We start from the raw sequence: 72,089 nt of genomic DNA on the forward strand, positions 1-72,089 counted from the left end.
ATTTAAGCAAGCTTAGAAGCCATTGATCAAGAACAAGAAAACATCAAGCAACTAGAATCAAGAGAGAATCAAAGAGAAAGCATCAAACCTCAAGTTTGAGCATTTCAAGCCTATTTTTCATTCAATATTCATTTTGCTTTCAAGAACACTTATTGTGCTCAATTGTATTCATTCTTGAGTGTTCTTTTCTTTGTTCTAGAATTGTGCAAACAATCTACCTTGTGAGGATTTCCTTGTAAGTTTGCAAAATTGTATTGTTCTCTTTGGGAGAGAGTGTTCTCAAGAATTTGGGGTATAATTCTTGAGGGTTTGTAAGGTTACTCTTTATCCTCAAAAGAAAGACAAATTAGTGAATTTGTGGAAAATCCTTAGTGTAAATTAGTGAATTTGTGGAAAATCCTTAGTGTGGATAGCTAAGGTAGTGGACGTAGACTTTGGTTGATAAAGTCGAACCACTCTAAATCACTGTGCAATTTCTTTCAATTTTCTGCAAAAGCTTCCACCAAAATTTTTATTGCCAATTCACCCCCCTCTTGGCCGATTCCGTCAATCGATTAACTCAACAATTGGCATCAGAGCCTAACTCATTTGAAGGTTTAATCGCCTCTTGAGTCGATTCGGGAAGAGTTACATCGATAATCAAAGTCATCAATGGCCTCTACTTCAAACTTCGACTCCGGTCTCGATTCGATGCCCGTCAACAAGCCTCCTTTCTTCAATGGGGCTAATTATGCCTATTGGAAAAATAGGATGATGTACTTCATTCAAACAAGTGACATGGGAGCATGGAATGTCGTAGAAGAATGATACTTCAAGCCTCTCACTCATCCAAGATTATAGAGTGAAGGAGAAACAAAAATGTTCCAGCTCAACTCCAAAGCCATCCATATCATATTTTGTGCTCTTGGACCAAATGAATACGGAAGAGTTTCATCTTGTACAACCGCCAAAGAAATATGGGACAAACTTCAAGTCACTCATGAAGGTACCGATGAGGTAAAGAAATCTAAAATTAGTATTCTAACGCATAGCTATGAAAATTTCATGATGAAACCAAATGAAGATATCAAAGCTATGACGGATAGATTCTCAATGATTGTCAATAGTCTCAAATCATATGGAGAGATCATTTCAAATGAAAAGCTTGTGAGGAAGTTAGTCTACTCCATCCCAAAGTCGTGGCAATCAAAGAAGGCGGCAATCATCGAGTCTAAGGATCTAACATCCTTAACTCTTGAAGAGCTAATCGGTTCACTCCTCACTCATGAAATGATGCTTGAAGATGAGGTGGACCTTGATAAGATTGAAGAGACACCAAAGGAGAAGGAGAAGAAGAAAAACATTGGAGTTGCTCTCAAATCCACAAAAAATAAGAGTGATTCGGATGAAGATGACGATGATGAGGAAATGGCATTGTTTGCCAAACGGTTCAGAAAAATGATGAGACCTTACCGATGAAGAAAATTCAAACGAAATGAAGGCCTCAAAAATGAACCAAAAGAGAAGGACTCGATCATTTGCTATGAATGTAAAAAGCCGGGGCATGTCAAATATGATTGCCCATAATTGAAGAGAAAGGGTCAATCAAAGAATAAGCAAAAGGCTCATGTGGCTACATGGAGCGATGAAGAAGGTTTCGATGAAGAGGAACAAGAAGTAGCAAACCTGTGCTTAATGGCATTCGGGGAAGATTCTAAGGTAACCTCTAACTCATCTGACTTTGATGATTTATCCTATGATGAGCTATTAGAGGAATATAATGGGTTGGCTTCGGATTATGAGAAATTGTTTTTAAAATATAAAAATGATGTTTCAAAATTGAAAAATGAAAATAAACTCATATCCAAAACCAATAACGATCTTGAAAGTAAAATCAAAGAATTGTAAATCAAACTAGAAGAGTTTGAAAAGAAAAAATTAGATTTGCAAAATTTACTTTCAAAGGTCAATGATGATCATCAAAAGAAAATTGATGATCTTAAAGCTTCTTTTGATAAAGTTGGAACAAAACGTTTTGAAAGTGGAGAAAATTCAAAATCCAACTTTGTTAGAAAAGTTTTAAAAACTACAATCACAGAGGACCCCAAAAAACCTCTAATAGAAAAATTGTTAGAAGTATATGGGTTCCTAAGGAGCTCATTACTACTAAAGATAAGGATATCCTACATAAATGGATACCTAAAGGGACTAGGATTTTGGAAACTAATGAATATGAACCCAAAAGAATTTGGGTACCTAGGAAAAGGAGCATTGCTACAAGGCACAGGAAACAAATTCAAACTCATGGTACCTTGATAGTGGATGCTCAAGACACATGGCCAGAGACAAAAGCTGGTTCATTAAGCTTAACGCCAAAAATGAAGGAGAAGTGACTTTTGGTGATGATTCAAAAGGTCACATTGAAGGTATTGGTACTATTGGTAATACCTTTTCCATACAAATTAAGAATGTTTTATATGTGAGTGGATTAAAGCATAATCTATTGAGTATTAGTCAATTTGTTGATAAAGGATTCAATGTCATGTTTGATATTAATGGTTGTAAAGTCATTGACATTGCATCTAATCGGATTATGCTTGTTGGTCATAGAATAGGAAACATATACATGGTGCATTTAGATTCTATTGATATGACTAATTTGTGCCTAGTTGCTAAGGATGAACATGATTGTTGGTTATGGCATAGGAGACTAGGACATGCTAGTATGAGTGTTTTGCAACGGGTAATTCAAGGTGATTTAGTCCGAGGGTTGCCTAAGCTTAAATTTGATAATGATAAAATCTGTGATGCTTGTGCTAAAGGAAAACAAAAGCGAGTTTCTTTTAAATCCATTAATGACGTATCAACTAGTAGAGTATTACAATTGATCCATATAGATCTTTTTGGGCCAACTATGACTGCTAGCTTGGGTGGAAAACAATATGCATTTGTCTTGGTAGATGACTATTCTAGATATACTTGGGTTCTATTCTTAAGTACAGAAGATGATGCATTAGAAAAATTCATCACATTTTCAAAAGTAATCCAAAACGATAAAGGTTACTCTATAACTAGTGTTAGAAGTGATCATGGCACTGAATTTGAAAATCTTGGATTTACTGAGTTTTGTAATTCTAATGGTATTAGTCACAATTTTTCAGCACCTAGAACCCCTCAACAAAATGGAGTTGTTGAGAGGAAAAATCGAACTTTAGAAGAAATGGCTAGAACCATGCTTTGTGAAAATAATTTGCCAAAATATTTTTGGGCGGAAGCCACAAATACTGCTTGTTATGTTGTAAATCGAGTAATGATTAGACCTATTTTAAAGAAAACTCCATATGAAATTTTCAATAATAAAAAGCCTAACATTAGCTATTTTCATCCTTTTTGATGTAAATGTTTTGTTTTAAATAACGGTAAAGAAAACCTTGGCAAATTTGATGCTAAAAGTGATGAAGGAATTTTTCTGGGTTATTCCTTAAATTCTAAAGCTTATCGAGTATTTAATAAAAGAAATTTAGTTGTAGAAGAGTCTATACATGTTGTTTTCGATGATAATCCCCTTCCGAGGAAGGATTCTTGTGTGAATAATGATATAGGTGTTATAAATACAAATGACGTTAGACATGACGTTGGAGAACCATCATCAAAGGAAGAAACGAAAAATGAGGAAACTCATGATCCTCTTGAGAATCCAACCATTGAAGAAATGGAAGTATCTTATCCAAGAGAGTACAATTATGTCAAGGATGGTGAGATTATAGGTGATCCATCCAAAGGGGTAACAACTCGATCTTCTCTTAGAAATATTTGTAATTTTATTGCATTTATTTCATACATAAAGCCTAAAAATATTAAAGAAGCATTAAATGATGAACATTTGATTATGGCTATGCAAGAAGAATTAAATAAATTTGAGAGAAGTAAAGTATGTACATTAGTTGAAAGGCCTAGTAATAAATCTACTGTAGGTACTAGATGGGTATTTAGGAATAAGCTTGATGAGAGTGGTAATATAGTGAGAAATAAGGCTAGACTTGTTGCTCAAGGGTATACTCAAGAAGAGGCATAGACTATGATGAAACCTACGCTCCCGTAGCTAGGATGGAAGCAATTAGAATGTTATTAGCATTTGCTTGTTTTCATGAATTTAAATTATATCAAATGGATGTTAAAAGTGCATTTTTAAATGGTTTTATAAAAGAAGAAGTGTATGTGGAACAACCTCCAGGTTTTGAAGATTCAAAATTTCCGGATCATATTCTTAAATTGACAAAAGCACTTTATGGTTTAAAACAAGCTCCAAGAGCTTGGTATGAAAGATTGTCAAATTTTTTAATTGAAAAAGGTTTTTCAAAAGGGAAGGTTGACACTACATTATTTTTAAAGCATAAAGGTAAAGATTTATTAGTAGTTCAAATTTATGTTGATGATATAATATTTGGTTCTACTAATGATGTTCTTTGCCAAGAATTTTCCAAGCTAATGCAAAGTGAATTCGAAATGAGCATGATGGGGGAGCTCTCATTTTTCTTTGGACTCCAAATCAAGCAAAGAAAAGATGGCATCTTCATCAATCAAGCTAAGTACGTCAAAGATATGCTCAAGAAGTTTGGACTGGAAAATGGCAAACCTCATGACACTCCAATGAGCTCTTCAACAAAGCTTGACTTAGATGAAGGAGGTAAATGTGTAGATGTTAAATTATATAGGTCAATGATTGGATCTCTACTTTATCTAACGGCAAGTAGATCGGACATTATGTTTAGTGTTTGCTTATATGCTAGATTTCAATCATGCCCTAAGGAATCACATTTACTAGCTGTTAAGAGAATCTTTAGATACCTTAAGGACACTCCTAATTTAGGACTTTGGTATCCTAGAGACTCTAGCTTTAGCTTGCATGCTTTTTCTGATGCGGATTATGGAGGATGAAAATTAGATAGGAAAAGCACCTCCGGTACTTACCAATTCCTTGGAAATATGCTGATTTCTTGGTTTTCAAAGAAACAAAATTGTGTTGCATTATCTATCACTGAAGCCGAATACATTTCAGCTGGTAGTTGTTGTGCACAAGTTTTATGGATGAAACAACAACTTTTTTATTATGGAATTGAAGTTGGTACCATTCCTATCAAGTGTGACAATACTAGTGCTATTTGTCTCATTAAAAATCCCATCAAACACTCTAGAACTAAGCACATTGAAATAAGACATCACTTCATTAGAGACCATGTCACTAAGGAAGATGTAGTTCTAGAATTTATTGATACTTTGCACCAATTAGCGGATATCTTTACAAAACCTTTAGACAAGGAAAGATTTTGGACACTAAGGAGAGAATTAGATTTAACCAACCTATCTTCACTTAGTGTTTAAAATAATTTAATTTTAGCACTTTTAAGACTAAATGAAAAATGCTAATTTTTTATTGCATTCATTGCTATTAGTTAGGGGGAGTTTATGATTCTTGATAAAAAATAATTTTATGTTCAAATATCATTTAAAGAATAATTTGATTGTTTGAACATGATTAATTTTCAATATACGAGTTGCCAATACCACTAGAGAAAATTAATTTAGCATTTTGTGTGTTTAAAATTGGATTTTAGCATTTTGGTGTAAAGGGAATCGATACCTCCATGAGGGAACCGATTCCCCCTTTGAAGGGGAACCGATTCCCCCCACAGGGGAATCGATACCCCCCTGGGGTTCTGGATTTTAACACGGGCAGAACCTTTATAACCTCAAAACCCTCTTCTCTTCTTCCTTCCGCCGTTTCTCCTCTCTAAACTCTCAAATCTCCATTTTTTCCTCAAATCATCGGTTTTAATCGGAATTTACTTCAAATATCATCTTCTAAACTTGCTATCATCATTAAAATCGTGCAAACAACATCAAAATCCACTCAATCTCATTCTTCAAGGTAAAATTCTCTAAACTCTCTATTTCATTGATTTTGAACATAGGACTAGTTTTAATTAGTTCTAGTGATCGGGCATTGATTGTTTAGTGATTAGAAACTAGATATTACAACTAATTTTATAAAAAAAAAAGAATTTTCTAAAAATTATTGAAATTTTTGAAATAAAAAAAATTGTTTTTCAAATTATTGTGTTTTGATTGAATTATGTTGTTGTTATGAAAACTATACATATATTTTTTCTCAAAATCGTATTTTTCAAAAGTTTTCAAAAACTTTGCCCATTAGGATTGATTTAGAGAGCCTTGAAATATTGAGGACTCAATTGAGTTTTGGGATTGATTGAATTGCATACATGTGTTTTCTAAATTGCAGGTTATTCACTCTATTCCGATTTCCTAAACCATGTCAAATCCTAAACGTGCTAGGTCATCATCTAGTCGCTCACACCGTCAACCAAATCCACCTCCAAATCCTCCTCCTATTCCTGAAATTCCAATTCCTAATCCTAATCCCATTGATCCTAATTTGACTATCCAAAACTCGTGCTTCAATCATCCTGGTCCTAGAAATCATCGTTTTTGGTATTATCAATATTTCGACTCTTACAAAATTAGAGAAGAACGTATCCCTTCTCGTCAAGCTATGTTAGATATTAATTTTAAATATCTTCCTCTTTTACAAGAGTGGAAATTTGATAAACTTTTTGATCTTGAACCCATTGTCTACCATCAAATTGTTCGTATCTTTTATTCTAATGTCGTTTGTATTAAAAACCGAGCTGAAACCGAAACCGTAGAAGTTCGTTGCTAACTCCTAGGAAAATTCTTACATATTAACTCTGCTTACATAGCCAAGGCATTAGGATTAGATAACGATGGTATTTCAAATGAAAAACAAATCTTAGGATCTCGTTATAAAAGAAGGGATAGTACTTCATCTAATGATTTTTTGGTGGTTTCGATCATCCTGAGGTCGTTATTATACTCTTAAAGCCTTGGATCTTTGGTGGTTACATTGTTTTGAACACAGTATTAAAATAAAACTACCTCAGATCATTTTTGCTAAAATTGTTGAAACCATAAACCTTGTTCCTAACAAGAAACTCTGTTTATCTCTAGTTTACGGTTGTATTTTGAGTAACCTATTTTCTAAAGACGGTCTTAGAGTTGGTCTAGATGCCTCATTTCCTCTAAAGAAACAAATTAATCTTCTTTCCTTAATGAGAGCGGGATGGATTAAGGATAAGGAAACCGGTGAATGGATTCGATCGTCTGAAAGTACTCCGGGAGCAAGTTCTTCACGAGCTCCACCAGAAGCTGATGATGATCCCGAGCTTGAGCAATTAATGCGAGACATCGATGAAGCTGAAGATGAGCATGAGCAGCCCGAGGAGCAAGCACAACGAACGCATCAAATGCCTCCATATTTTCAATCCTTTATGGAGACATTCGATTTCCGATATGCTACCATGGATTCGCGCTTTACTTCTATAGAGTCCCATTTATCCACAATGGGAGCTCAACAATTAGAAATTCTTCGGAAGATACGTGCAAACAATGAAGCAACCCAACACGCTTATTAATGAACTCACTCACGAAATGGCCGCTATGCGAGCTCGTTTTCCTCCTCTCGATCCGGATGTTTGATTCTGTGCTTAGCTTTAGAACTTTGAACTAAAAGATTCTTGTTTCAACATTTTGAATATTTTGGAATGTTTGATTATGTGGATTGTTAGACTTTGGATTTGTTTGGATGTTTGAATTTATATATTTGGTTTAGTTAAATTTATTGCATCATTTACATCATGTTAGATATATGACCAATTTTTCTATATCACATTGTTTATGAATATTGATTATGAAACTAATGGCTAATGTTTCTCTTGATTATGATCTTAGCAGCTTAATCTATATACTCAATTGGCTAAATGATTTCAAAACCTTGTTTAAATTCTTTACAAATGTCTTTTTGATTTAACAAAAAGGGGGAGAATTGTTAAATGTTTTAAAAGAGGAGTAAGTGTTAAAGTAAGGGGGAGTAATCTTAAAACTTGATTTCAAAATCTTAAAATTACTAAAATGTTTTGTTATATCAAAAAGGGGGAGATTGTTGAATACATTTTAATATTTCGATATAACAAATTAAGATAAATGAATTTTAAGATTTTCCAAATGCTTTTCAAGGTAGATTCGATATAATTATTCGAATATCAAAACATTACTCTAAATCTTTCAAAAATCATTTTTAATCTTTACTCAAGTGTAAAATTAATTTTTAATCTTAAAACAATTTCAATAGAATTTTACAAAGTATTTCGAACCATTTCAAAACCAAAAATTCCAGATTACTCAGAGGGAACCAATTCTCCCCCCCAAGAGGGTACCGATTCCCCCTGAATGGTTTGGCTCCGAGAATTCCAGTATGCTCGGAGGGAACCGATTCCCCCCCAGGGGGTACCGATTCCCCCCTGTGTAACGGTCGAAATATTTGAATTTTACACTTAGGGAACCGATTCCCCTTAAGGGGTACCGATTCCCCCCCCCCCCACGCTCCAAACTGTTTTATTAATTGATTTCACACTAAAATGACTATATTATCTTCATTAATGATCCCCAACATTCTGAAGTGATTCAAGGTGTATTTAAGCAAACTTAGAAGCCATTGATCAAGAACAAGAAAACATCAAGCAACTAGAATCAAGAGAGAATCAAAGAGAAAGCATCAAACCTCAAGTTTGAGCATTTCAAGCCTATTTTTCATTCAATATTCATTTTGCTTTCAAGAACACTTATTGTGCTCAATTGTGTTCATTCTTGAGTGTTCTTTTCTTTGTTCTAGAATTGTGCAAACAATCTACCTTGTGAGGATTTCCTTGTAAGTTTGCAAATTTGTATTGTTCTCTTTGGGAGAGAGTGTTCTCAAGAATTTGGGGTATAATTCTTGAGGGTTTGTAAGGTTACTCTTTGTCCTCAAAAGAAAGACAAATTAGTGAATTTGTGGAAAATCCTTAGTGTGGATAGCTAAGGTAGTAGACGTAGACTTTGGTTGATAAAGTCGAACCACTCTAAATCGTTGTGCAATTTCTTTCAATTTTCTACAAAAGCTTCCACCAAAATTTTTATTGTCAATTCACCCCCTCTTGGCCAATTCCGTCAATCGATTAACTCAACAGAGTGTGAATTCAATAAGTTGAGCCACTTTGCTGCCAAGCTAATTCCTACGGAAAAGGATACTTGTGAGTGGTTTGTAGAGGGGTTACGTCCTCGGTTGAAGGAAATGTTAATTATCTTGAATTTATCCTCGTTTCAAGATGTAGTCAACCGTGCCAAGGCTCTAGAAAGAGCTCAGAACGAGAGGTTTGAAAATTTGAGAGCTCAGACAGTCAAAAGATCGGGTGCTTCTTTGAGTTTTGTACCATCAAAAAGGGGCAGAGATGCTAGTTTTTGACCCCAAGTTAGATCAGAGTCACGGCATCCTCCGCTATAAGATCAAATCAGATGAGAGGTAGACAAACTCAGTCAGTGGGATCTGGAGCTAGGAGATCTAATCAGAGTCAAACCAGACAATGCCCACATTGTGGAAAGAATCATTCAGGGATATGCCAAATGATTTCTGGAGTCTGCTTTAGATGTGGGGACGTTGGAAATTTTGTTCGGGATTGTCCAATGTTAACCAGTGAATCTACACAGCCAGAGAGATCTATTTCTGCAGGCCAGTGAGGAAGAGGTAGAGGCAGAGGAAGAAGGAAATCGGAATCCTCTGCTCAACAGGAGATACACTCCACTGCTCGAGTGTACAACCTCAAGACCAATGAGGATTGTGATGACCCAGTTATTATAACAGGTACCTTTCTATTGTTTGACAAAGGTGTTATTGTATTGATTGATACGGGGTCTATATATTCATACATTACTAGTAAGTTAGTAAAAGAATTGAACATTCCGTTAGAAACTACTAGCAATGAGGTGATAGTGACGAACCCATTAGGGCACAGTGCTTGGATAAATTTGGTGAGCCGAGGGTGTCCCATACAAATTCAGGGAATTTAATTTCCTGCTAATCTGATGAAATTACCTTTCGACGAATTTGAAGTGATACTGGGAATGGATTGGTTATATCTTTATTACGCTAATGTCGATTGTAGATTGAAAAGAGTAACGTTGAGAAGTCCAGAAGGGGTAGATGTGGTGGTATTTAGTGAAGGATGGAATCCATTGGCAAATGTAATTTCAGTAATGTCGGCGAAGAAGTTATTGCTACAAGGATATCAAGGGTTCATTGCTAATGTGCTGGATATTAGAACCAAGGAAAAAGGGATTGAAGGAATTCCTATAGTCAGAGAATTTCTCGATGTATTTCCTGTAGAGTTGCCAGGTTTACCTCCGGACAGAGAGGTAGAATTCCAGATTGAGATAATACCGAGAACAGCACCCATTGCAATGGCACCATACAGGATGGCTCCAAAAGAGTTGCAAGAATTAAAGATTCAATTACAGGAGTTACTAGACAAAGGGTTTATTAGACCAAGTGTATCACCTTGGGGAGCTCCTGTTCTATTTGTTAAGAAGAAAGATGGATCAATGCGTCTTTGTATCGATTACAGACAGCTCAATAAAATGACTATCAAGAACAAGTATCCACTTCCCCGAATTGACGATTTATTTGATCAATTAAAGGAAGCTTCAGTGTTCTCAAAAGTTGATCTACGTTCGGGTTATCATCAATTAAAGATTCAAGAGAAAAACATTTCAAAAACGGTGTTTAGAACAAGATATGGTCATTATGAGTTTATCGTGATGCCGTTTGGAGTTACGAATGCACCAGCTGCTTTTATGGATCTAATGAATAAGATATTCCAACCTTATTTAGATCAGTTTGTTGTGGTGTTTATTGATGATATTTTAATATATTCAAAGTCAGAAGAAGAGCATAGTTCACACTTACAGATTGTTTTACAGATTTTATGAGACAAGAAGCTTTATGCTAAATTTTCTAAGTGTGAATTTTGGTTGAATGAAGTGACATTCCTTGGACATGTAATTTCTGCAGAAGGAGTTCGGGTGGATCCCCAAAAGATTAAAGCTATTATGGAGTGGGAAGTTCCAAAGAATGTATCAGAAGTAATTAACAAAGTAGGTATTTTGTTGTGTATAAAGTACTGGTATGTAATAAGTGGTTAATTACGAATGCTCTGATCGATTTTGTATTAAGTGGTCTCTTTTATGTAAATTAAAGTATTTTGTTTTAATGAAAGTTTTAAATTCCCAGGATTTTTCTTTAAGAATCAAAGTTTGAAAAGTCAATGTGACATCTCGGACTTGTATTCAGGTCGAATATGAGTTAGGGGTGTTACATGATATTCTGCTGTTGGATCGAAACACCAGGTTCTCGCTATGGCAGGTAAAGATTTGGGATGTTCTTGCACAGTTAGATCTTGATGATGCAATAGAAGGATTTGATGAGAAGCCGAAAACACAATAGACGAATGAGAAAAAGCATAAGTATCATAAAGCTTTTTCTCATAATCATTTACACTTATCAAATCAAATTTTGCAGGATATGTTGAAAGAAAAAAACAGATGCATCTTTATAGGCAAAATTGGAGCAACTTTACATGCAGAAATCATTGACCAGCAAGTTGCACCTAAATCAGCGTTTTTATTCACTTAAGTTGGCGAAAGGTTCGCCTATTGAAGAGCACCTGGCCGCTTTCAAGAAAATTGTCTCTGATCTAGAGACTTTAGAAGTGAAGTATGATCAAGAAGACTTAGGACTGATCATCATATGTTCGTTGTCGTATTCCTACTATCCTTTTAGAGACACAATATTGTACAGTCGCGAAACTCTCATTCTTGAAGAGGTGTACAATGTCTTATACTCGTTTAACAAGATGAAATATATTGTATCTAGTTTTGAGCCCCAGGAAGAGGGTCTTGTAGTGTATGTACCGACTAGTTCTGACCGTGGAAGAAAAGGCGAGAATTCTTCAAGCAGTAAAGGAATGGGCATATCAAAATATTCCAACCAATGTAAAACTTGTCACTTTTGTAAAAAGAAATGGCATGTTAAATCGGAGTGTTACAAGTTGCAAAATAAAATCAAAAGAGAAGCTGAAGAGTATAACTCTGGGAAATCTGGTGAGGTCGGTATAGTAGAGGAGTACGATGACAGAGAACTCCTAGTTGCGACAGATGAAAACTTTATAACAAGTGATGAGTGGATACTTAAGTCTGGTAGTAGTTTTCATTTGAGTCATAATCGTGACTGGTTTGCGACGTATGAAGTTGTTTCTATAGGTGATGTATATTTGGCAATTAATGTCCCTTTTAAAGTCACATGTATTGACACAATCAAGATTAAGATGTTCGATGGGATTGTTCTAACACTTGGTAATGTTAGACATGTTCCAGATTTGAGTAGAAATCTAATTTCGTTAGGTACTCTATATTCAAAAGGGTACAAATTCTCTAGTGAAGATGGAGCTATGAAAATTTGCAGGGACTCTCTTGTTGTGTTGAAATGGTAGAGAAAGACTACCAAGTTTTATGTTTTCCAGGGTTCAACAGTTTTAGATAATGCAGTTGGTGTTTCATCCATCGTGTCAAATAACACTGTTGAACAAAATAATCGTGGGCAGAACAGTTATGTGAAGCAGAAAAGAGTTCAATTTCGTGAACATAATGTATTTGAAGATAAAACTATCATTGATGATTGAGATCGTGATGTGCATGATATTGCTCGTGATGAAACATTTATGAGTAAAGTTGACACTTATGATAACCATGTAAATGTGAAGACTAAATTCAAGCCTAAAAAAGCTTGGACTTGATCGGTGTCTGTTACTGAAGATTACCCCTTTGAGAGGTGTTGTGGAAGAGGTGGAGAACTTGTTGTTGAGTTTATGTGTCACATCGAATTTGGGTGTTTTATCTCGAAACCTTTGCACTTTAAGAATTTGTGACAATGTGGAGATTTGTTAGAGTTTGATTAGAATTCAAAGTGACACAAATTAATTAATATATAAATATTGAGAAAGTAAGAAACTCAGTTTGGTTAAAAGTAGAAAACTTTATTAAAGTATATTTATACTTTATTTGGTTTTCTTTTGTAATCAAGTATATATCCCTATAAATAGATACTAAAGATTAGGGTTAGATATGAAGTTATTTTCTTTCACCAAAATTCTCTTGTATTTTCTTCCTTCATATTAGTAAAAATTTTCTCCTATGCCCATGATTTTTTCCTTTTGGGTTTTCCTCATAAATCAGAGTGTTCTTTGTTTTTTCTTTTCGATCCTGTTTATTTGTTTCCCTTTTGGTTTTTTTTCTTTCAAATTCTAACAAGTGGTATCAGAGCCAGGATCGGGCTATGGAGTTTTGAAGGAATTTGTTGTTGCGGATTTTGTTAGTGGTTTTGGTAACATGCAAGATGAATGTGTTGCAATGAGCTTTCAGTTGCAGAAAAGTAATTCTCAATTGATTCAGTGATACATCAATAGATATTGCGTAAGAATTGAAGTTATTAAAGACATGATAGCGGTACTTTAACGGATTTGCGACTTACATAAAGATTGATGTTGTTGAAGACTTGAAGATCAATTTTTGACGAAATTTTGGTCAAGGGGGAGATTTGTTATATATATTTTGACCCAAATTATAATTGGTAATTAAGTTTGATTTTTATTATAATTTAAGTGGTTAAAGATTAAGTGGTAGTTATGTTTATTTAATGACTATCCAGCTCAGTTGGTAGAGCACAAGGTTCTTAACCTTAAGGTCGTGGGATCGAGTCCCACGAAGGACATTTCATAATTCGGAGGTCTCCTACGGAAGCTGCTCTCAACCTGGTGTTAGGGGCAGCCTACTATCTTACCTCCCCCTTACCCCATTACATATGGGAACAAGGGAGATCCCCCTTACCCCATTACATATGGGAACAAGGGAGAGCCATTTGTGTTTATTTAATAAAGTAAATATTTGTTTTAGGCAAGAATTCTTATTGAATAAGAATTCTTGGTGACCAAGTATTTTGCTCTATAAATAAAAATTAGACTGTATAAATAGAGATTATGTATTAGCCTTTAGGGTAGTGTAAGATATTTTTTTTCTGGAGAAATGTAATTATTTTTTGAGATCTCTATAATTTTTTGGGCTTACGTTGCAGATATTATTTTGAAGGATATTGGAAGAATGTTTTGGGATATACTGGGTTTTGGTATCTATACCGGGTTTTGGGATGCATATGATATCATGTATTTGTACTCTTCGTGTTCTCTACGTTTTGTAGTGGATTGTTGTTCATCTCGCTCGTGGAGGTAGACAAGACCAAACCACATTAAATCTCGTCTCCTTGTGCATGTCTTGTTTTTGTCGATATCGCTTTGGTTATTTTTCTGCTCTCAAATTTCTAAGAAAAACTATGAAAAACAAATTCAGGAACATGCCTCGAGTCTTACTTGTCATGCTCTGATGAACCATGTGTCTTTAATGTTTCAGCATGGACTGATACAGATATTGCAGTACCACTCACTTTGATCAAGAATGACCTTAAGTTGATTGCAAATCCACAAATGGTGAAGTCACTATCATTTGATTCCAACGAAATCCATAAAAAAAAAGAAGCTAATTTAAGCTAAAATTTTGTTTACATTTTTCATTTCATTGACTAATTATTTGGCTGTTGCGGTTATACAGATACACAGAGCTGAGACTCTTGTTTCATGAAAAAAAAAATGATGAATGGGATAAATAAACAGTAGACTGGATAAAGTTTTTTCTTTTCATTGAATTCAATAGAAGTTGATTTAAGCTATTTTTTAGTTTCTTTTTCATTTTGTTATTGACTAATTAGTTTTCTGTTGGGGTTATAGATACACAAAGTTGACATTCTTGTTTCATACAAAAACGATGAAGTGTATTCAATTTTAAATTATTTATTAGATTTATGTTAATGGTTTAGATGTTTCTATACTTCAATTGGCTTAGATTTCAATCTTCACTTAACTTTTTTTTTGTCATCATTATATATATATATAAACTGTTGTAATTGATTATCAAATATGAAATTTGGCCTACGATTAAGGCATGATCAATCCCTCCAAAGTCTCAAGTGAATCCTCACTTGATAAATATTATTTATTTGTTATCATCAACTATAATAATAATAATATAATATTTTAATTCATTACCAAATATGTGATTTGGTAAGGTGGTGAAATCTTGCCCAATCCTAAGTTCAAGGGTCTTTATGTAAGAGCGAGCGGATTTACAAAATTTAAAGAGAGGGTGAATTTATAAAAATATAGGGGATGGAAACATATTGTTAATTAAAAATATACAAAATATATAGGGATTTGAAATTTTTAGAGGGGAGTGGTCGTCCGCTCTCCCATCGGTCCATCCATATTTAAGTCCTAAGTTTGATCCTCTTAACAACATTCTATTTCAATTTATTTTCTCTTCTCTGATCCCCTCAGACAAATAGTTCGTCAGAGATGGCAAGAGTAAAGGATTTTTAGGTTAGAGTAAAGGGTTCTCAGGCGACCATGAGAGATACAAGATATCGCCACCGCTTAGGTTTTTCAGATTTCATCGACAACATCAGCAAAAGAATATATCACATGGCTCTGGGAGAAGCTTTTCAGGTGTTTGGACGTTTTCATAGCGTATAATAATTAGAAGAGACACTGTATTTTAGATTTTGACTACTATGTTAGTTTATCTGTCAAATGTTAACAGAAGATGATTTGGTTAATAACACTTAAATAATTAGATGATTTATTGATAAAATTAAAAAATCAATAGTCAAAACAAAATCATTCCATAATTAAATGATTGTTGGTATAACATACTCATTTTTCTCTATAAAAGTTTAGTCGCCCTAAACTTTGTATGCTGGCTGAAGTAATCAATTTGACGAACCGAACATAGACACCATCATCGAAAAACAGAAAATAATATTGGAAAAAGAAGTTATTAATTGACTTTAAGTTGAATGTGAATCCTTTCATAAAAGTTTTAAAATTTGCGACTTGAGGAAGAAGAAGATGATAATTTAAAGGAAAGAAAAGGAAGATCAGAGGTAGTACAAGGCAGATTAGATAAACAAAATTGCAAGAATAACATTGAAGGATGATGGTTGGAACATAAAATATTTTAAGGTAATCAAATTAAAATATCAATATAGTACATAGGATAATCGTATTAAAATATCGTATTATCAATATTTTAAGGTAATCAAATTAAAATATCAATATAAAATATTTTAAGGTAATCAAATTAAAATACAGCATCCATGCGAGTCAAATCCTGAACGAGTCGAGCTTGATCAATGGGTTGTTTCCTTTGCAGCTGGAGAATGGTAAAACCAGCCCAGACGTGAAACTGAGGTTCATGTTGTGGTTCAAACCAGCAGAATTTAAACCGACATGGGCAAAAGTGATCGAGCACGGAGGATTGCAGGGTCTTAGAAATGCTACGTTTCCTCAACGTTCAAATTGTAATGTGAAGCTTTATCAAGACGCGCACCATAGCTCAGCTTTTCAGCCTCCGTTTTCTTCTCCGAAAAAACTGTGGGAGGATGTGTATAAGGTCATTGAGATTGCAGGCTGGTCTTTCAACCCAAACATGGTTCTGGTAAATCCAAACATTGATTCTGACCATAAGTAGTTAGAATTTGGCAGTCACTTTTGGTTCCTATTTTTTTTAGTATTATAGTCTTAACATTTAATTTTTGGTTAAAATATCTCCTATTAAATCGAAACTGTTAGTTGATTAACGATCAATATATGTTGCCGATGTGATATTTTTATATGTTTAATTGTTGACGTGTCATGTGTCACGTCACCCGAAGAGATGATGTTGCCTATACATTATCACCCAAAATGATGATATAGACATGTCACGTTGACAATTAAACACATAAGAAAATGTCAAGTCAACAATATGTGTTAACTGCTCATCAGCTAACGATTTCCTTCCAACATAGAATGTTTTAACCAAAAATTGAAATATTAGAAGTATAAATAATTTAAAGGATCAAAATGATCATTTGTGTAAACATTGAGATACTCATTATGCCTTAGAATTTACACTCTAATGCTAATTATCTTCTTGTCTTTTAAAATTCGAATTAGATCCGGTATCTTGAAACAAATATTCTGTATGCAATAGGAGTAAAGATGGGTGAATTGTTGAAACGAAAAGTTGAAGAAGGTGCAGTCGTGAGGATAATGCTTTGGTGTTGCGGAAGACGGCTATCGGATAGAGCAAAATCGCAACTGATAATTTGAGAAAATAAAAATGAAGATAAAATAAACACAAAATTTACGTGGAAAACCCCTAAATAATATAGGGTAAAAACCACGGACAACGATAGAAGAATTTCACTATGAGAAAATAGGAATTACAACTTCTCTCGATCTACCAAGGAGAAAACAATGATAATTCTCTCTTGATAAAAAGGAGAAAACAACTCTCAAGAAACTCTCTAAATTCTCTCTAGTATTGGAAGAAAGCTAGAATGCTTTGGGATGGTTTTGAAGCTAAATGAGCTAGGGTATTTATAGTTGAAACTTAAGGACTAATTTGTAAATACCCTAAATTACAATGACTAAAATTGAGATTTTACCATTCAACTTTTTCAACCAAACTTTCAGTGGAATTAAATGTTTTGTTTTTTTCTTCAATTATCCACCGAAAGTGGCCATCAATTTGGCCACTTGATTTTTTGTATTTTCAACAATCTCCCCACTTGAAGATTTGATTGGAACAATCATATCTTCACACCATTCTTTCTACCTTGTACCTTAATGTTGCTTATGTCTCTGACAGGCCATAAGAGGATCGACACCAGGTAAATTTATCAACATTTACCTCATTTGTCATGAAATCTGCTATATTGTCTTTGGTATAGATCTTCTGCATATCTATCGTTCCTTCTTCCACCTTTTCACAAATGAAATGGTATTGAACTCATATGTGCTTTGTCCTTGAATGAAATGTTGGATTCCTTGCTAAATGCAAGGCGTTTTGACTGTCACAAAACAGAGAAACATACTCTTGATTGTGCCCAAGCTCGTCCAATAGCATCTTCAACCAAATTGCTTCTTTACTGGCTTGTGTAGCTGCTACATATTCTTCCTCTGTTGTGGATGTAGCCACAACTGACTGCAATTTTGAAACCCAGCTTACAGCTCTACCAGTAACTTTGAACACATATCCTGTTGTAGATTTGCTTTTATCCAAATCCCCTGCATAGTCAGAATCTACATAACTATTGATTAGTAAGTTTGATCCTTCGTAATATAATGCAACATTTGAGGTCCCTTTGATGTATCTAAGGATCCTCTTTACTGTATTCCAATGCTCTTTTCCTGGATTCGCCATGTACCGACTAACCACTCCCACTGCTTATGCAATGTCTGGTCTTGTGCATATCATAGCGAACATTAAACTTCCCCACTGCTGATGCATACGGTACTCGAGACATCTCTATCCTCTCTCTTCACTGCTAGGACTCATACTGGAGGATAATTTGAAGTTAATAGGAAGAGGGGTAGAAATTGGCTTACAATCTTGCATGCTGAATCGTGACAAGATCTTCTTCGAGTAATTCTTTTGTGAAAGCCAAATTTTCCTATTACTTCTGTCTCGGTGAATTTGCATCCCTAGAATATTGTTTGCTGATCCCAAGTCCTTCATTCAAATTCCCTAGCCAATTCCCTAGCCAGTTGTGCCTTCAATTCTTCAATATGATCTTTGTTGGTCCTGCAACCAACATGTCATCCACATACAACAGCAATATAACAAAATCGTTATCACCAGACTTCTTGAAATAAACACAAGGGTTTGTATTAAGTCTGTTGTATCCAAGGCACATAATGAAGGAATCAAATCTCTTATACCAACACCTCGGCGCCTGCTTTAGACCGTACAGAGATTTGTTCAACCTGCAAACCAAGTTTTTCTTTTCTTTTGCTTCAAAACCTTCAGGCTGGAGCATGTAAATCTCTTCTTCAAGATTTCCATGAAGAAAAGTTGTTTTAACATCTAGCTGCTCTAGATGTAAGTTCAATGTAGCACACATTTCCAAAACTACTCGAACTGTTATTAGTCGAACCACAGGATAAAATATTTCATTGAAATCAATACCTTCTTTTTGAGCATATCCTTTGACCACCAGTCTTGCACGATACCTCTCAACTTGATCGTCACCATTTCGCTTGATTTTGAAGACCCATTTGTTACCAATTGGCTTACTTCCTTGTGGTAGTGGCACAAGGTCCCATGTATTATTTTTATAAAGGGCTTCAATTTCTTCTTGCATCGCCATCATCCACAGTGAAGCATCTGAGCTGTTTATTGCCTCCTCGTATGTTGATGGCTCACCGTCATCTGTTAAAAGGCAGTATGCAATATTTCCTTCTATAACATAATCTGAGTGCCAATTGGGACGTCTTCTCACACGATCTGATTGACGAGTTGTTGGAACTTCAGAACTCTCTGGTTCTTGTTCATCATATGTTGGTTCTGCTTCAAAAGAATCTCCTTCTTCAACCTCCTTTTCTACATATATCTGTGTAGTCTCTGACTTTTTAGTGTTATCATCATCTTCCTTTCTTTGTTGTTTATCTTCTACAAATATAACATCCTTACTGATGATCACTTTGCGGGCAGTGGAATCCCACAAGCGATACCCCTTGACTCCATCAACAATACCCCAAGAATTTGCATTTCCTGGATTTTGGATCCAGCTTTGAAATTTCTTGGGAGTTGTACATCACGTACACAATACTTCCAAATACATGGAGGTTTGAATAATCAGCTGGTTTACTAGTCCACATCTCTATTGGTGTCTTCAGCTCTATTACAGTTGATGGAACTCGATTCACCAAATAACAGGCGGTATTGACTGCTTCTGCCCAGAATGATTTTTGTAGGCCTGCATCCCTCAACATTGCTCTTATTCTTTCTAACAAGGTTCTGCTCATCCGCTCTGCCACTCCATTTTTGTTGAGGAGTTTCGCCACTGTGAACTGTCTTTTGATTCCTTCTTTCCTGCAAAAGTCATCAAATTCTTCGCTTGTGTATTCTCCTCCATTATCTGTTCTGAAACACTTGATCTTATTTCCAGAATCAAGTTCCACCCGCGCTTTGAAGTTTTTGAAAGTGGAAAACACATATGACTTCTTCTTAATAGGGTACACCCAACATCTCCTGGAGTAGTCATCAATAAATGAGACAAAGTATTTTGTTCCGCCTAGGGATGTAGCTGGTGCTTGCCATACGCCAGAGTGAACCAATTCTATAACACTTTTGTCTCTAGAATTTGATGTGTTGAATTTCAACCGGTACTGCTTACTTGTTATGCAATGCTCACACAAAGGAAGTGATATCTTTGTTAAGCCTGGAAGTAGCTTTTGCTCCACAAGGACTTTCATTCCTTATTCTGACAGGTGTCCAAGTTTCTGATGTCATAGCATTACAGAATCTGAACTACATGAGGCAACAGAGGCTTCTGCTTCTAACAAAGTCTCTCCCTTCAGCATGTACAAGTTTGCTGCTATCTTTTCACCTTTCAGCACCACAAGCGCTCCACAGAACACATTCATGATTTCTTTCTGTGTTTCAATCTTACTTGCATTATTATCCAACAATCCGTAGGATAATAAATTTTTCTTCAGGCCTTTCACGTGCCGCACATCTCGAACAACTTTAATTGTTCCATCATACATCTTCAATTTGATGGTTCCCACGCTAATGATCTCTAAGGAATGATCATTGCAACTATACACAGATCCTCCTGAGATAGGTTCATAATGATGGAACCATTCTCTTCTTGAGGTCATACGATATGTTGCTCACAAATCAATGAGTCATATGTCTGCATATCTCTTTTCTACCTTCCACGGTGGTTGACGTTTCACAGCATAGAGCATCTCCATCATCTGAAGTGTTTGCAGTATTGCCTTATGGATTGGAGTTTTTATTTAGACTCCAATAATCCTTCTTCAAGTGACACTTCTTTCCACAGTTGTAGCACTTTAAATTCTTCTTGCTTCTCGACTTCAATCTACCATGTTTGTGACTGTTGCTTTGGCCATGTTCTGTTGATCTCTGTTAACTTCCTAAAAAGGCCACTTTTAAAGCCTTTTTCACTTAAGTTATTGTTTGTTTAAAAGCTCATTTTAGTCATTTTAGGATCATGTAGTTGCATATAGTTGCATTTGTGGTGGTTGTGCTATTTTATTTCTTAATGGTGCTGTTTGAGGGAAAGGTGCAGTTTGTCTATGGTGTGCAGGGAATAGCAAGGAAAAGGATTCTTTGGGGAGTAATGCCGCGGCATCACACGTTGCTAAAGCAGATTGAAATTCCTTGGCATTTCCGGCGCAGAAAAAGACAAAAATATATTTCTGCATCAGGACAGCTGGCACTGGACAGCTGTCTCTGCACGTGAAGGACTGCTGTAATCGCCTGCCAGAGCTACCAATGGACCACTGCCACTTGGAGATAGATTGCACAAAAATGTGATTCTAGGGGTATGAGGGGTATTTTGCACCCAACAAACTCATCATTACCCCTAGATATTTTATTTATTATATATGACACCTCATGGGAGAGAGAGTGAGGGAGAACACACGCAAGCAGAAAAAAATCACATTTATTTATTTTCTTTTCCTTTCTTCTTCCTTGGTATATTCCTCCATTGAAAAGCTCCAAGGAGTGGCAAGCTAGGCACCGAAAGGAGCTAGCAAGCTAGGTGGTTCGTGGTGGCCGAGAGGAGACCTCCGCACGCAAGCAGAAAAAAATCACATTTATTTATTTTCTTTTCCTTTCTTCTTCCTTGGTATATTCCTCCATTGAAAAGCTCCAAGGAGTGGCAAGCTAGGCACCGAAAGGAGCTAGCAAGCTAGGTGGTTCGTGGTGGCCGAGAGGAGACCTCCGGTGGCGCGTCGAAGGCTTCTTCTCACTTCCCTTTTTGCTGCTATTTTTATATTATTTTGTGGGTTGTTGGAACAAATTTTTATGACTTTGTGTTTGGATATTTCGAACCCCACCATGAACTAACTTATTTGGTGGTGGTTGGTTGAATGGTTGTTTGAACTTTATTTTCAATAGTATATTTAAGTATATTTTGGTTCTTTATTTGCTTTGCTTATGAATGCTTCACCATCTAGGCTTGTAAGAGGCATGGAAATGTTCATCTCTTAGATGAAGGATAGGTATTCGGAAGAATCCTAAACCAAAAATACTTGTAAGAATTCGGAAGAAAGCAAGATAAGATCCTCATAAGCAATGGGTTATGGTATTTTCAAGGGGCTTTGAACCGGCCTAGGAATATTATAACTTAATCCCTTAGATCTCGGAAGAGACTAGGATAGGATTTCAACGACTAAAAAGGGTGTCTTTATCAATAGGGTAGGTTGTCCAACATCGTTGAGTGAGAGCAGATGCCTCGGCATCCTATTCTGTTAGGTTCTTTTGAACACCTTAGGAAAGCCTTGTCGAGTAAGTAAAGACAAGATAGCTTAAATATACTTGAGAAATAAGTTTAGCAACCTTAGACCAATCCTTACCATTCATTTCATTGGAAGCTTGTCAAGTGAGGATTATTTTCTTCTTATTTTATTTATCTTTTTATTTATTGTTTTTACCATTTCTCATTGCCTTGACATTTCATACTCAATATTAAACATCCATCATTGCCATTGCATTTCCATTTGCTACACCATCACACCATAAATCCGCATCCACCAGCATACACATATTTAGATAGAATATTGCATTGCTTTGGTTAGACTTTTGTGATTTCACCCAATCCCTGTGGAGACGATACTCACTCATCATTATATTACTTGAGCGATTGTGTATACTTGCACATTATTTGCGTATATTTTATAGTACTCACAACACTCGAACAAGTTTTTGGCGCCGTTGCCAGGGATTGGCAGCCTGAAGTTATTTAGTTTTGCCAAAGCATTTTATTTTGTTTTGCATTTTTATTTTTGTATAGTTTACTTGATATTTTTGTTTTATTTTTCAGGTTTATTTAGTGTATGCCTAGAAGAAATTCTGAAGAGCCTTTGGAACCAATAGAACCTGAGATTGAAAGACTCTTTAGAAGAAGAAGACGTGCTCAAGGAAATATGTATCAGATTGGAAACCAAGGCATTGGTCAAGATAACGGAAATCAGAATGCCGCGGCATTAAACAATGTTGAACCTGCTATCAGGCCTCATGTTATTCGAGATCATTTAAATCCGATGCTGGATGATCTGAATCCTGGGATTGTGGCACCCGAAATTCAAGCTGCACATTTCGAGCTGAAACCAGTCATGTTCAACATGTTGAATTCTATTGGGCAGTTTGGGGGTATGCCAACTGAAGATGCCAGGCAGCACATTCGTAATTTTCTGGAAGTTTGTGATTCTTTTCGCCAAGAAGGAGTGCATGAGGATTTTTTGAAATTAAAGCTTTTTCCGTATTCATTGCGTGACCGAGCAAGAGCTTGGTTGAGTGGTGTACCAGCCGATTCGATGGAATCATGGGCCGATCTTTGTAAGAGTTTTTTATTGGGGTACAACCCACCGAATATGAATACGCAGCTAAGGAATGAAATATCATCTTTTCGCCAGGGTGACGACGACGAATCCATGTATGAGTGTTGGGATCGTTACAAGAGTTTTCTTCGAAAGTGTTCAAATCATGGTTTTCATGATTGGACTCAAGTAGTTATGTTCTATAATGGAGTCAATGCACCCACGAGGATGTTACTGGATGCCTCGGCAAATGGGACATTGTTGGACAAATCACCTACAGAGGCGTTTGCTATCTTGGACAGAATTGCTAACAATGATTATCAATTTCCTTCTTCAAGACTTGGGAGTGGGAGGAGAGCACCTGGAGCATTCGAGTTAGAAGCCAAAGATTCAGTGTCCGCTCAACTCTCCGCTATTACTAATATGTTGAAGAACTTACAATGTTCCACTGATGTGAAGGAAGTGAAAATAACTAATCTGGCATGTCTGTTATGCCAAGGCAATCATCACGAGAGCGAATTCCCAACCAACCATGAGTCCATCAACTTTGTTGGTAATTACAATCGAGGCAGCAACAATCCTTACTCAAACACTTATAATGCTGGATGGCGTCAGCATCCCAATTTTTCATGGGGAAATCAAGGAGCCCACACAATGCTAATCAACCTACTAGGCAGCAGAATCACAATGAGCTCAAGGTTACCAAAATGCTATGCCATGGCATAATGCTAACAAAGGAGCTTCATCTTCAGCGAGCATAAGTTCCTTAGAAGCTAGAATTCAAGAATTCATATCTACTACGAAGACAATGCTGCAAGACCATTCTACTTCAATTAAGAATCAAGGAGCTTTACTTCATAGTCAAGGCGCCTTACTTCAAAGCCATAGCTCGTCTCTGAGAGCTTTGGAAGGTCAAGTTGGTCAGATTGCTACGGCATTGCAAGAGCGTCTGCAAGGACGTTTTCCAAGGGATACTGAAGTCACTAAAGGGCCTGGAAAAGAGCACTGCAATGTGTTAACTCTTAGGAGTGGAACACAAATCAATCGACAAGTCAAGGATAGTGGGCCACAACAAGATGATTCTAATCCCACTACTGAAGCTGAATTACAAGATGATAGAGTTTCTGAGAAGGACAAGGAGGAGGATTCTGCCAAGGTACCAGATTCTGATGCCAAGGCAAAAGAAAATTCTATTCCTACAGCTAAGGAAGCTAGACCTCCCCCACCCTTCCCGCAAAGATTGAAGAAGCACAATGATGAAGTTCAGTTCAAGAAGTTCGTAGACATTCTTGATCAGCTCCATATCAATATACCTCTCTTGGAAGTTGTTGAACAGATGCTGATGTATGCCAAATTTCTGAAGGACATCTGTACCAAGAAGAGAAAAGTAGAGACTGTTGCCACGGCAACTGAATTTTGTTCTTCATTGAGTAAGTTACTGCCAAAGAGAAATGATCCGGGCAGCTTCATTATTCCTTGTTCAATTGGAGCTAATTTCGTTGGAAAAGCTTTATGTGATCTTGGTTCAAGTGTTAACTTAATGCCGAAATCGATATTCTTGAAGCTTGGCATATGAGATGCAAGACCCACCTCAGTTATTTTACAACTTGCCGACAAATCCCATGTTAAACCTGAAGGGAGAGTCGAGGATGTCATAGTAAGGGTGGACAAGTTTGTGTTTCCAGTCGACTTCTTAATTCTGGACTGCGAAGTTGATACCAAAGTACCAATCATTCTGGGAAGACCTTTCCTAGCCACTGGACGTATCTTGATAGACTGTGAAAAAGGTGAACTCACTATGAGAGTGGCTGATCAGTGTGTGACTGTCAATGTTTTTAGAACGCTCAAATATGTTGATGACACTGAAGAATGCCAAGGCATTTCTGAATTAAACTCAGTGATTGAAGAAGAGACTGAACATCTTTGCCAGAACAACTTCATTCAGCTAGCAGGAAATGAATATTGGGTGGATGATGAAAGCTTAGTAGAGTCCGACGACTTTCCAATTTTGGAGGAGCAATCTAGCTTAGTACAAGTTAGATCAGGTATGAATTTTGATGAATTCATTTCTCCTAAGCCTTCATTATTGCATGCACCCAATCTAGAGCTTAAGACTTTGCCAGGGCATCTTAAATATGTTTAATTAGGTAGCGATGAGACTTTACCGGTGATTATTTCCGCTAACCTTACTGCTAACCAAGAGCAAAGTTGTTAAGTGTTTTGATGCAGCATAAGAAAGCATTGGTTGGACTATGGCCGATTTGAAAGGCATTAGTCCCACGATCTGCATGCACAAGATTCTGCTAGAAGATTGCCACGACAATTCAATTGAACCACAAAGAAGACTCAACTCTGTTATGAAGCAAGTGGTGATGAAAGAAATTCTGAAATGGCTTGATGCTGGAGTGATCTACCCTATCTCCAATAGCTCATGGGTGAGCCCTGTCCAATGCGTTCCGAAGAAAGGAGGCACAACGGTGGTTACGAATGAGGATAATGAGCTATTACCCACTCGCACTGTGACCGGATGGAGGATATGTATGGACTATAGAAAACTCAACAAAGCTACGAAGAAGGACCACTTTCCTCTACCTTTCATCGACCAAATGTTGGATCGATTGGCCGGCAAAGCATTCTATTGCTTTTTAGATGGGTACTCGGGGTAGAATCAAATTGCCATCGCACCAGAGGACCAGGAGAAGACTACATTTACTTGTCCCTATGGCACTTTTTCCTTTAGGAGGATGCCTTTTGGACTCTGTAATGCCCCGGCAACGTTTCAGCGTTGTATGCAAGCTATATTTTCAGATATGGTTGAGGATTTTCTGGAGATCTTCATGGACGATTTTTCTATTTGTGGGGATGATTTTGAACGATGCCTCGGCAATTTAGCAAAAGTTCTCAAGAGATGCGAGGAGGCTGAGTTGGTCTTAAACTGGGAAAAATATCACTTTATGGTGACTGAAGGTATTGTATTAGGCCACAAAATTTCACACAAGGGTATTGAGGTAGACAAGGCGAAAATTGAAGTGATTGAAAAGTTGCCACCACCAACTACGGTCAAGGGAATAAGAAGTTTTCTTGGACATGCTGGATTCTATAGAAGGTTTATCAAAAACTTCTCCAAGATTTCTAAGCCCTCATGCACATTGCTTCAACAAAACCAACCCTTTGTGTTTGACGAATTATGCCTCGGCGCATTTACTGAGCTGAAACGACAACTGATCTCGGCACCCATTGTAGTCCCTCCCGACTGGACATCACCATTTGAGCTGATGTGTGATGCAAGTGACTATGACGTAGGAGCTGTTTTGGGGCAACGGTGAGGTAAAATTTTTCATGTTATTTATTACTCTAGCCGCACTTTAAATGAAGCACAATTGAACTACACCACCACTGAGAAAGAATTACTTGCTGTGGTATTTGCTTTTGATAAATTTAGACCTTACCTAATAGGCACTAAAGTTATTGTTCACACTGATCATTCGGCTATAAAATACTTAGTGAACAAAAAGGATGCCAAGCCTAGACTTATTAGGTGGATCTTACTTTTGCAAGAATTTGACTTAGAGGTGGTAGATAGAAAAGGAACTGAAAATCAAGTTGTTGATCACTTATCTAGGCTAGAGAAAAAGAAGTTCAAGCACGATGCAAGGAACTATTTTTGGGATGAGCCATATCTGTTCAAACATTGTGCCGATCAGCTCATTAGACGATGTGTACCTGAAGAGGAGGAAAATGATATTTTGTACCATTGTCATTCGGCCCCAAGTGGAGGCCATTTTGGTGGAGCAAGGACTGCTGCTAAGGTCCTGCAATCAGGATTTTACTGGCCAACTTGTTAGAGATGCCCAAGCATTTACAAAGGATGTGATCGATGCCAACGGACTGGAAACATCTCCAGACAACATGAGATGCCGCTGTAAAAATTTTGGAGATAGAGCTGTTGATGTATGGGGCATCGACTTCATGGGACCATTCCCATCTTCTGAAGGAAAATTATATATATTACTTGCTGTGGATTATGTGTCAAAGTGGGTGGAAGCAATGGCAACATCAAGGAATGACTCCAAGACCGTACTCAAGTTTTTGCACAAGTATATTTTCACTCGGTTTGGAGTACCTCGTGCTATCATCAGTGATGAAGGAACCCATTTTGATAACAAGTTGATTGCCAAGGCATTGCTGAGATATGGAGTTCGGCACAAGATTGCCACGGCATATCATCCGCAGACAAATGGACAAGCTGAGATATCTAATCGAGAGATCAAGCAGATTTTAGAGAAAGTGGTGAACCCAAAGCGAAAGGATTGGTCGCCAAAGTTGGATGAAGCACTTTGGGCGTACAGAACATCATTCAAAACTCCTTTGGGGATGTCACCCTTCAAGCTAGTATATGGGAAAGTTTGTCATCTCCCGGTTGAGCTTGAACATAAAGCTTATTGAGCTATCAAGCGATTGAATTTCGATGCTCAACTAGCTGGGGAGCAAAGATTATTAGAACTTAATGAAATGGAATAGTTTAGAGCACAAGCATATGAGAATGCTCGGATATACAAGGAGAAAACCAAGAAGTGGCATGACCAAAAATTGATGCCACGGCATTTTCATGTGGGGCAACAAGTCTTGCTTTACAACTCCAAACTTAAACTCTTTCCTGGGAAGCTAAAATCTCGATGGTCAGGGCCATTTGAGGTGCATTATGTCTATCCCCATGGAGCTCTTGACATCAAGAGAATAGATAATGGGAAGATCTTCAAGGTCAATGGCCAGCGTTTGAAAGCCTACAATGGAATTCCACCACCGCACAACAAGGACGTGTTACGGCTGCACGATACTGAAGCGTGCCCAGAGGAGAACCAAAATTCGATGCCTCGGCATTGAATTTGTGCCTGTGCATAAATAAAATTTAACATTCAAGTTTTTTTTCTTTAGTTTTATTTTATTTTATTTTTTAATTAATTCTTGATCTGATTTGTAGGGACCACATTGCTGCAAACCGTACAAGGAGCGGTTACCAAAGGGAGGAAAGGACAGAGCATTAATTGGAGAGATATTCTTTTGATTGTTTCTTTTATTTAATTTAATTTCTGACATTTACTTTTCTCTTTCCACAGTTTTTGTCCCATCATCATCATTGCTTTTTGGCAGTTTTTCCTTCCATATACATGCACAACCCCCACCCCCTAATTTCTCTCTTAACCGTCCTATCACCCATTTTCCCTCCCAAATTTTTAACTTTTTCTTTTATCTTTCATTATTAATTTTTCTCTTTCATTTTAACTTTTACCTTTTCTCTTCTTCATTCATCTTCTTCTTTGTTATTTCTCCATAGCCGAAATACATCCAAGTTTTTAAAGCTTTCAAAAGCTTCTTCCTTTTTCATTTTTCTTACATCAAAAACACTGAAAATGGTGCGTTCAATACCGGCTCCAACCGACACGACCACTTGGCAATAGTTTGAGAACGATGAGGCTAAGGCTCGGTTCCAAAACTTCAAGAACCGAAAACTCTTTTTTGAGTTAGGATTTATTTTTACCGAGGAAACCGATGGTGGTTTTGGACCCGATGTTATGGACATCGTGACGCCGCTCAAATGGCAGAAGTTTGCCCGTCATTCTGGTTCGGTGAATGCCTCATTAGTTAAGGAGTTCTATGCGAACATTTCCAAGCCCAATCAACACTCCATCTTCGTTCGAGGTAAGCAAATCCGTTTTACATCCACTGCTATTAATCGTTATTTTCATTTACAGGAGGTAGTAGACGCCCATGCCACGTTCGAAGAGGAAGCAGATAACAACACATACGATGGGATCTTGGAGGACCTTTGTTTCGAAAACACTGAGTGGAATGGTCGCCAGACGAGCCGATACTCGGTCAACCGGGAACGTCTTCAGCCACGCGCAAAGTTATGGAATCACTTTATCAAGCATAAACTAATGCCCACTTCCCACAACACTACAGTATCACTTTCACGCTTATTGCTTTTACATTCTATAATGATATCCCGTCCGATTGATGTGGGTCGTATCATTGTTCAGCAAGTTCACGACTGTTTGGGTAAAAAGGCAAGTGCTTTGGTGTTCCCTAATTTAATTACTGCTTTATGTCGTAAGAAAAATGTTGAGGAAAATGCTTTTGATGAAATTTTACCTGGATTATCGGGCATCACTAGGGCTAGACTTTCCACTGTTGTTGGGAATTGAAAATCCCAAGTCTAACGACCCTGTTCATGAGCAATCTGCAGGTGCTACAGAAACGAATGCCGAGGCAAGGTTACTTGCTCTCGAGGAAGCTGTGACGCATACTCAAGCTCAAATGCATGCTTTACACGGTGACATCCGTAACTTCTTTGGATATATGAAGCATAGAGATGCTGTGGTGGAATCATTCTTTCAAGAAATCATTCCCCACGGACAACGGAATTTTCCTGGATTCCCTGATGAAATTCTGCCGGCATTCAATGCCGAGGCATCTCCAGAGCCTGAGCACGATGCACCTGATCCTCATGTTGATGACCCTACTCCTGATACTCACCGGTCCAAGACTCCTGAATATCCGCCCACTGTCCCTGTCGAAGAAACACCCAGCCCCGTCCCAACACCCAATCCTTCTCCTGCACAACGTAGTGGTCGCCGCACCAAGACCACGGCTGGACGCATTGCGCACTATTACTCCAATTCTTCCGAGTCCAGCCCAACACCTATCCGAAAGCGCACCCGACGAGGAGCTGCTAGCACCTCCAAAGAACCACCATCACGTAAACATTGAGGTACCTCTTTTGCATCCATTTTCATTTAGTTGCATTTCATTGCATAACATATAGTTTATAGATAGTTTAGTTTCTCTTTAAAGCATTGAGGACAATGATTCCCTTAAGTTTGGGGGAGGTATTGTTCTTGGTAGGTCATATGCATGATAGCATTAGCATAGTATTATACCATGGCATCAGTAAATGGTAGGACAGTTAGATAAAATGTTTTGAGGATACCCGATGATGATAATTTTGTTAGGCTAGAATCTGAATGTAAATGACCGTTGAGAATGATAGAACTCACTCTAGGGCTTGATGCTTGGTGAAAAATATTTACACGATTTGTATGTTCTCTATACTTAGAAAATTTAGGAAATTTTTATAAAGGAACTTTAGTTCGCCTTGGCATTGAAATATAGTATGGTGTTTAAAAGAAAAATCAAAAACAAACTCCCTTAGAAATGAAACTGTGAATAAATGCTTAAGCATAGCTGTAGAGGGACACTCCTCTTTGCCGTGGCATTTCCTGGAACTTTCTTTAATAAATGGAAGCCTTGTGCATATGAGTGAATGAAAGAAGTCACAAGATGACTCTACTTAACTAGCTCGGGGATGGAAGGTATGCTCCCTTTCATCTAGAGTGTGGGAGAGTAGGTGTGATGAGCTGACTCCCTTCGTAACAGTTTAAAAAAAATCAAAGAAAAGGGAGTAAAAATGTGCTTAATGATAAGTAAATGCCTTGACAAAAACTAGGGGACTTGATTAGAAATTGTCTAAATTTGCTAAGTATAGATTGGATACAATCACGCACACACACTACCACAAAGGATTTTGACATAGGGAAAAGTACTTGAATTCTTGATAAGCCTAGCATGTTGAAGCCTATCGTTCTGAGGGTTGAAATTCAATTTTGTCCTACTGTTTTACTATCGAACTTTTCCATGACATTATGCTTATGTAACTGCTATCCATTGCTTGAGGACAAGCAATAGCTTAAGTTTGGGGGTGTGTTAACTTCCTAAAAAGGTCACTTTTAAATCCTTTTTCACTTAAGTTATTGTTTGTTTAAAAGCTCATTTTAGTCATTTTAGGATCATGTAGTTGCATATAGTTGCATTTCTGGTGGTTGTGCTATTTTATTTCTTAATGGTGCTGTTTGAGGGAAAGGTGCAGTTTGTCTATGGTGTGCAGGGAATAGCAAGGAAAAGGATTCTTTGGGGAGTAATGCCGCGGCATCACACGTTGCTAAAGCAGATTGAAATGCCTTGGCATTTCCGGCACAGAAAAAGACAAAAAGATATCTCTGCATCAGGATAACTGGTACTGGACAGCTGTCTCTGCACGTGAAGGACTGCTGTAACCGCCTGCCAGAGCTGCCAATGGACCACTGCCACTTGGAGGATAAGATTCATGCACAAAATGTGATTCTAGGGGTATGAGGGGTATTTTGCACCCAACAAACTAATCATTACCCCTAGATATTTTATTTATTATATATGACACCTCATGGGAGAGAGAGAGGAGGGAGAACCCACGCAAGCAGAAAAAAATCACATTTTTTTATTTTCTTTTCCTTTCTTCTTCCTTGGGATATTCCTCCATTGATAAAGTTCCAAGGAGTGGCAAGCTAGGCGCCGAAAGGAGCTAGCAAGCTAGGTGGTTCGTGGTGGCCGAGAGGAGACCTCCGGTGGCACGTCGAAGGCTTCTTCTCACTTCCCTTTTTGCTGCTATTTTTATATTATTTTGTGGGTTGTTTGAACGAATTTTCATGACTTTGTGTTTGGATATTTCGAACCCCACCATGAACTAACTTATTTGGTGGTGGTTGGTTGAATGGTTGTTTGAACTTTATTTTCAATAGTATATTTAAGTATATTTTTGGTTCTTTATTTGCTTTGCTTATGAATGCTTCACCATCTAGGCTTGTAAGAGGCATGGAAATGTCCATCTCTTAGATGAAGGATATGTATTCAGAAGAATCCTAAACTAAAAATACTTGTAAGAATTCGGAAGAAACGCAAGATAAGATCCTCATAAGCAATGGGTTATGGTATTTTTCAAGGGGCTTTGAACCGGCCTAGGAATATTATAACTTAATCCCTTAGATCTCGGAAGAGACTAGGATAGGATTTCAACGACTAAAAAGGGTGTCTTTATCAATAGGGTAGGTTGTCCAACATCGTTGAGTGAGAGCAGATGCCTTGGCATCCTATTCTGTTAGGTTCTTTTGAACACCTTAGGAAAGCCCTGTCGAGTAAGTAAAGACAAGATAGCTTAAATATACTTGAGAAATAAGTTTAGCAACCTTAGACCAATCCTTACCATTCATTTCATTGGAAGCTTGTCACGTGAGGATTATTTTCTTCTTATTTTATTTATCTTTTTTATTTACTGTTTTTACCATTTCTCATTGCCTTGACATTTCACCATACTCAATATTAAACATCCATCATTGCCACTGCATTTCCATTTGCTACACCATCACACCATAAATCCGCATCCACCAGCATACACATATCCATTGCCGTGACATTTGTATATATCAAGACTAACTATACTTAGATAGAATATTGCATTGCTTTGGTTAGACTTTTGTGATTTCACCCAATCCCTGTGGAGACGATACTCACTCATCATTATATTACTTGAGCGATTGTGTATACTTGCACATTATTTGCGTATATTTTATAGTACTCATAACACACGAACAATCTCCCTATCATCGTTGTCAACGCTTCTGCTTGTTGCATATTTACTTGTCTGTCTTCCTTGTTCTTGCGCCGATTTTCTTCTTGTAGAATAACAGCTGCAACGTCATCGAAGACTAGACTGGTTACATTACTATTTGTCATGTTGATGATGAGTTGATCATACGAATCCAGTAGACTTTGAAGTAGAAGTTCAACACGTTCTTGTTCTGCTATTTTACAGCTTAAGGATGTAAGCTGAGAAAATAAAGTGTTCAGTGTATTTAAGTGCTCCGTCACTGAAGTAGATTCTGGCATACGGAGAGTGTACAATTTTCTCTTAAGGAAAATTTTATTGTGCAGCGATGTGGCCTCGTACAATTTGGTAAGATGATCTCATATCTTCTTAGCTGTCTTCTTCTCCTCGATGCTTGACAATACTTCATCTGCTAATGCTAGATGAAAGTTTGCCATAGCATTCCCGTCCATTTCGATCCATTTGTTGTCATCTGTGAAATCTATCGACCTTTCACTGATAGCTGCTAGACAACCGTCTTTCCTCAGGATGGCCTTCATCTTCAATTTCCACAATGAGAAATTTCTCTCATTGAATTTTTCAATATCAAATTTAGTTGCCATAGCTTCTTTTACGGATAGCTCCCACTATTTCACTATCGTGAATATTTCTCTGGAACCTTCAAAGAATGGGTAATAACTTCTTACTTTCTTATGTCGGAGGATCCACCTTTTGGTGGCAACCACAAAGACAATAAGCAGATATTACACACTCAAATCTAGCTCTGATACCAATTGTTGCGGAAGACAACTATCTGATAGAACAAAATCGCAACTGATAATTTGAGAAAATAAAAATGAAGATAAAAGAGACACAAAATTTACTTGGAAAACCCCTAAATAATATAGGGTAAAAAACCACGGACAACGGTAGAAGAATTTCACTATGAGAAAATAGGAATTACAACTTCTCTCGATCTACCAAGGAGAAAACAATGATAATTCTCTCTTGATAAAAAGGAGAAAACAACTCTCAAGAAACTCTCTAAATTCTCTCTAGTATTGGAAGAAAGCTAGAATGCTTTGGGATGGTTTTGAAGCTAAATGAGCTAGGGTATTTATAGTTGAAACTTAAGGACTAATTTGTAAATACCCTAAATTACAATGACTAAAATTGAGATTTTACCATTCAACTTTTTCAACCAAACCTTCAGTGGGATTAAATGTTTTGTTTTTTTCTTCAATTATCCACCGAAAGTGGCCATCAATTTGGCAACTTGATTTTTTGTATTTTCAACATTTGGAACGATGAAACTTCCTATCCATTTATCAAGAACCAAGGGATAATGCGAACACACGATGAGGACGCTTTTGCGTATTTCAAACACACCAAAGTCGCATATAAATTATGCCCCAGATTGCACCATAAGTTCCCCACACTCTTCGCTCACCATCAGAAGACCGTAACGGTCTGAAGCCAGAGCCGCCCATGGTTTTATCGATGGATGACCTAGAAATCACGAGATTTGTCGGTGGAGTCAATCTCTACAACGACCGGTACGACACGGAACATCACTCGTTGTTTCGAATGCTCAATTTGGAGTCACATTGTTTCGATTTCTATCAAACCAACATCCCCGGGGATTCACTTCAGAATGGCCTTCCAAGGGAGCCATGGTACGACGCTCACGCTTATGTCACCGGGGAAGCCACGTGGGATGTGCTTGCAAATTTCGAGCAACGATGGAGCAAACAATATGACCCTTCGTTGTTACTCCCCATAAACTCAATACCAAACATCACTTGACAGTCCTTCGCCTTGACCAATCCCGACAATGACGAAGACATCCGACATTGGAACGCACAAGTTTTTCGATCAATCGACCGTGTCTCAACCAACCAACTACCTAGAAACTTAACTTCGGAGCAAAGCATCCATGAAGATTACATCGAAGCAATAATACGAGCCGATCGATTCATTTACATCGAAAACCAATACTTCATCGGAGGATGCCATTTATGGGACAAAGATAAAAACTCTGGGGGTAGGAATTTGGTTCCCGTAGAGATTGCTCTGAAAGTGGAGAGCAAGGTCAAAAGGAAAGAGAGGTTTGCAGTGTACGTGGTGATACCGGAAGGGTCACCGGAGAGTGAATCGATGCAGGATATATTGCATTGGACGAGGCAGACGTTGGAGATGATGTATAAGTTGATCAATGAAGCCATAAAAGAAAGCGATAGGAATAGACATCCAAGGGATTACTTGAACTTCTTTTGTCTAGTGAATAGGGAGAGAGAGAAAAGATAAGTTTGTTCCCCCACAGTCGCCTCAGCCTTGTACACAATATTGGAATGCCCAAAAGCATAGGTGGTTCATGGTTTATATCCATTCCAAGCTCATGATAGGTAATATCGAACAAATATCTTTAACATTTGACTAAAAATTCATGTCGATTTTTTTAAAGTATTTTGAACCTAAACGCTTTATTTGGAGATAAAAAGGCAGCCAATTAATGTTTGATTAAATAGTAATTATCAATTGATGATTTTACCCCTCTACCACTTCTATGACTATTTAATCAATCGTTAGATGATTTTTTTTGTATTATATCATTTTCAATTTATCTTTATAAGTGTATTTTATACAAATTCTTACCTCAGTATCCTATATAAATTTTTATATCCGTATCTGAAAATAACAATGTTTGTTGCTGGTGCTTGTAGTGGATGACTTGTACATTCTAATAGGATCTGCCAACGTGAACCAAAGATCAATGGACGACAGTCGAGACACTGAGATTGATATCGGATGCTATCAGTTTCCATTGGGAAATCCTAAAAATGATTCAGCGTCGCCTAGAGATATCCTTGATTACCAAATGTCGCTATGGTACGAGCACACCGGACTTGCCGGCGACATATTTCTAAAGAGACTCGGAATGTGTGTACAAAATGCGTTCCCTAGGTGACAAATTGTGGCAAATTTATGCAGATGAAGAAATCGTGGACATGGAAGGAGTTCACCTTGTTACTTACCGTGTTAGAGTCACAGTCGTTGGTCTGGTTGAAGATGCTGCCGACAGTGACGGGAATTTTCCCGATGGTTGAAGATACTGCCGACAGTGACGGGAATTTTCCCGACACGAAAACTCCGGTGAAGGGAAAACGATCGAAAGTGCCGCCGTGGATTTTTACTACTTAGATATAACGAACTGTACATACCGTTGGATTTGAACATCTAACTTCAAATGTACCTTAAAATAATTTACCTTATATTAGTTTTAAATTAATTAAAAAGAATGATGTAACATGTGTTATCTTCATTTATGACACATGACGGTTTTACACTTGGTGCATTTTAATTGGTCTAAAAATATGTTCTTTTATTGTAGTAATTTTAGTTATTTTATTTAAGAATGACATAAAATATTAATTAAGAATGAAAAAATATAACAACAGAAAATTATCAACCAATTATTCATTATAAAAAGACTTTAATAACTTAATTGAAAAAAAACACATTGTTAATTGTTTAAAAACTAATTTTACTATTATGTATTGTCTTTTTTTAGGCTTGTAAACGAACCGAACGCATACGAACGGAGGTATGTTCATGTTCGTTCATTTAATAAATAAACGAACATAAACGAACACGAACATAAACGAACAAATTTTTTTTTTGTTCATGTTCGATCATTAAGGAATATAGCTAGTTCATGTTCGTTCATTTAAATGATAAACGAACTAAACAAACACAATCGAACAAACATAAATGAACATAATAAATGAACACAATAAACGAACATAAACGAACAACACAAACACAAAAAACAAACTTATTTGAACACAACAAATTAATGTAAAAAAATAAACTATAGAGTTAATATGTTTGAATAAGACAAAAACATACATAAATCATAAATAAGCTATATGGACACAATAAAGTCGAACATAATAAAGTCTTAAAGTTAATTTGATCAACAAAACAATCTTATTGAAATCCAAACAACTTCAATAATATTCGTAACATATTCAACTTGCCCTATGTTCAAACATAAATGAACGAACATAAACGAACATATAATCGAACGTTCACGAACGTAAATGAAAGAACGAGCCCTTTGTTTGTGTTCGTTTATTTAATTAAACGAACGCAAAATCTTGTTCATGTTCGTTCATTTAATAAATAAACGAACTTTCCGTCGCACGATTCATGAACGGTTCGTTGAATCTTCGGTTCATTTACATGCCTACTTTTTTTGTTTTTTGGTTACCTTTCTTTGAAGTAAGCTAAATTACTTATTTGGCCTCTTTATTTATTTTTTAAGGGGAAAGATCTTCACCTTCCAGTAATGCTTCAGTGACCAAAAATGCCTTATAATATACGATTTTAACCAACTTTTTTTGGATTTTTCAAAATGACCAACTAAATCGTAATGCAATCGATAATTCGCAACGCGATCTCCGGAATCGCAAATCAGTTTCCAGATTCGCAACGCGATTCTGACTATCGCATTGCGATTTTCCTAATTCGCAATGCGAATACGTAAATCGCAATGCGAATATGTAAATCGCAATGCGAATCTGACTATCGCAATGCGAATATGTAAATCGCAACGCGAATTGACTATCGCAACGAGATTCTGACTATCGCAACGCGATTCTGACTATCGCAGTACTGAATTTCAAATTCGCAACTCGATTTCTGAATTCGCAACAGGTTTTAGTTTCGCAACACAAATGTTTTGGGTATATAACTACGCAGCAGCAACAACTCATAACCTAAATCCCTAAATCACAACTCATTCCATCTCCATCTATCACTCTTTCCGGCGACATCCATTCCTATATCCAACGACATCCTTCCCCATCCGGCAACAGGTTTTAGTTTCGCAGCTCGTTTGTTTAGTAAATTAATTTACAATAATGAAATCATCTAATGTTGATCATGTTTGGATAGATTTGTGTTTTGGAGGGTCATGGGAGAATGTTCATGGTGTTTTACAATATATGCCTTTACCCATGAATCTTCAACTAAAACTGTCATTAAAAAAGTTAACTTATGAAACTCTAATGTTATGTGTTGCAAATAAATTGAATTTAGAGCCCCTAAGTGGATTTAGGCTATCTTATCAGAGAAATGGTAAAGTTTATTTGTTAACCGACAATGAAGATGTTGAATGATTCATTGCTTACATTAGTGTTTCAAGTGATTATGTTACATTGTATGTTGTTGAACCTAGAAGTAGTGAAGTTGGGTCAGTAGCGGGTAGTAATCAACTAAGTTTTTCAACCCCAGTTTATGGTGCTCAAAATTTAATGGTTCCACCACAATTTCATCACCAAGCAAATATTGTTTCACCACATTTCCAATACCAAACACAATCTCAAAACCCACAACCTTTCCCTAATCCAAATCCCAATCAACTTTCATCACCAAATTCTAGTTTTCGTATTGACCAGTTAGACGATGATGAGCCAACAGAAAAAATTGTGAGTACTAGTCAGTATTAGAAATTTGATCTTGATCAATACCCGGACTTTGATCTTGGTCAATACTTGGATTTTGATGATTTTTCAGAAAAAGAAACAGACCCTGCGTGTAATAATTTTGATATTGGTCAATACCCGAATTTTGATTATGAAACAGCCGTTGTCGAGGAAGATGTTGTTGATGATAATGAGGAGGAAGTTACGACTGTAAATGAACATATTGAACATCCATTCTGTAATTCATATAACCCTGAAGAAGAAAAAGAAGAAGAAGAAATCCCCAAAGAAAAGTCCCCGAAGAAAATGCCACGGTAGTATAACTGGAATATGCCAGAATTACTTCAGATACCGGAAGAAGAGTTGGTAAAGATAGCAGTTGATTGTTACAAAAAAATTATTCGTATCAAGAAAGATGATTGTTTTGATACAAAGGAAGACTTGAAGATAGCTTTGTATACGAAATGTGTGGAAGATGGCTATCAACTAAAAGTTAACAAATCAAGCAAAGATCGTTTCGAAACAAGGTGTATGATTGACAAAAATTGTACGTGGCGTATGATTGCAAAGAGGATAAAAGATTGCGAAATGTTTCAAGTTAGGACTTTTATTGATAAACATACATGTTCAAGAACCCAAATTTTTCCTCACCATAGACAGGCAAACAAAAAGGTGTTGGGTGGTTTGCTGGCTGAGTTAATATTTTTGAATGGCAGGGTATATCGGGGACATGAAATTATGACTGACATGAATGCTCGGTTCAAGATTAGTATCTCATATTCTCAAGCTTGGAGAGCCAAATGTTATGCCTTGGAATTGTTGAGGGGGTCGCCAGAAGCATCGTTTGCCCAACTGCCGGCTTATTGTCACAATTTAAAGCTGAAAAATCATGGGTCGGTAACTCATATCAAAATAGATAGAGATAGACGCTTTGAGTTGTTGTTTATCGCCATTGGTGCCGCGGTTAGTAAATCAACATAATTTTGTTGACTCATTTTTGTTAGTTACATGCATTTCACATTTAAATGATTATATTTCTTGTGTATATGATTTTGTAGATTCGTTCGTTTATTACTTGCATGCACCCAGTTATTATAGTTGACGGAGCACATTTAAAAGGTCGATACCTTGGAGTAAACTTATTAGCAGTAGCCATGGATGCTAACAATGGGATACTGCCAATAGCTTACGGGGTTGGCAAATCTGAAACCTCTGATTCATGGACATGGTTTATGGGGCATCTTAGGGATTGCATAGGTCCTATTAGCAATCTGACAATCATATCCGATAGGGCAAACTCAATTGACAACGCTGTTAGAAGGTGTTTCCCAGATGCTTTTCATGGACTTTGTGGTGTTCATTTGTATAGAAATCTAAAATCAAGGTCTGCTGGTATAAAAAAATCACAAATGGACATACTGGAAGGCTGTAAAAGCTTATCGGGAAGTGGATTTTAATAAGCATATAAACTGTTTAAGACGTGTTTTGCCTCAGTGTGCTCAAACACTAGAAGTTGTCGGGTTTGAAAGATGTTCAAAAGTACATCAACTTGGAGCAAGATATGGTTTCATGACGTCTAATAGTGCAGAATCAATCAACACTCTAAGTCATCATTCCCGGAAATTACCTATTACTATTTTAATGGAGTTTTTTCGAGCCTCTATTCAACAGTGGTACTACAAGAAAAGAAACCACGCAGGTATTATTTCTTTAAATTCGTAACTTATCATATATTTTACTAAGTATTATTTATTTAAATTTACAGGAACATTGGAACATCGTGTTACACCATGGACTGAAAAAAATATAACGAAACGTGTTGTGAAGTCAACGTCATGGAGAGTTGAACCATGTTAAAACACTTTGTTTGAAGTACTGGATAATAACTTAAATGGGTTTGTCGATCTAAATGCAAAGACGTGTAGTTGTATGAAATGACAAACATCTGGTTATCCTTGTGGCCATGTTATAAAAGTTGCTCTTCATCTAAACCAAGATGATTCAAGCGCATACGCTATGGATTGCTACACTAAAGAAATATATAGACAGACTTATGTCGAGATTGTCTACCCTATTCCACATCCTTCTGAGTGGGACATACCAGATGACTTACAAACAGTTTTGCCACCAACCATGGACAGAAGGCTACCTGGCCGACCAAAAAGTCACGATCGTATACCGTCTAAGGGTGAAGAGAAGAAGAGATCGACATGTAGTCGGTGCAAGGAAAGTGGTCATACAAGGTTGACATGTGGATCACCAGTGCCATCACAATCATCTTTTCCTCTACCAAAATATGGATCCTCATCAAAATCCCAATCACAACCGGTTTCACCTTTTGGGACTGTTAACTTAGGTGATTTTTAAATGCAAACGTTGTATTATGTGTATATTATGTGTGAACTTTTAACATTTTCAGTTAGGCATGTATTAGTAACTTGAGTTTGAACATTGCTATGATATGTTCAGTTGTTATCACTTATTAGACATTCATTTGACTATCGCAACGCGAATATGACTATCGCAACACGGAAATGACTATCGCAACGCGGAAATGACTATCGCAACGCGGAAATGACTATCGCAACGTGAAAATGACTATCGCAACGAGAGAATCGCATTGCGATTTTCATTTAGCATTGCGATTCTCTCGTTGCGATAGTCATTTCCGCGTTGCGATAGTCTGTTTTACATTCAACATAATGCATATTGAAATCAACAAATCAACTATTACATTTCAATTAATTAAACAAGCACAAATAATAATTATGTACAAATCAATTAAACAAATCAACATTTACAAATCATCTTTTACAAATCAATTAAACAATCAAAAATAATAATAAGAATTATTTCCTCATCAATTATTGAATCAATTTTTGCACCCATACATCCATTTCACGCAGCTCACTTCAGGATTAACCTGCAGAAACCAAACATTGAATCAACAACACTTTCTACACATCTAAAACCTACAAACAGCAAATTATTGAATTCTAGCTACTTAACCAAACATTTTCAAACAAGAAAGAGTATATATGTTTAACAACACTTGCATTTGACTTACAAATTGTTTATGGATACTTTCATAACGCGGATACAGGTAGGCAGCGTCTCGCATATATCGCTCTAGCCATAAAATACCGAAACCACAAGCCTACTTCACCTCTATCTCTATCGATGGGAGGTAGAAACTGTGTACTTCCTGTCGTCAAACGCTCCAAGCACATGCATACAAGAGGACCACAATTCCCTCTGGCTTCCTTCGTTTGTTGTGGCGCGGTCTCGTCTCTGATAACTGTAACATTGAACTTCTTTGGCTTCTTGTTTCCAGAATTAGTCCAATAATTAATTGCATCCAAGAATTTAGCCAAATGAGAGCTCCATCCCTTAATAATATCTCTCAAATCAGACAATGATATGTAATTTATCATGCTGTCATATACTATTGTCTTTAGGGATAGGAGCTGAAGCTCGACGAGAAGCTAATGAGTACGTTCCAAAACAGGGATAAACACCTGCATCGAAATGTAATAATTCAAATTGCGCACTTATTTATAAACACCTTTAAAATATTTAAACAAATAAATACTAACCTTATCGACCTCCCACCATGTAGGATAAAGTTTAGCTTGTCCATTAGCCAACACATATGATTCATGTCGTTGATTCTTCAAGTGAACTACGTGAAAAGACGTCGGCATAATTGTATATCGCGTTTTTTTTATATTTTTCTTCAATTTCCTTACAATTAGAAGACGTGTCACCCATGCATCAATATGCTGTTTTACAAAAAAAGACATATATTAGTGAATTACATAAATTTTAAAAAAAAATAATCAAACTGAAATATAAGAAGAAATATAAGACTTACCCCCCCATCGAAATAGTCATTATCTTCAACCCCTAATAATACACCCCACTAAGACCGTTCAATCAACAAATGCATATCATCGTTGAGTTTATATATGTCAGCGTAATACCCTTGGCTCCGCTCATGTAGATAAAAATCAATTGCGGTCTTAGCCCAAAGGGTATTATCCAGAATTGTTTCTGGTAGTTGTTTCCTCTCCACTTCATCTGTCGGAATGGTACTGGCTGGTAACTTATACGAAAGCCAACAGTCATCCATCATGTCCGGCACTTGAGGGGGCTTCTCAATAATTCGATATATTACGCAGTGTGAATCGGGCTCTAGAATGTTGGGAGGGACCTCTTCAACGATGACAGTGGCCTCTTGAACGGTGGGAGGGGACTCTTGAGGGATGATAGGGGCCTCTTGAACCATAGGGGAGGCCTCTTGAACGATGACAGGTGAGTCGGGCTTTTTCTTACGGATTTTTTGCACTATTGGGGTGAACGGAGACGTAATGGCACGTGCACGCCATCTGATGCGTGAACTCCGTCTTGCAAGAAAAACCCGACGTAGAGCATCCACCTTAGCGAGCCGCTAAAAATAAATTAATACATAAATCAGTAAATAAACAGACATGATATTAAACAGTGAAAACAAAGACAAATATATTTCAAACTTGCACGGTATTCTCCCAAGTCATTATTATATCATTGTTCACAAAATGCATCAGATAACATTCCAGAAGTAAGCACTTATATAAACATTTAAAAGGATAACATATAGGTTTAGTGCAGGTTTAATGACAACATAAAGAGTAGTAGTTTATTCTTGAAACTTAAATTTTCAACACTGTGAAGTTAGTATTTGTCTTTTGGTTGAAGTAATGCAATTCATTCAATTTTCAATTTGCAGAAGAAGAATAGAATCTGAAACTTAAAATCGCAACGCGAAAATGACTATCGCAACACGGAAATGACTATCGCAACGCGAAAATGACTATCGCAACGCGGAAATGACTATCGCAACGCAGAAATGACTATCGCAATGCGAAAATGACTATCGCAACAAGAGAATCGCAATGCGCGAAAATGACTATCGCAACGCGAAAATGACTATCGCAACGTGAAAATGACTATCGCAACGAGAGAATCGTAATGCGATTTTCATTTCGCATTGCGATTCTTTCGTTGCGATAGTCATTTTCGCATTGCAATAGTCATTTTCGCGTTACGATTTTGTTGTTGCGATTTTCTCGTTGCGATAGTCATTTTCGCGTTGCGATAGTCATTTTCGCATTGCGATAGTAAACTATTCTTCTTCTGCAAATTGAAACTTGAATGGATTGCATTACTTCAACCAAAAGATAACAAAAAACAAATACTAACTTCACAGGGTTAAAGAATAAACAGTTAAACAGTATTGGCAGCAACCGAATGAATTTACTAAGCAATCTAAGTGAAGTTACGAGTAAATTTATCATCAAGTTAAATATGAAAAATATTAAACTTACCTCGTTACGTAGAGTATGAACCTCGTTCTGCAACGATGCTACAATCTCACGTAGAGCTGCTACCTCACCACGTAAAGTAGACACCTCAACACGCCATGCACCATTGTCATCGCGTAAAGTACCGACCTCCTCACGCAAGGCATTGACTTACGTAACTCCCCTAACTCATCCCGTGGAGGTGGAGGTGGAGGTGGAGAACAGGGAGATAAACGTGGTGGCATCTTTGTCGGTCGCCTATCATGAGGTGATGGTTGAGAAGAGGCTCGATGATGTGACAGAATAGGTGATTACTCTCGTTGTGGAGGTGTATATTCGGGTCGATCAGGTGATGGCTCTGGGTGAGGTGATGGCTCTCGAAGTGGTGACTGCTCATCATCCGTGCCATCAAAAAAATGCTTACTAGCTTGCCACCAATCAGTGGCAAGCTCAGCTTCCGTGGGTGTCAGCCTCTGTAATTGAGTGTTGGCCTCCTAACAATATAAAAGCTCAAAAAAAGTTAAACTTGTACTAGTAATAACTTGTTTATAAACATATGGTAGTATTTGTATTAACTTACATTATTTATTGTAGTATACGGTAGTAAATCTTCCCATTGCTGCAAAGACTGTTTCCTCTTCCAGGAAATAGCCCTAGGAATATCATTAGAAGTTTTTAATGCATATGTCTGCATGGCGGGAAATGCCTCAAATATCCAAATCTACAAACAATATAATAACAAACATTAGTAATTGTTAAAGAATTAATTATAATTTTGGAAACATTATATAAAAATTATTACCTTAAAGGCCCAAATAAAGCCTGACAAAGTGTATTTGGAACCATCGCCACGCAAACTTTTCCGATCATCAAAGGTAGACGACAACTTATTCCATATAGCTTTCCATAGATACGAACCTCACAGAAACAGGTTCCATGCATTTAGGTCCTCTACCAATTTAATTAGATCATTAGGAATAGGTTGTCGGGCCTCTCTGCCTAAAAAGTCGGCTTGCAAAAGTATTAGAAGGTATACTCGGACAACATCGACGTCATCCATCCGAGTAAAACCATCTTTCTTATTCAATAATCTCGTCAAGTCTTCCACGTGTAAATTCGACAGCTCAGGAAAAACCTGAGAAAACCATGATAGGCGGGTAATATGTCTAGTGTACCGATCTACATCATCGTGTCCGAATCGTAGACCGGTGATTAAGCAAAACTCCTCCCACCTAAAACACGTATACGCCGGTGGAAAATCAAACCATATCTCTTCATCATGACGTTGTATAGTCTCTGGTAGATCGCTAGTCATGGTTTGAAGAAACAGATGGGTCAACATAGCATCTCCACCCGAATGTTGTACTTTCAGCCATGGCCCGAAGCAAGTATCCTCAAATATTTTTCTTTGTGCAGGTGAAAGCTTCGACACAATTGTTTTGGCCAGGCTTACTTTATTTCTTAAGGTCAATTGAGTCGAATAAAAGTTCTGCAAAAACAATAAAATACCAAGTTAGATATACCAAAAACTACACTGTGAAGATATAACAAGAACAATAAACATAAAGAGTAGTAGTTTATTCTTCAAACTTAAATTTGCAACACTATGAATTTAGTATTTGTCTTTGTTTTTTGGTTGAAGTAATGCAATTCATTCAAGTTTCAATTTGCAGAAGAAGAATAGTTTCTGAAACTTAAAATCGCAACAGGAAAATGAAAATCGCAACACGGAAATGACTATCGCAACATGAAAATGACTATCGCAACGCGAATTTGACTATCGCAACGCGAAATGAAAATCGCAACACGAAAATGACTATCGCAACGCAAGAATTGCAACGTAAAATGAAAATCGCAACGACAGAATCGCATTGCGATAGTCATTCTCGGTTTCAAATACTAAAATTGAAAGAAACTTGAATGGATTGCATTACTTCAACCAAAAGACAAAACAAAGACAAATACTAACTTCACAGGGTTAAAGACTAAACAGTTTAGCAGTATTGGCAGCAATCGAATGAATTTAATAAGCAATCTAAGTGAAATGGTTAATCTATTATTGAAAATACCAGTAAACTTATCATCAATTTCAATATGAAAAACCTAATAATAATGCAAAAATTTCAAAATAAAAATAATTAAAAAAACTAACCATCGGTGGTTGATTTGGTTGATTTTCCATTTCTGACCGTGAATGATTTCGTCGGAGATGGAGACTGATATCGTCGGAGATGGGGACTGATTTCGTCGGAGATGGGGACGGATGTCACCTTAGAGAGTGAGAGATGGAGATGAGACTGAGTTGTGATTTAGGGTTTTAGGTTATGAGTTGCGATTACGTGATATATTGTGGACGGTTCAGTGTTCCGATATATTAATATATTCGTGTTTGGAATTTGAAAAAAAATACGCGTTGGATACGAATGGCGCTATGTAAATCGCATTGCGATAGTCAGATTCGCATTGCGATTTACGTATTCGCATTGCGATTTACGTATTCGCATTGCGATTTAGGAAAATCGCAACGCGAATTTGGAAAATCGCAATGCGATAGTCAGAATCGCGTTGCGAATCTGGAAACTGATTTGCGATACCGGAGATCGCGTTGCGAATTATCGGTCGCATTGCGATTTAGTTGGTCATTTTGGCAAATCCAAAAAAAATTGGTTAAAATCGTATATTATAAGGCATTTTTGGTCACTGATGTTATTTTCTCTTAATAATAACATCCAACGACTTTATAATATTTAATGATTATTTTTCGGATACCGTACTTAAGTTCAATTATCATACTTTTAAATTTTAAAAACAAATTGAAATTTTAATACATCATTAGATTTAATCACATATGTAGGGTTGTAACCAGCCGAGTCGAGCTCGACTCGAAGACTCTGAAATGGAGTTTAACTCGACTCGACTCAAAAACTCGAGAGCCTAAAATTTTCAAGTTCGATTCGAAATCGAAATCATGAACTGAAGCTAAAAAAGGCTCAAAATGAAAAAAAAATCTTAAACTTGACTTGATTAATGCCTCAAACTCAAACATGGACCTTAAATACATGAAAATTGTATACTGTATTTTCTTGAAAAAAATCAACACATAAATTTAATATTATTAATAATTTATTTAAAAAAAATCTTAATATATTTTATTTTCGAGCTGCTCACGAGCTTTTCGAGTGAAGTATTAAGTAGCTCATTTTGACTCGTTAAGAACTCGAGTCGAATACATTCGAGTCGATTGTTTATCGAGCTTTGATTGAGTCGATCCTGAATAACTCACGATCTATCTCGTCTCATTTACAGTCCTACACATATGAATAAAAATATTTTAAAGATAATATTCAAGAATCATTAAAGAAGAGTATAAAATAATTTATATATGTATTCATTAATTTTATGTCCAATATTCAAATAATAACTAATATAACAATATACTTATAATAATAATAATTATGTCTTACTATTTATCAAGAGAGAAACCTACTAACAATTCTAACGATATAATTAATTCGACTTTTTAAGTTAAAATTATATATTCAGTATTCAGTTCTTGTCCAAAAAAAATCTATATCCAGTTTAAATTTAGATTGACATCATAATTGAAATTTGATCCAAAACAACTGTAATCAACCCAGACTGAATCATCTCTTTTAACTGACAACAATAATTTTGGTTAAGGAAACTTACAGCCATAATTTTCGAAGAAACAAAGAAGGAAATGGCTTCAAGGATTAAAGTAGATTTAAATTAGGATTGTAATATTTTTTATGTTGATCGTATTTACTTTTACTATTACCATTATTTTGATAACATACCTTTATTTTGTTCGAGTTAAAGCGAAAGAACATGGCGGAAGAGTGGGGGTAAAAAGGCTTCTAAAGGGGTCAGACATTTCACATTCAAAGCCTCCAATGGCTTTAGACATCATTGTATAATAAAAATGAAGCTGCAAGCTCTCTCTTTGCAAAAAAAGAAAAGAATAAAGCTCAAACAACCAACTATATTATACGGCTTTCGCTCTATTTTCCTCTTTACTGTCTCTCATTAAAGGGAAAGGAAAAAATTATTTTTAATTGGACACTCAAACACTTAACCAGCTAGCAGCTACTTGTTTTCTTCTGCCTTTTGTCCCTCTTCCTCTCTTTTTTTTCCTTCTATTTGATCTTCAATATTTTCCCTTTAGGCAAAAAAAGGGCATTGCTTTGTGTAAGCAAATTGTCATTTGTTCTTATTTTTTTTGCCATGGCCATGGGTTCAAACTCCAAGCTTCCTGTAATGTGGAATGCTTTGTTGGTTGTTCTATTAGCTTCCTGGGTTTGTTCAGTTTCTTCTTCTGTTTCATATGACAACAGAGCTATCATCATTAATGGCCAAAGACGGATCCTTATTTCTGGATCCATTCACTACCCAAGAAGCTCACCTGAGGTGAACTTCTTAACTTCATTTTCTTTGGTCTCTTTTATTTCACCAAAAGTCATAGTTTTTATAGCATTTTGATGCATTTCTTCTGTTAATGTAGTATGGTGTTTTGTTCTTAAGAAAATGTACCTAAACTTCGGTCCTTTGTGTTACAGATGTGGCCAGATCTTATAGAGAAAGCTAAAGAAGGAGGGCTAGATGTTATTCAGACATATGTTTTCTGGAATGGCCATGAGCCTGCTCCTGGAAAAGTAATTAAAGAGCAACATATTTTTTCCCAAAAAAAATAAAAGATTATACCTTGGTTTATGGAGCAGGTGGCATAAAATATTTCTGAAATTTACTTTCCATTTTTCTGTTACTTCAGTATTATTTCGAAGGCAACTATGATTTGGTCAAATTTATCAAGCTGGCGAAGCAAGCAGGCCTCTATGTTCATCTGAGGATTGGTCCTTATGTCTGTGCTGAGTGGAACTTTGGGTAATGCTAAAATATTATATTTTCCAAAAATAGTTAGGGTTTCACAGCGAAGTGTATGGTTCAAGCAATGAGTTTTATTTAATTTTTCAGGGGTTTTCCTGTTTGGTTGAAGTACATTCCCGGTATCAATTTCAGAACAGACAATGGACCTTTCAAGGTAAGCCGATTCCGGTTGTCCATTCAAAGTTTAACTGGATTCATTAATATTCTTTTCTGTTCTGGAATTTATTTTTGAGTAACCAATATACTTACTGTATTGCTATGATGAAGGCTCAAATGCAAAGATTTACAAAATTGATTGTGGATATGATGAAAGCAGAAAGGCTGTTTGAGTCTCAAGGAGGTCCTATTATTCTATCTCAGGTAGATCTGGCACTTGGTTCTATGTTTGTAGATCTGGCACTCAGTTCTAAGTTCTCTTGGTTTAAGATATGGATATTAGCCATCTATTTTATGTGTAGTTATAATCTCTTCTTTTGACAGATTGAAAATGAATATGGGCCTGTGGAATACGAACTCGGTGCACCTGCTAAAGCTTACAGTGATTGGGCAGCTAAAATGGCTGTGGATCTAGGCACTGATGTCCCATGGATCATGTGCAAGCAAGATGATGCACCTGATCCTATTGTAAGTATACTATGCATATTTATCTTGTCATGTTCTATATCCAATCTTGATGGCCATCATGACATGTTTGGTCTTCTTTAGTATAATTGCTATTGAATGGTGTGTCGTCTACATGTTAAAGTCATAGTTTAAATTATATACCATTTCTCGTTACACATGGCTCAGTTTTGCTCTTTCCGAGTCCTATTTGTTGGAATGCATACATTATTTTCTTGTTTAATTGCTAGTAAACAGTGTGTTGCCTAATTGTCTTAGTCTTAGTTTAAATGATATATTATTTGTCATTGCACATGGCTCAGCTTTGCTGTTTCTTGTGTATATATTTTATTTGTGTTGGACTGGATGGCCATGTTCCTTTCATCATTTAGTGTTGCACACATTTGAACTTACGTGCTGCTGTAGGGGATGCGTTTTTTTTTCAATTCATTCTGAGGATTCGTAACATTTTTTTTACTTCCAACAGATTAACACCTGTAATGGTTTCTATTGTGACTACTTTTCGCCTAACAAGGCCTACAAGCCAAAAATGTGGACTGAAGCCTGGACTGGCTGGTAAGCCTTCTTTTGTCTCCAAAAGATGTCTTTTTTCAGTTATCTCTTGCTCGAAAGAAATATAGGCGTCTCCTGATGAAATTCGATTCTTTTATTTTTTATGGTGTAGGTATACCGAGTTTGGAGGGGCAGTCCCTTATAGACCTGCTGAAGACATGGCATTTTCAGTTGCAAGGTTTATACAAAAAGGAGGGTCTTTCATTAATTACTATATGGTAATCGAATTAATTTTTATGTTCTTTTTTCCTTTCAATTTACCAAGTTCAACCACTGGATGAATGTGCTTCATATGCTTGTCTTTCGTGTCACAAGTATCATGGAGGAACAAATTTTGGCCGAACTGCTGGGGGTCCTTTCATTGCTACAAGCTATGATTACGATGCTCCTCTTGATGAATACGGTACGTTCAAAGTATCAATTGTGCATTGTTTTCCAAGTTTGCTATGCATCTTCTAATTTATTTTGTCTACTTGCTTTGAACTGTACATTCTATGCCTTTTAGCATTCATATCGAGTGTGAAAGTATAGTTTAGGGATTAGGCCCTTCAGGTCGAATTGAAGGAGAACCGGTTCTTGTCTTGCAGGACTTTTGAGGCAACCCAAGTGGGGCCATTTGAAAGATTTGCATAGAGCAATAAAGCTCTGTGAGCCAGCTTTAGTATCTGGAGATCCCACACTGATGCAACTTGGAACTCGTCAGGAGGTTATTATGACTTATTTCTAAGAACCTCGATCCTACTTTCGATTGTTGTGTATGCAAGACTTAAATATAAATTCCATTCTAAACATACAGGCTCATGTGTTCAAATATACATCCGGAGGTTGTGCCGCCTTCCTTGCAAATTATGACCCAAATTCATTTGTAAAAGTTGCCTTTAGGGACATGCACTATAACCTGCCGCCTTGGTCTGTCAGCATTCTTCCCGACTGCAAGCATACCGTGTATAACACTGCGAGGGTAAGAAAGATTTTTCTTCTTCTGTCAATCGTGCAAGATAAGTACAATTTTGACATTGATAAGAAACTTTTCATACAGGTTGGTGCCCAAATTGCACAGAAGAAAATGGTTCCCGTTCCGATGCATGGAGGGTTCTCTTGGCAAGCATATACTGAAGAGTCAGCTTCTGATGTTGACAGTTCGTTCACCATGGTTGGGCTGTTGGAGCAGATAAATACAACCCGAGACTTGACCGACTATTTGTGGTATACAACTGAGTAAGTAGTGAAGAGAAATCTCTTCTTTCTTTATTCAACTAAGTTTTTGCAAAGCAATAATTCTTTTATTTATGAACAAATCTATCTTCTATCGAATTTCTTTCCGTTATCCGCAATCGAGTTTCTAATGCTTCATACGTACTTTCCATCACCAGCATTGAGATTGACCCCAGTGAAGAATTCTTCAAGAACGGAAAATCTCCGGTTCTTACTGTCTTATCAGCTGGCCATGCTCTGCATGTTTTCGTCAACGGTCGACTGTCAGGTCAGCTCATTGTTCGTTCTAATGTGCTTTTGAACCACTTCAGATGATAACTGGAAATATAATGTTAAATTCTTGGCTTTCGACTCTGGTTGATTTCGCCAGGAAGTTCTTATGGAAGTCTCGAATTCCCGAAACTAACACTCAGCCAAGGTGTTAATTTGAGAGCTGGTATCAATAAAATTTCACTTCTAAGTATTGCTGTTGGCCTCCCGGTATGCGCTCTCTATCTTTGTTTCCAGCTTTGTGACAGTGGAATTTATGTATAAACCATTGATTTTTTGGTTTGAATGCAGAACGTGGGTCCACATTTCGAGACATGGAATGCTGGTGTGCTTGGTCCAGTTACATTGAACGGTCTCAATGAAGGGAGGAAAGATCTCTCATGGCAAAAATGGACTTACAAGGTCTTTTATTTGCTTCGTATTTATTCTCGAGTTGTCGAGGTGTGCTAGACTGCTAGAGAGTTATTTGGTAATTTTTCCCTTGCAGGTTGGCCTCAAGGGAGAAGCATTGAATCTTCATTCGCTAAGTGGTAGTTCGACCGTGGAGTGGACACAAGCGTCGTTAGTGGCACAAAGGCAGCCACTGACATGGTACAAAGTAAGTATCTCAAAATACAACCAAACATGTGAATGCCGGTGTCAGTTCGTGTCTGTTGACATTCTTTGATTTTGCAGACAACTTTCAATGCTCCAGCTGGAAATGCTCCGTTGGCTTTAGATATGAGAAGTATGGGAAAAGGTCAGATTTGGATAAACGGACAGAGTATTGGACGCCACTGGCCAGCGTATAAAGCAACTGGAAATTGCAGCGTCTGTAATTATGCCGGATATTACGATGAGAACAAATGTAGAACTAATTGTGGAGAGGCTTCTCAAAGATGGTAAGGAAACTGACTAATCTGCTTAAAGTTGCTCTTTAAAAGCGAGGAATCGTCGATAAACTGACTTGTGGTCTTATACTATAACGTTTAGGTATCATGTTCCTCGTTCATGGCTCAACCCTACAGGCAACTTGTTGGTTGTGTTTGAAGAATGGGGCGGGGACCCAAACGGGATCTCTTTGGTTTCGAGGGAAACCAACAGTGTTTGTGCTGATATCCATGAGTGGCAACCAACCCTAATGAATTATCAGATGCAAGCCTCCGGTAAAGTTGACAAAGCCTTAAGGCCAAAAGTTCATTTAGAGTGCGACGCGGGACAGAAAATCTCAGCCGTAAAGTTCGCCAGCTTCGGAACTCCGGAAGGGGAATGTGGAAGCTACAGTCAAGGAAGCTGTCACACTCTCCATTCTTATGATGCTTTTAATAGGGTATGTTTATGTTCAATCCTTCGGATATACGATTTCCGAAGATGATATCAGTAGCAAACTCTGCCTCTGCAGTTTAGTGTTCTTTTAAGAGCTCTTTGTTTCATTGCTTGGTACATATCGACTTACATCACTTCATCCTTGCAGCTCTGCGTCGGGCAAAACTTCTGCTCAGTGACAGTAGCACCCGAAATGTTCGGAGGAGATCCATGTCCTAATATCATGAAGAAACTCTCTGTAGAAGTCATTTGCAGCTAATGGAACACATCACAAGTGCATGAATTAAACAGGATTTGAGTTCACAACCGTTTGTTTCGATTTTTTGAGGGTGAAGTTGTACAAATACACAGCACACCTTTAGGTAAAAGCTTGGCATAGTCGCAAATTATTGCAGATAAAATCTCTGTAGATATGTCATATGCGTGTGTATATAACTATATATATATATACACTCGTGCATGATATGCAGAAGTAGACACATGAAATCAGTCGGTAGAAGCACGTCGAGACAACGGTGTTTACGGAGTCATGTGCAAATGTTTTCTTGGTTTAGGATATGAACATGAAAACCACCGGTTTCTAGTGAAGGTATATTGCCTTCTGTAATACATTTGAACTTCCTGGGAAGCAAATCTCTCATTGGCACATTCCTTTGTTCTTGTAATAATTGATTGAGACAGTGACAAAAACAAGTTATTTCTGACTGTCAGCTTTCGTTTATGTGATACTACCTTCTGAGATCATATGGCTTGATTCGAGTGTAATAACAAATTCAAACCTAATACGACATTATAGTAACAGGCTGAATAACCTTGAAGATCGAAATTGCTATAATACCTCGTCTCTATGTTTTTTTTAATTAGGTCTTTATTTTATGTCGAGTCTAATCGGATTGGATCAAATTAGATTTATAGTATGAAAATTTGGGTTGACAAGTTCGAGTAAAAGAAATATGCTCTTTGAGTTAGATTGGGTTGGGTATATGATTTTTTAGATCAGAGTAGATAAAAAAAACCCAAATTAATCCAACCCGTGATCATCTCTATGTATGGTATACATGTTTGAATGCGTAGATCAGGGATTTAAATAGAAGACCACTGTCGAAATGGCAATTATTATATAATGATAGTGATACTGTCCGAAATCATTATTGTATTATCGCAATACCCGCATTGACTATAATAATATCTTCTATATCTACAATTTCAATAAATACAACAAGCCCGAAATGCGATCACAACCATAACTTAATGCAGTTGCTCGAAACCAAAAACTCGATAAAGATCAACACTTCCTTTAGTCCAATGACTCAAGGAAAAAGAGAATTTTTGTTCCCAATGAATATTGAACCCACAACTTAACGAGAGAGAATATATCAACTGAAAACTTTTAATCATCTATTTTTTTGTTACCCTTTCGGTTCAAAGGCAAATTTTGACTAATCCGGCCGACCCGCATCGCACACCTAACTTTGGTAGATGAATCTCCCAACAAAATTTTTTTACATAAAAATAACTCGAAGTTAATAACTTGCTTAATAAATATCTACTCCTAATATTTCATCTTAAATGTGTCCCTATCATCTTATTATATAATTTATTCTTATAAATGGATATAATTGTACGTGTATATGTCTAAAAAAAGGAAAAATTATTAGATAGTATTAACTCACAACCTCATCTGTGGTCCTAACTAATAATAATTTTTTATCTCATTTTTTCACAAAGTGAATCATTATCTTAGTTCTACATATAAATAGTGGGAGGTTATTTAGAAATTATTTTAAAATTTATCATTTATTAGGACCATGAATCGGAACCATGAAATAATTTTTCTTTAAAAAAAGTAAAATTAAAATTAAAAATTATATGTGGGTCCAGCTAACATATCCACTTCGTAGCTCGCTCTAGAGGTGTAAAAAGCTGGCCCGACCTGCAAAACCGGCTGAAACTGACTCGAGTCGAAACTGTTTTTGACATGTGTTGTGACGACCCGAAACTGACTCGAGTTGGAACTGGTGTTGACCTGTATCCGAGTTGGACCTGAAAATTGTGGATCTGCACTCTACTTGAGAACGACATGAACCCGAATTGAACTGAAAATATGATACCCAAACCCGAACTGCATCCGACTGATATGAACATGAACCCAATATTGACCTGGTAAATACCTGGTATTACCCGACTTGTTTTCAACATGACCTGTAAATGATCTGACTTGTTATTGACCAGATATGACATTTACCTAACTTGACATTTACCTGACTTATATTATCATTGATGAAATTATAAGATTTTAATAAAATTGTGAGATTTTAATTTTATAATAAATCATACAATTAATATGATTAATTTTTAAATGTTATAATAAAATATTAATTATAATAATTATATTATCATTCTTATGTTATAAATCCTCAATATAATAATTAATTTTATTTTATTAAATAATTTATGTATTGAACATTATTAATTAAATTAATTATAATGATTACAAGTTAGAATAAATTATTGGCATTAAACATGATCAATAAAATTATTTTAAATGTAAATTATATAGTTTAATTTATGTAAAGAAAATTTATCTACCAATTATAACATATATAAAACATAATATAAAAGATTAATTCATATTGATAATTTCATCACCCATTTTATCGGGTGGTGACACGTGGTTGTTTGTAATATATAGTATATGATATATAGTTAGTACATATAATATAGTTTGGATGTTAAATGTATTTCATCATATGGTTCCATTTTTTGCATAAGGTAGGTTACATATTAGTATAGTTGCATATATTAGATATTATAGTATTAGTTGCATTGCATATTAAATAATTACATGTGTTAGATATTAGATAACAATAGATGCATATTAATTCATGTGGCATTCCATGTGACATTCCATATTAATTCATGCTGAATTGCATTTCATGTTGCATTTCATGTTAGATAGTTAAATAACGGCAAAACTTTCGAGATAATATTCTGAAAGAAATTAATTCACGAGCTAAGGCACTCCCAAGATTAATTGCTCAAATAGGGTGAAATCCACAGTGTTGGCCGTAGGTCGCCATACACTCCGGGCGACCTACCCTTGCTCAAACAGAGAGGTTGCATGGCACATGCACGTCCCAACACATAGGTCGCCATGCCCTCCGGGCGACCTTGTAGGTCGCCATGCCCTCCGGGCGACCTTGTAGGTCGCCATGCACTCCGGGCGACCTACCCTCGCTCGGCTTCCCTCGGATTCCCTCGCATAGCTTGCTCGGTTGCCCTCGCATAGCTCGTTCGGATGGCCTCGAATGCCTAGCGTGTTGGGACGTGCATGGCACATGCAATCTCTTGTAGCTCGCCGGGAAGACATGGCGACCTAGTAGGTCGCCCGGAAGGCATGACGACCTACGGCCAACACTGTGGATTTCACCTTATTTGAGCAATTAATCTTGGGAGTGCTTTATCTCGTGAATTAATTTTTTCCAGAACATTATCTCGAAAGTTTTGCCGTTAAATAACTAGTGTGTTTTACATTGCATGTTATATAGTTTGTATATATTATATAGTTTTTAAATAATAGTTGCATAATAAGTTAGTGGTACAAACCCATTTATTTTGTTAAATAAATAAATAACAAAACTAAAAAAATAGGTCAATTTGCATTAGTGTAAGTCCATTATATTTGTTTTACACTGGCCTAATATACAAACTCACATGTATTACTAATATGTGCATTATAAATAAATAATTAAAGAATAATAAAATACAAAAAAAAAAGGAAAAACCCTAAAAACTACTCCTAGCCGTCAGTTTTGAAAAGATGTATGGGAAGGGGTTTTGCTTTGAAATTTGAAAGGGGACAAAACATTTAATGTGATACAACTTTTTAGAATGGCTAAGGTGGTATTTATTTTACTGTGTAAGATATGTAAAGCTCTTATGTCTGCGCCGCGCAGACATTGGACTTCGTAGACCGTTTGTTTTTTAGAAGACATAAGCTCTTCTAACGTCTGCGCGTGGTCTGCGCGACGCAGACGTGGTCTTATGTCTGCAGACGTCTTCTAACCTCTTCAAAGAGATTTTATATTTCATTTTATATTATATTTGATTTTAATTTTAATATTAATTTTTAAATAAATTAAATATTAATTTTTAAATAAATTAAATATTAATTTTTAATATTATATTATAGATATTAATTTTAATATTAATTTTTTAAATAAATTAAATATTAATTTTTTAATATTATATTATAGATATTTAATTTTATATCATATAAATTATTTTATATATTATTAAAATTTTATATTTATTTTAATTATTTTGATTTAAGTTTAAATATAATATTTTTTTGGATTTTTTATTTTTAAATTATATTTAAACTTTTTATACAAAATGTAAGTATTTAAACCACATTGCTTAATAAAAAATGATTTCATTATTTGATAATTAAGATTTTAAAATATAAAAAATTATAAATTATGTTTTTAAAATTTTAAAATATAATCACCATTAAATAAAAAATAATCATAAAATAATTTGATAAATTTAAAAATATTTTCTAAAAATATCATATAATTATAAAAAAAATATGAATATATATTTAAAAAAATTAAAAGTATTACATAATTGCATATTTAAAAAATCATATAATTTAATGATCATTTATAAATTTTATTCTATAAAACTTATAAAACTAATAATGCATGTGATTATGTGAGACTTATAATAGAATTAATAAGGTGATGTTTGTTTTTCTAAAAAAATTATTATTGTAGTTGTATGAATTATTTAAATTTCATTATTGTAAAACTAAAATTATTTAAATCTCAGCATTGCAAAACTCTTTTAAGTTTAAAAAATCAGTTTATTTATATTTCAGTTTATTTTAGCAGTCTGCATACGTTAAAAAACAAACAATCTTCTTCTTGCAGACTGCAGACTTTTGGTCCACCTCTTATGCTGCAGATGCCTGCAGATATGGTCCGCAGACTGCATACCTTTTACCTCTGCAAAAACAAACACCACCTAAATGTATAGGCAAATCTCTTAATTCAATGGTTCCTATTATGTCATGTCATCAATCTAAGTGAACCATTAAGGACATCAAGGCTTAATATGTATAACTATATAATGTATTAATTTAAGCTTTAAAATTTTATTTTATTTTAATTTGATCCTACGAATTTTATAATTTGATATATATAATTCTATATTTATATACTTTAATACTTTATATTGTATATTTATATTATATAGTTTAATACTTTATATTATATATTTATATTTATATTTATATACTTTAATACTTTATATGATATACTTTAATATTTTATATTTAATACTTATATTATATAGTTTAATACTTTATAGTATATACTTTAATATATATATATATATTATAACTTATACTTTGTAGTATATACTTTAATAATTTAATACTTATAACTTATATATATATATATATATACTTATATATTTTATATTATATAATTTAATACTTTACATTATATACTAAAACTTTATATATATATATATACTTATACTTTATATGTATATATACTTTTATATTATATAGTTTATATACTTATACTTTATATGTGTATATACTTTTATACTATATAGTTTATATACTTATATACTTTATATTATATACATTAATACTTTATATTATATACTTTATAGTTTATATATATATACTTATAGTTTATATTATATACTAAAACTTTATATATATATATATATATATATACTTTATAGTTTATATATATACTTATATACTTTATTATATACTAAAACTTTATAGTTTATATATATACTTATATACTTATATTTAATACTTATATATTATATATATACTTTATATTATATGCTTATATACTTTAGTCTTTATAATTATACTTTTTATATGTATATAATATACTTATACTTTATAGTATTATATATGTATATATACTTTATATACTTATATACTTTATAATTAGACTATATATATATATATAATATACTTATACTTTATATTATTATATATGTATATATGCTTTATATGTATATATAGTTTATATATATATATATATATATATATTTATTTATATTTAAACTATATAATTTATATTAATAAACTATATAGTTATGATGTAAGGTACTTGTACCTTAATTGATTGTGGATCTAGGAAGGAAGCAAAACAACATGCAATAAGTGAATGACTCTAATAGAGGGCTTGGTAGTAAATGTAAAAGTGAAATGGAATGTTATTTAATCAATCAGAGTTGCAGAAGATGTTTTAAGGTGTTTGGCTATGGTTTGGTTTATGAAACAAAAGGATGGTGAAGATAGTATCTTAGAAAGACCAAATAATAACCAATGCTATATGGAGCAAAGACCCATCCTTACAAATCTTTCAAAGGGGTGGTAGAAAAGGACTTAGACCTATTATCTATAAAGAGATAGGAACCACAAGTATCAATGGAAAATAGGGGTTGACGCCACAAGTATAGATTTACTTCATAAGTCGATAAAAATAACCAAGGACTTGAGAAAAGAGAATAATCTCACTTTTAAATTACATGAAAAGGGTATTTACAAATGAATATGAATAGCCTATTTATAGAATTAAAGAGACATAGCCAAATGGGTACATAATGGTTCGACCAACCCTTGTATCTATTTGAAAGTACATAATTAATTGAAGAATTATAATGAAAGCATAGGTGTTGATTCGGTTGAAATGAGGAGTCATAAGCCTTGGCCGAATAATGCTTGAATCCCTTCAAGTTGGCGCCAAAGTGAATGATTATGTGCCTTGGCCGAATGGTGAAGTCCTTTGGTGTTTGGCGCGCCTAGGAGGGTCACACGTATAGCATATGCTTGCTGATCACATGGGCATGCACATGGGAGTTCTAGGGAGCCTTGTGGTGTATCCTTGTGGTGTAGCCTTGTGCATGGGATAAAGGTTGATCATGTACATATCCTTTGGACGTGTATGAGTTCTTCCCCAAGCTAACATAGGCGTATATGTAGCTAGCAAGCAAGTTAGGCTGTTATGAGTTGTTGTTCCAGCCGAGCCCTCCTTGGTTCCTTAGTATCTCTTTTAGTTATCTTCAACTGGTCACTTGGTCAATTTCATCAACTTAGCTTAAAATAGTCCACCTAGCTGGGTTTAGCTAGCCTTTAGCTCCTCCAGCTGATTTGAGCTTTCCATTGTGTTCCATGAGCTGCCATGAAGCTTGTGAGCTAATTGTGAGTTGCCATAATATGCCAAATATTCCAACAAGCTTCCCCAATGTGTGCCTAGCTTCCATGTACCTATATGTGCAAAGAAAACAATGTAAATCAAAGGAAATAAGCTAGAATGAATCAATTACCTTGCTGCTGTGCATGTTTACGACCTTATGATCTATGAATGCATGTCATGAGCTAAGAACTATATGATATAATATAGGTGAGCATTCACAGGATATTTGTAGCAATTAAGGGTGTTATTGATGAGGTACTAGGGTCTTGATGGTTCATAAATGTGTATGGACTGAGTGTGGATTCAAAAAAGGCGTTCTTTGGGGAGCTGCTTTTATTTTTGGAAAATTTAGACAGTCCAGTCTATCTTGGAGAGGACTTCAACGTGGTTATGTCACAGGAGGAGAAGATTGGAGGTGCAGTGAATTTAGCTTCAATGTTTGCTTTCAGAGAATTTGTGAGCAAAGCTAATCAAGTGGATTTGCCTATGGTTGGAGGTCGATTTACATGGTGCAACAATAGAGAAATTCCAACTTATGAAAGGCTAGATCGATTCCTAGTGGATCAAAGTTTTTTATCAGTGTTCCCCATGATAACACAAAAACTCCTAGAAAGGTCTGTTTCAGATCATAACAACATCTTGCTGGAAAATAAAGGATGGAATTGGGGCCCGAAACCGTTTAAATTATTTAACTATGTCATGGAAGAGGATGGGTTTTGTAAGATGATGGAGGGAGAGTTGCACAAGCTATGTAGAGTGGAGAATAGATAACCGATCTCTACCGTACTAATAGGAGTGCAGGAAGCAGTGAAGAGATGGTCTAGGAATGGGTATTTAGAGATTTCTGGGAGAATAAATAGGTTGGAGAAAGAAATTCATGAGAAGTAACTTCAGTTGCAACAAGGTCTTCCCATGATTTCTATGAAGAACTTGGTGGAAGCAAAGAGAGAGCTGTGGGACTTGTATAAAAAAGAGGAATCGAGTTGGCTACAAAAGTCAAGATTGAAATGGAGTTTGGATGGGGATAAGAATACTAGATTTTTCCACCAATGTGCGAGAGGTAGAGGAAGGAGAAATGGTATCAAATCCATCAAAGTAGACAATGAAGACATTTCAGATCCAAAATTAATTAAAACTTCAGTGGTGCATTTTTTCAAGGGGTTGTTTAATTAGGAAAATACATTGGAAGTGGAGGAGCTGGACCTGGATTTTTTACAACTCTCGGAACAGAAGAGAATGGCTCTTGAGAAGCCTTTTTCTAAAGAGGAAATTTAGGGTGTAATTGTTAACTCGGATAGTAACAAAGCACCTGGCCCGGATGGGCTGAATTTAGGTTTTTTCAAGAAGTTCTGGTCAAGTTTGAAGGAAGTTCTGCTGCTGTTTTTTAAGGAATTTTATGAGGGTAAGGACTGGGATAAGGAAACCAACCACTCTTTCCTCTCTCTTATTCCTAAGAAGGCCAATCTGGAGGGGTTAGAAGATTTTAGGCCAATTAGCCTAGTTGGGGGTTTCTACAAAATTCTTTCAAAAGTACTAGCGAGAAGGTTAAGCTTGTGTATTAGTGAAGTTATTAGTCCATCACAATTTTCATTTGTACCGGGGAGACACATTTTGGAATGCTCGTTTATAGCAAATGAAGGCATTGAGTGTTGGAGAAAAAAAGGATTGAAGGGAGTTGTTTTTAAGGTGGATTTCAAGAGAGCCTATGATTCGGTTGATTGGAGGATTTTGGTGAAAATAATGAGCAAAATGGGGTTTGGAGATAGATGGAGTTCTTGGATGTACAAGTGTATCTCAACAGCTTCCATTTCGATTTTGGTAAATGGCACACCTACAGAGAGATATACACTACTAGAGGATTAAGACAGGGCTATTCATTATCTCCTATGTTGTTCAATTTGGGAGGTGAATTGTTACATCTAATGTTGGTGAAAGCAGTGAACAAAGGGCTGTTTTCGGGTTTTGAATTAGGCTCGATGGATCGTTCTTTCATGTTATCACATTTGCAATTTGCGGATGACTTAATAATTTTTAGCAAGGCTTCTACTCATGATTTGGTGAATATTAGAAGGGTGCTTTTAATTTATGAATTGTTGGTGGGGCTGAAGTTGAATCTGAATATGAGCATAATTTTTGGAATCAATGTGGGGGAGGAGGAGTTAGCTTCTTGGGCCAAGGAAATAGGTTGTGTAAGAGGAGCTTTTCCATCAGAGTATTTAGGTTTACCGTTAGGGGCTAAGAGGAATTCTTTTTCCTTATGGGAACCGGTGGTACAAAAGTTTCATAACAGTTTGGCTGGTTGGAAGGCAAAGTCTTTATCATTGGCTGAAAGTGCAATTTTGGTTAAATTTGTATTTTGCTCGCTTCCAATTTATTACCTTTCTATTTTTAGGATCCCTATTAGTGTTATCAACAAATTAAATTCTATCATGGCATCTTTTCTATGGGGGGGGATCGACAGAAAAAAAGAACATCCATTGGGTCAAATGGGAATTGGTGTGTAAGCCAAAGAAGTTGGGGGGGTTTGGGGATTCCAAATCTGTTGCTATTAAACATGGCTCTTATGGGGAAGTAGGCGTGGAAATTTGCTGCAGAAAAATCCTCTTGGTGGAAAACAGTGGCCTGTTGTGTAAACAATATGGATCCAAATTTAATGATGATCTGGAATACTTGGACAACACGCACTTCTTGGATTTGGAGAGGAGTTGTTAAGAACTTTTCAAGTGATGCATTTGGGGATTGTTTTAGGAAATATTTGTGTGTTAGAGCTGGAAATGGAGAAACAGTGCAGTTTTGGCATGATGTTTGGTTGGGTACGGTTCCTCTGAAAGATAGGTTTCCAAGGGTATTTGCTCTGTCGATAACAAGGGGGGAAGGTTGCAGAATTCAGATTGTATAATGATTCGGGTGGGGTTTAGGATATTCAAACAAGAAGGAATCTGGTGGATTGGGAGGTTGAGCAGTGGCTGCAGCTTATCTCTCTCTTGAACAGTTCCTCACTGTCATTAGTTGAGGGTGATTGTTGGATTTGGTTGGGAACTGGTGAGGGTTGTTTTACAGCAAAATCATGCATGCAATTGTATTTTGATAGAGAGGGTAATGATGAAGTAGAAGGTAATTGAGAAAGATATGTTTGGAAGGGGGTAGCTCCACCACGAGTGGAAACCTTTGTTTGGCAACTTGCTCATCATAGAGTAGCGGTGAAGGAGGAACTGCTGGAGAGAGGAGTTACTGGGGTGGAAGACTCTGTGTGCTTTGTGCAGGAAGTGTAATGAGTCGGTATCACATTTGTTCCTGCACTGTGATGTGGTGTGGGACTTGTGGGTCAAGTTTTTAAAGTACTGGAATGTTTGCTTTGTGATCCCGGCCAAGTTGATGGAATTCTTAATTGCGTGGGATGAGCTAGTTCCGAGATTCTCATATGGAAGTTTATCCCTAGGGCTGTGTTGTGGTCGGTTTGGAAATGTAGGAATGAGGTGATTTTCCAGCAAGGGAAGGTTGATTCTGCGCTGTTGTTCTTCATTACAAGATTCAGAATTGCTTCTTGGTTTGGAACTTCATTTAAGGATGTCCATATTCCTTTCGATTCCTTGATGGGGGATTTAAAACTAGCAGACTTGAATGGTAATCTGAAAAAGAGGACTCCTTCTTCTTCTAGGTGGAGTCCTCCTCCATAAGGGTTTTTAAAAGTAAATGTAGATGGTGCAATGGTCAAAGGTTGGGATAAGGGGGGAATAGGAGGATTGATTAGGGATGGTAGTGGTTCGGTGCTTGGGGAGTTTTCAGAGAAGGTAGGGGTGGTCCTCCTTTACTTGCAAAGCTTTTGGCGATCAAACGAGGGTTGATTTTTTTCGAGGGAGTTGGTTACATTCCAAGTCAGAGGATTATTTTGGAATCGGATTCGACTAATGCTCTAAAGTGGATTAAAAATCCGGATCTTAATACTTCTTTGTTTAAATCCTTGGTGAGGGATATAGCTACTCGTGTGGAAAGGAAGGGTATTATCATAAGGCATATTTCGAGAGCTTCAAATTGGGAAGCGGATGAATTAGCAATAGCTGGTATAGGTTGATTTTTGGGTTTCTATTGTGGTTAAAGGGATGGATATTTATTTAAGGCAGATCATGAGGGCTGTCAACTGGGAAGCTGACAAATTGGCTAGAGATGGGATAGACTGATTATTTGTCTTGTGGTGGTTGTGTTGAGGTGTTGGAATTGTTTCCATATATGTAGGGAATACTGTTTTCAGTCCTTTTGTGTTTTCTGTCTTATATTATTTCGGTTAGGGTGTTTTAGCAGGAGGTTAGGGTTCTGGTTATACTGCTGCTGTTTGTATCATGTGTGTAAATCTTATGTAAAGCAGTATATTATTAGGAGTTGGTTGTACATTATGATGCAGAGTAATAAAATTCAGAGGTGCTCTTTTCCTCCTTCCTATGTCCTTTATGTTACTGTTATAACATGTAGGATATGAAGGGGGTTTTTAATGAGGCCTATTTCCTATAAAAAAAATGGATTTACTAATACATGAACACCTGATAGGAAGCACAACTCATCCATAGTCCATACCATGTAGAACTATCTACTTCATTCTATATTCAAGCTTCTCTATCCTTCTGTTTTCTTTTATACTTTTACTATAAACTTTCCTTGAATTTGAAACCAGATTTCTTTGTATGAATTTTCTACCTCTGTTTTCACTCGGTCTTTAACACTTGTAGTGATGAGATTTGGATGAAAATGCTGATGTTTAACAATATTGGAAGGCTGACATTTTTCTCAGACAATTGTTTGGAGTATTGGGCTATATGTTTGGTTTCAAGTTAAGTTTTTTACATATTCATTTTGCAGAGTGAACATGATGCACTGGAGAAAAAGTTTTCTAGGGAGAGAGCTGCATTGGAGGCCACGTATCAGAAACTTTATGAACCACTTTATACGAAGGTCTGTGGGATTCTTTTTTGGACATTAATGCTTCATTATATTATACCCAAAACTTTTTATATTATGCTGTTTCTTGTTTCATGAACATCAGTTTATTCACATGCATATTTCTTGGCAGATTATACGAGCCTTCCTCTTTAACTTGATTCTTTCTTCTCATAATTGAAAATGCAGAGGTATGAAATTGTGAATGGTAGAGCGAAGGTTGAAGGAGAGACAAATGCAGCTGTGATAGACAAAGAAGGGGATGGAAGTGTAGAAGGTATTAAATCTTGGTTGACTCATTCAATGTTTCTGAAATTGTATCAATGCATTATTCTTGAGATGATTTGACCTAACCTTAAATGCAGAAAAGGAGTGCCTGACTTTTGGCTCACTGCAATGAAAATGAATGAAGTTTTGGCTGAGGAGGTACGTGAGTCGTGTAGTTCTTTGTGTAATAAGATCTATTTTTTCATTGAAAATGTGTGTTATGATTTAATCTTTTCTGATACAGATTACAGAGCAGGATAAAGGGGCTCTCAAGTATCTTAAAGATATCAAGTGGAGCAGAATTGATGATCCTAAGGGTTTCAAGTTGGAATTTTTCTTTGATTCTAACCCTTATTTTAAGAACTCTGTCCTGACTAAAACTTATCACATGGTTGATGATGAAAATGATCCCATTTTGGAGAAAGCGATTGGGTGAGTTAATATATGCTTTTCTACTGAGAAATTTTTGGGTTATCCTTCTGCACATACCTTAAAATTTAGGGTAATTTGTAGAATGAAGATTGAATGGTATACCGGGAAATGCCTGACACAGAAGGTCCTGAAAAAGAAACCCAAGAAAGGATCTAAGAATGCCAAGTCCATTACGAAAACTGAAAATTGTGGAAGTTTCTTGAACTTCTTCAACCCTCCTCAGATCCCTGATGATGATGGTGATATTGATGATGATCTTGTAAGTCTGAAATTTTCTTTTGGAATAGGAAGGCCAACTTAATAATTCCATGTGTGCATTCTTTGTTCCTTTGATATATCTATCTACAGGCTGAGGAGCTTCAGGATCGGATGGAACATGACTGTAACATTGGGCGAGTCTATGATGTCTCTTTTAGTGCGAGCTATAACTATTTAGAAAATGCATTTTTTTGTTACTATCTTACCAGGGTACTTTTTTTAGTTAGTGTTGCTAGTGTAAGGTCAGTGTAGCATATTAATACTCTTCGTTTATTGCTATTTTGAGCATAAAATCATTTTTCTCTGAAAAGAACTGTCATTGAAGCTCTGTAAGGGATGCAAATTGGGAAAATGTTAGTGAGAATTCTAGTTTATAGCTTATTAAAATGTGAAGAAAATTATGTTGCAAGTGAGATTTCACTATTTTGCTTATGTTTTCGTGCCATCACATTTTTTTGTTTCTCAAATGAAATGTTGGATTGTTTGTGTAGCTCGGAGATTCGGGACAAATTAATTCCCCATGTGGTATCATGGTTTACGGGGGAAGCTGTTCAGGGGAATGAATATGATGCCTTAGAAGGTGATTTTGACAGTGATAATGAAGATGATGACGAGAATGAAGATGGGCGTGAGGACGAGATGAGGAAGATGAGGGAGAAGATAATAAGGGCAAAAAGAAGGTTAATAATAACTCGTTAACACTTCATTGATCCCATATTTCGCACTTGAAGGTCTTTAACATAGCTTGTTTCTCAAATATAATTTTATTTGTTGAATATTTCCTGCATCGAGTTAATTGAGTCTATATGATTAGATGGTGTGCCATATGTTTGCTCGGGGCATGGGGGCTTTATAACCCATTCTATAAGTTTATTTGCTATGATTTGTTTAATGCATGGGTTTTGTTTAAACTGCAGAGTGGAAGTGCAAATGCCTGCCAAAGTCAGCGCCCTCGAGAGCGTAAGCAACAGTAGTATATTGGATACCATCTTGGTTGCTTAAAATTTTGAGTGATAAATATTCCCTAATTGTGAGTATCTGAGTCAACCGTTTTTCTTCTTTTTCTTTTTTGGTGGATTGGGTTGCCCTTTACTGATATATATGGCAGTGGAACTATAAACGTGTAATGTTTTTAAATCGTAAATGGTCTGTTATTATAGTTTTATGCAAGCATATACTGAAACTGTTGGTCGTCGTTGGCAACACTTTGTGATTAGGCTACGTTTCTAAGTTTGCTTTGCATTGTCCATGTTATATATAGAGGTGGCAAACGGGCATGCCCCTCGGGTTATTTTGGGTATAGATTATATTCAGTTTAATTTTGTTCGCGTCAGATCGGATCTAGTTTGGATCTAGTTCGGGTGTACGGTAAATCGGATCGGGTCGGTTATCGGGTCAGGTTGGTTATCGAGTCAGGTAAATTTTCGGGTCGGTGATTTTCGGATCTGTTATTTTTCAGTTTAGATCAACATCAGATAGGTTGATTTTTGGGTCGAGTCAATATCAAATCTGTTAGATTTTGGGTCGAGTCAATATCAAATTGGTTGATTTTCGGTTTAGGTCAATCTTAAGATCAGTTCAGTTCGAGTTGAATTAATTATGAGTCTAATCAAGTATATATAGAATTATTTATATGTTCTTGTAAAAAATGCCTTCTTGTTTGTTATCTTATCATTTAGGTCTAATTTCAATTCTCAATCGTTTAGTATTTTGAATAACCAACATTTAGAGATGAAAAATCAATAATTTGACACAAATATGATCTAATAATGCATGCTAGAATTTGTTATTAAACTTTTATATTGATCTTATATGAAAAGTTTATAATGAGAACTATTTGATAAAGAAATAATTATTTTATTAATTTTTTTTATTTCTAATTATAAATTTAAATTTTTATTAAATTTTTAAAAATAATACATAATTTTTTTATTTGTTAAGTTTTAGTCATAATATAAGTAAACTTTATATTATTTTTATTATAAATATAATATTATTTCCTTTATTTTAGTTGTTTTTTATTATTATTTATTATAAATCTAATATTTTTATTACAAGTAAGATAAGTAAACTTTATTTATTATTGTATTCAATCTTACAATTAAATTATTTTATATTCCTCTTTTGTAATAACATAAGTAGAATTTCTATTATTTTTATTATAAATATAATATTTTTAATAAATTATCAAGTTTATTTAAATTAATTTATTATTCAGTTTGGATTAATTTATGTTTGGGTTACTTTTGGGTAGGGTTAAATTTTGATTGGGTTAATTTTAGTTTCAGTTCGAGTTACTTTTAGTTTCGCTAAATTTTGGGTTGGTACGGTTCGGATCGGGTATGGACCGGGTATCATATCAAATTTGATTATCATATTTAGGTTAATATCGGGTATTGGGTCCAGTAAATCAGTTTGAGTAATCGGGTTCGGGTCAAGTTTACTCTTAAAAAAGTTTACGACTTTTATTAGTGAAAGCCCAAATGCGGCCCAAAGGGCAAACTCCAACAGTTGTGACAATTTAAGTTAGGGTAAAGTATCTACACTTTCAAAATTTTTAAAATCATACCTAAAGTTTAGTTTTTATTTCATTTTAGTATTCCGTTCAAAATTTAATGTTAAATTTTGAAATAAATTGAAAGTTTGAGTACTAAAATAGATCAAAACTAATAGTTTAGGTACTAAACGCGTTAAGTTTTAAACGACGGGTACTAAAATGAAACAAAAACTAAACATTAGGTATGATTTTGAAAAAATTGAAAGTTTAGGTATTAAAATGAACTAAAATTGATAGTTTATAGTTTAGGTACTAAATGTGTAGTTTACCCTTTAAATTATCACACCTTCGCTAGAGTACGATATTTCAGAAAAATAATTAGACGAGTTGAGAAAGATGGAGGAATATTAATCTGTTTTCATTTATTATAAACTATTTTTTAATGTTTAAGAAGCTTTTGGATCGGTATTGGATATTGTTTAACCGTTGATAGTTAAAATATAAATAATAAATAATTAAAATTAAGAAAATTGATCATAAAAAAATGAAAATGCGACCACATTGGTAGAGATCTTTATATAAATAAAACTACATAAATGTATGTAGAAATTAACAATCTTCAGGTACAGAATGATTCATGAAGCACGTATAATGATAATAGAAATGATTTGAAAAATAAAACAATGGGTTTCCCTATGCCATTCTATTGCACTAATAAATGGATAAAAATGTGACTCTAATAATGTTCCTCCGTAGGTTTTTGATGAAGTAGTAAGTTCAATTGATTTTGGCCTTCTTCATGCTCCAAGCATTCAACTTTTCAATCTTGACGGCTTCGGTTCCATTGTTGAAAACGTACATGTGGGCAGCGTCGTTAATTGCCAGCGTTGGATAAACTCTAGCAGAGATGCAAGCTTTGCCACCTCCACCAAAGCTCTCCACTATCGAATGATCTATCTGTAAAATTCCAAAGATATTTGGTTATAAACGGTTTTTTTATTAGTCTGTGGTGATTATAAGATGATATCTATTCGAAAGACTCTCAATTATTTAACAATGAAAGCTCAAACACCCATGCATATGTCATGCTCTAACTCTAAACCTCTAAGAATAACAACCATCCATTTAGCCATTGAAGTCGCTTAGTTAATGCTAGTTAATGAACGACCAACGCTCCAAAATAGGATCCGTTTTACCCTAAAATAAAATATTAAGGGCTAAAATATTCAAGAAAAAAGGAACAAGGGTCAAAAAGTAATTATTCAATTAAATGTTAGATGTATTTTTAGTTTAAAAATAAAACATTGTGGGCTAAATGTTCTTAAAAAAGAAGAGAAGAGGAGTCAAAAATGATTATTTTAGCGAGTATTTTAACACTGCGTTTTCTAAATGCAGAAAGCGCTGGTATCCCCAATTTTCAACAATAGCGTCTTGAATTTTTCACTCGATGAGAGTGGGCCTTGTTTGTCGAGGAGTTCAGGTAATCGGATAAAGTACACAGTGTGTAGGAAAGCTGGATATAGATTTGAGTATTTGCCTTGTTTGTCGTCGAAACTCAGAAGAGTAAAACGATATTTAATGGTACAAATATCCAAAGAAACTCACCAAACTCCTCAATGACAAGCTCTGATGGAGAGGGTCCACATCCAGGAAAGCCCCGTATGTAGTCTTGTCGTTGTCTTGGTTTAGGGACGACCTACGGACAGAGAAAACAAGAGAGCTGAGCCTTTGTAATCATGGGAGGAAACCGAAAAGGTCTGAAAATTTGTTACCTGCTTTGGTCACTGCACATTAGCACCACATATTTGTTTTGACCTTTGAATATTCTGAAAAACACTGCAGTGTTCTCACCTAAGCCCTTTGATGCTAAGACCAGCAGCCCAAATGGACCCAGACCGCCTTTAACCGACGCACCCTGTTGGCTGCATAGGAGCTGGGGGTTGGTCCAGCTTGGGTTCAGCACTTCGGCTTTGTCAAAGCTAGGAATCTCAAATGACATGTCTACATCTGCCTGTGTAAGATGAATTCGAAGAGAGTTCATTACATATGAGACAAATCGTAAGCTATTGGAGTTCGATTGGATCAAAGTTTAATCTACACTCAAATCGAATGGACTCTTGGGTTTTTAACAGGCCTAGGCATGATGAAACAAGCAACTCACCTGTGAAGCAGTAACACCAGAAACTTCAACAACCGATCCTCTCTTGAGCAATTTGGCAGGCAAGCTTACGTGATTAGCACGTAGCTTCTCTATTTCCACAACCGGCCATTGTATCAGTTGTTTTCCAGATTTGTCCAGCCAAATTTGCCTAGGAATTGCCTGAAAAATCACCCCATAATCACATGCTGTTTAGCTGTCAAGAAACAAGCAACGAAAAACCAAAAAAAAAAAAAGCTTACGTGAACTCCGGCCCATCCTTTCTTGATATCATCAGCGACACTTGATGATTCATTCAGCCAACCACATAGTATTCTCCTGTTTTCGATACTGTCTAGGAATGTCTTGGAAGCATAATATTTTCCATAATCATATCTCAACCCCGAATCATTCTCGACCGATCCCTTGTCCGGTATATATATATCCCTCGAACTGTCATACGATCCGATCGTGTACAAATCGTGCTTCGTATCGTCCAAGCTGACCTTAAGAACATGCTTGACGGACGGAGCATTAACAGAGGTGTCGACGCCATTTCGGCCTCGGAGCGGAACAGGGAAAAAGTCAGGGCATTCCCACATCCCAGTGCCATCAGCTGAATGCAGAGGGGAAGGGGCTTGAACCCAATTCACAAAATCTTTGCTCTTGAAAAGGACAGCCATGCCCTGGCGATGGACCTTGCTTCCAATGAGTACCCTCCACTTCTTATCAGGGCCTAACCAAGCAGTTGTGGGATCTCTAAACGAGCTGGCATTGATCTTGTTCTGTGCAGTTGGTTGCATCAGAGGGTTCTTTGGTGACTTCACCCATTGTCGGAGGAACGGATCGGACAAATTCCGCGGCACGGCGAGATTCTGGACTTGGTTGTTTTTCGGGTCGATGCCGGTGTAAAGCATGACCGGTTTGCCACCGGGGAGGATGGTGGCAGAACCAGACCAGCAACCATTAATATCACCTGGTTGGGAAGGGAAGATAGCTGGTTCATGAGGGGTCCAATTCACAAGATCTTTTGATGTGGAATGAGCCCACACAATGTTGCCCCACACCGCACCTTTTGGATTGTATTGGTAAAAAAGATGATAAAGTCCCTTGTACACCATAACTCCTGAGAAAATCAGCAGTAAATTCAGTTCAGCCACTTTTGTCGTCTAAAATAAGCATCAAAACCCAGGGTTTTCTAATCCAAAAGGCACTAACCATGAGGATCTGTTCATCAAGCCATATCCATTTGCAGATTCAACAAAACATGGAACCAGAACAGAAATAGTTAGACATTCAACAAAACAGATGAACAAAAAAAAAAGATGGAATTAAGAGAGAGTTCGATAGGTGAAATATACCATTTATCCAGTTTTTTGGAGGTTGAAAATGATAGCTGGTTCTGTAAGTTTGATTTGCAGATTGAACTGTTTGTAGGTTCCTGTAAACACGATGGGATGCTTCAACTTCGACAACCCCATGGGCGGCCAAGAGAGCAAAGAACAAAAACAGCCCAGAAATACAAGACTTTGCCATGTTTTGCAGAAATGGAGATCAGATGAGAACCGCAGGCTTATACTACCAAGGTGTATTTATAGAAAGAGGATTCATAATTTGGCTGCATGTGGATCATGAACTCAAATTTAAAATAAAAAAAGAAAAGAAAATCAAAAGGAAAAGGAAAGAAAATTCAAAGGTTGGGTGTTAGTCTATACTTTTGTGGAAATCTGT

General features: G+C 36.1%; 2 protein-coding genes and 2 pseudogenes across 2 annotated transcripts; 3 read left to right on the plus strand and 1 right to left on the minus strand.

Moving 5' to 3' along the window:
- The first annotated feature begins 11,522 nt into the window (after window positions 1–11,522).
- Window positions 11,523–36,105, plus strand: LOC120193283 (annotated as a pseudogene).
- An 11,707-nt stretch (window positions 36,106–47,812) lies between these two features.
- LOC120193264 (beta-galactosidase 1-like) lies at window positions 47,813–53,313 on the plus strand. Its single transcript, XM_039195803.1, has 19 exons — window positions 47,813–48,163; window positions 48,313–48,408; window positions 48,525–48,637; window positions 48,728–48,794; window positions 48,908–49,000; window positions 49,121–49,264; window positions 49,728–49,816; window positions 49,926–50,031; window positions 50,129–50,216; window positions 50,401–50,519; window positions 50,610–50,774; window positions 50,853–51,031; window positions 51,187–51,296; window positions 51,399–51,508; window positions 51,590–51,700; window positions 51,786–51,896; window positions 51,974–52,179; window positions 52,271–52,607; window positions 52,752–53,313. Exons 1-19 carry the CDS (start codon window positions 47,981–47,983, stop codon window positions 52,860–52,862), a joined length of 2,538 nt encoding a protein of 845 aa, XP_039051734.1. The 5' UTR covers window positions 47,813–47,980; the 3' UTR covers window positions 52,863–53,313.
- Window positions 53,314–63,545: 10,232 nt separating this feature from the next.
- On the plus strand, window positions 63,546–66,726 carry LOC120193284 (annotated as a pseudogene).
- A 2,259-nt stretch (window positions 66,727–68,985) lies between these two features.
- On the minus strand, window positions 68,986–71,789 carry LOC120193259 (beta-fructofuranosidase, insoluble isoenzyme CWINV1-like). The gene is made up of 7 exons (XM_039195800.1): window positions 71,720–71,789; window positions 71,577–71,585; window positions 70,622–71,484; window positions 70,383–70,541; window positions 69,994–70,232; window positions 69,827–69,917; window positions 68,986–69,178 (listed from the first exon to the last, which is right to left on the minus strand). The coding sequence occupies exons 3-7, from the start codon at window positions 71,477–71,479 to the stop codon at window positions 68,999–69,001; spliced, it is 1,527 nt and encodes a 508-aa protein (XP_039051731.1). The 5' UTR covers window positions 71,480–71,484; window positions 71,577–71,585; window positions 71,720–71,789; the 3' UTR covers window positions 68,986–68,998.
- Between the last annotated feature and the right edge of the window lie 300 nt (window positions 71,790–72,089).

Source organism: Hibiscus syriacus, unplaced genomic scaffold (assembly GCF_006381635.1).
Source record: "Hibiscus syriacus cultivar Baekdansim isolate YM2019G1 unplaced genomic scaffold, ASM638163v2 tig00116994_pilon, whole genome shotgun sequence".
In the NCBI taxonomy this organism is placed as follows: domain Eukaryota; kingdom Viridiplantae; phylum Streptophyta; class Magnoliopsida; order Malvales; family Malvaceae; genus Hibiscus; species Hibiscus syriacus.

Coding starts and splice junctions, on each gene's coding strand:
- LOC120193264 (XM_039195803.1), top strand. CDS start 47,981: ATGGCCATGGGTTCAAACTCCAAGCTTCCTGTAATGTGGAATGCTTTG. Junction 49,817..49,925: donor ACTGAAGCCTGGACTGGCTG/GTAAGCCTTCTT, acceptor TTTATGGTGTAG/GTATACCGAGTTTGGAGGGG. Junction 50,032..50,128: donor CTTTCATTAATTACTATATG/GTAATCGAATTA, acceptor TCGTGTCACAAG/TATCATGGAGGAACAAATTT.
- LOC120193259 (XM_039195800.1), bottom strand. CDS start 71,479: ATGGTGTACAAGGGACTTTATCATCTTTTTTACCAATACAATCCAAAA. Junction 70,542..70,621: donor AAGGATGGGCCGGAGTTCAC/GTAAGCTTTTTT, acceptor GTGATTTTTCAG/GCAATTCCTAGGCAAATTTG. Junction 69,179..69,826: donor GCTTGTCATTGAGGAGTTTG/GTGAGTTTCTTT, acceptor GGAATTTTACAG/ATAGATCATTCGATAGTGGA.